At 39.4% G+C, this 72,089-nt stretch overlaps 2 protein-coding genes across 8 annotated transcripts in view; one reads left to right on the forward strand and one right to left on the reverse strand.

Annotated features, from left to right (window-relative positions):
* Positions 1-4,897, forward strand: part of TRIT1 (tRNA isopentenyltransferase 1) — a 13,078-nt gene extending 8,181 nt beyond the window's left edge. For both annotated transcript variants that reach the window (XM_075195272.1, XM_075195274.1), the window contains exons 8-11: positions 1-52; positions 2,834-2,943; positions 3,262-3,379; positions 3,846-4,897. The exon at positions 1-52 is cut by the window's left edge and continues 26 nt beyond it. In XM_075195272.1, the coding sequence (XP_075051373.1) occupies positions 1-52; positions 2,834-2,943; positions 3,262-3,379; positions 3,846-4,093 (528 nt within the window). In that variant the 3' untranslated portion in view covers positions 4,094-4,897. The remainder of the gene's footprint in view (positions 53-2,833; positions 2,944-3,261; positions 3,380-3,845) is intronic.
* An 11,058-nt stretch (positions 4,898-15,955) lies between these two features.
* LOC142138533 (CYFIP-related Rac1 interactor A-like) lies at positions 15,956-52,653 on the reverse strand. Of its 6 annotated transcripts, none has more exons than XM_075195275.1 (12): positions 52,617-52,653; positions 42,174-42,239; positions 39,920-40,009; positions 24,454-24,575; positions 22,833-22,938; positions 22,260-22,396; positions 21,004-21,081; positions 20,814-20,930; positions 20,509-20,588; positions 18,701-18,827; positions 17,237-17,307; positions 15,956-17,152 (listed from the first exon to the last, which is right to left on the reverse strand). In XM_075195275.1, the coding sequence occupies exons 3-12, from the start codon at positions 39,996-39,998 to the stop codon at positions 17,089-17,091; spliced, it is 981 nt and encodes a 326-aa protein (XP_075051376.1). In that variant the 5' UTR covers positions 39,999-40,009; positions 42,174-42,239; positions 52,617-52,653; the 3' UTR covers positions 15,956-17,088. The 6 variants fall into 6 exon arrangements, with proteins under 6 accessions (XP_075051376.1, XP_075051381.1, XP_075051378.1 ...); XM_075195280.1 differs by having other exon boundaries at positions 39,929-40,009; positions 52,617-52,652; XM_075195277.1 differs by lacking the exons at positions 42,174-42,239; positions 52,617-52,653 and adding an exon at positions 40,190-40,253.
* Positions 52,654-72,089: the final 19,436 nt, after the last annotated feature.

Consider the following 72,089-nt stretch of genomic DNA (forward strand, 5'->3'; position numbering starts at 1 on the left):
CAGAAATATGCCAGAAAACAGAATAAATGGGTGCAGAACAGATTCTTGAAACGTATGTTTGTTCACAATCTTATGTTTTCTACCACCTATTCAATCTATTATAATTAAAATAAACAAGTAAAATGTGTAAAATAAAAAAATGTGTATATGTAAATATATATATTTTAGAAATACTCCTGTGCTCAGTTAATCCAAGCCAAATATAAATGATATAGAGATTTAAACTATATGGACCAAAGTATTCAGACAGTTGACCATTACACCAACAGGGACTGTAATGACGTTGTATTCAAATACATATACTTTAATATGGAGTTGGTCCCCCTTTTTGCAGTGATAACAGCTTCCACTCTCCTTGGAAGGCTTTCCACAAGATGTTGGAATGTTTCTGTGGGAATTTGTGCCCATTCATTCTGTAGAGCATTTATGAGGTTAGGCACTGATGTTGGATGACAAGGCCTGGCTCACAATCTCCGTTCCAGTTCATCCCAAAGATGTTCGATGGGGTTGAGTTCAGGAATCAAACTCATCCAACCATGTCTTTGTAGTCCTTGCTTTGTGGACTGGGGCACAGTCATGTTGGAATAGAAACGGGCCTTCCCCAAACTGTTGCCACAAGTTGATTGTCCAAAATCACTTTGTATGCTGAAGCATTAAGATTGCCCTTCACTAGAGATAAGGGGCCTAGCCCAAACCCTGACAAACATCTCCATACTATTATCCCCTCTCCACAAAACTTCACAGTTGGCATAATGCAGTCAGGCAGGTAACGTACTCCCAGCATCCAAAAAACCCAGACTTGCCCATCTGACTGCCAAACAGAGAAGCATGATTCTGTACACCACTCCATCCGACGCTTGGCATTGGTGATGTGAGACTTGAATGCAGTTGCTCGGCCATGGAAACCCATTCCATTAAGCTCCCACCACACAGATTTTGTGCTTGCATTAATGCCAGGGGAAGTTCGGAAGGTGGCATTCTATCACAGTACCACACTTGTCACTGAGCTCTTCAGAAAGATCCATTTTGTATCACAAATGTTTGCAAATGGAGACTGTATGGCTAAGTGCTTGATTTTATACACCTCTGTCAATGGGTCTGTTTGAATCACCTCAATTCATTAAATGAACAGGTGTGGCCAAATACTTTTGTCCATATAGTGTATATATAGATGTATACAAAAAGACATTGGTCCTCTGCTCTTACTATGTACAAACTGGGGTGCAAGAGGGAGTTGCCCATATGGTTTAAACAAAACAAAGACCATGGATACTCTGCACTCACCAAATACACAATTCTTTTCTAACTACTTTGCATTCAAAGCGGAATATTTGCTCCACATATTGCAATGTGTGTTAAGCTGACCAACTCGTAACAAAGCCCTATCTGGCCAGTCCTAACATTACCATAACTATGCTTTTTGTCTGAGATGAGGCTTACCTATACACAGCTTCTAAAGGCATATCCTCCTCAAGCAATAGCAGCTATTGAACAGCTAGAGACTCATCTGACACAAGTTGGAATTCATGTAAAAATCTAGTAATTGATTGCAAGGGAGCTGGGACTTACATTGTATAAACAAAAAAGTTTTTTTGTTATTACAATGCAAGTCCCAGCTCTCTTACACCACATTACTAGTTTGTTTTACATTAATTCCAACTTGTTTTAGGTGAGTCCCTGGGTGTTGACTTGGTCAGCTAACATATATTGCAATATGTGGAACTAATATTTCTTGTATTTAATACAAAAAAGTAGTTAGAACAGATTTGAGTATTTGTTAAGTGCAGAGCATCAATACATTATTTTTTGTATTTATTTTTTTTTTTTTTACTATTTATCTTATTATTTATTAATAATTTTTTAGATATATATTTTATTCTCTGTATCTCATTTTATATTGCTCCCTTTCAGTTTGCTTAAAAATACATACTTGTACACCCATGTTTGTAACCAAAATTATTTATCATTTGGGAATAGTTTTCAGCAATTTATTTATTTTTAATTTTTTAATTAAATTTAATCCAGTTGTAGACCTCTTTTCTTCACTCCAATTCTATTGTTATCTACTGCACTACCACAATCCTAATATGTTAGACTCCAGGCACTTGTTGTCATCGCTGTTCTCTTCCCTTCTTTCTTCATTTTGGTTATTTGCACTGTTGTTCTGGGTTTTCTTGGCCCTGTACTTATGTTGCAGACTTGTACCATCTCTTCTCCCCACCGCTTCTACTCTTGGATTAAAGCCAGTGTCAGCAGCTGCTACTCGAATATTGTGCCACAAAGTGGAGCCTGAGACAGGTGCTCAGGCTGTGCTGAGTCTCACATTTAAGAAAAGAGCAGGTGGAAGACAGGTTCTGTGCTGCTGTCTTTCTCCTAACCGGAGGCACGAGTAATACACTATTGTATAATAAAGCAGTCTCTCTCGCTGAAGTTATTCTCTAAACTAGTAGATTTAGACAAGGGTCATAAGAGACAGAAAAGTAAACATTTAAGTTATATCTTCAATTTGATACACTTCAACAATCAGTATAAAACCATTATGAATAAATTTTGACAATTATTTGGCAAGAGAAGCCAAAAAATTAACTGAAGGATTGAATGTAAATGTCAAGTGTTACATTAAAATAATTGTGAAATAAACTGCAAGACTGGTTGTTGTGGAATGTAGTAAATAACTAAACGGCCTATGTTTCTTAGCTGTCACTTTAATACAAAATTATTGTTTCACAATCTTATTTTCAACATTGTACAGTGTGTTTTGTGATCTTTGTTTGGAGCCAAACTTGTATTCAAATAATCAATAAATAACCTAAAAGTCTGCTATATGTTGTAGGCCCTGGACCGAACGTACCCAGTGTGTATGGGCTGGATGTGTCGAATATTTCTGCTTGGGACGAATGTGTTCTTTCTTCTGCAGTACAGATTGTCAGCAGCATTTTGCAGGTGTGTCTTATCAGCTGATTTAGATACAATAACTTTACAATTATCTTTAGCTTAGTCCATTTTTTAAAACACAGAATGGCTACAGTGTTCCTTTCAGTAGAGCACATTATCTTATACATACATTTACCACAATTTGTTGCGGATGAGTTAGATCATAGAGCAAATAATATATCCTTTAAGTACGCTAAATTAAAAACTCAAACTTATGTTTGTTTCTGTTTCATTGTGTGGAAGCACTTTGTAACGCTCACAGGCTTTATCCATGATGTATAGCTGTCTCGTCTTGACCCCACTGGTTTTTGTTTTTCATAACTCTAGGGTCTTCCTCCTGTACTGAAGCCTGTACAGATTACTTCTGACAGTAGTGAGAATAAGCGAAGTAGTCGACTGTGCGTCTTCTGTGATCGAATTATCATTGGTGATCGGGAGTGGACAGGTAAGTGGCAGTTTTCACTATTCTTAATAATATTGTTGTTTGTTAGTTTATATTAATCATCCACATCAGTCCCTTCCCCACGGCCTAAATATTCTTTTCCATACAGCCCCCCCCCCTCCCCAAAACACACACACAGACACATACACACGTCCATCGTTGTCAGCAGTCAGTTAACCTACCGATATGTATTCTACCGGAGGTAACCCACACACGTCCATCGTTGTCGGCAGTCAGTTAACCTACCGATATGTATTCTACCGGAGGTAACCCACACACGTCCATCGTTGTCGGCAGTCAGTTAACCTACCGATATGTATTATACCTGGGCACCCGGAGGTAACCCACACAAACTTTGGGAGAACATTCAAACTCCACTCTGTTAGGGCTAATACTACTCTGCGTACCATAATTGTCTTTGATTTAAAGGAACCTTTTTTTTTTTTTTTTTTTTTAATTTTATTTGTAGCTCACACAAAATCCAAATCACATCATGCAAAAAAAAGGAGGAAACTGGAAGAAGATGGAGGAAGTGTAGAAAAGAGGAAGATGGGGTGTAGCCCTGATACAGAAACCCCACTGCCAGTTCTAGAAGGGACTTCTCACTCTGATACAGGCTGTGTATATCACATACAGGAAAAGAGAAACCGTGATATGAACTATACATCTGATATCCCAACTAATTCTCTGACGCAAACATTAACTGATATAAAATAACTAGGACAATCTGTTTCCTGCCCTTTTATTTATTTCAGCATAGCTATAAACAGACTGCCTCTAAAAGCTTTCTATGATAAGCTGACTCCTGCCAGGCTGGAATTTATTGACTGATATACTATTTTGAAAAACGGGGAGAAGTGACTATATATCTTTCTACTTGTTTTGCTGTTATCTCAGTAATGTACTCAATTTATGAACTGATTGTTTGCCTTGTTCAAATGTTTATATTTAACATGTCATATGACACGTTCCCTAGAAAGCGTATACGAGTTTTGTTTTATGTATAATTTAGCTAAAGCTTTAAAGGAACAATCTATTTATAAAGAGATATCTGTTGTACAATACATTTGGTTGCACATTTGTGTTATTACTGTACCTGTGTGTACATCAATACAAATGCACCGAACATTACAGTGAATGTAGAGCGTATATCTTAAGCTACATTGAGCTGTATTTTCTAAATGCATTATTTAATGCCTGTAAACAGCTCTGACACTAAAATTCATTGTTCCTAATGATATCATACCCATTTGCTTTTTCTTAACTTGCGGTTAACTTTTTCCAAACATTGTTTTTTTCCAGTTTTGTCTGTTAGGCTTGTTTTAAAGCATACAATAATCTCTAAAATGCTATTGTCTTTATTACCTTTAAAAACCTTATCACAACCCCCAACTTGATATGTAGCCCTCGTGTGTACTAGCTTGAAGAAACCATCCTAAACACTTATATTTTCTTTTTTCAAATTATATCTGTGAAGACCAGAAAGTCCTTAATATGCAATAAAGTTAGACATTTTTTCTGTTTAATTTAAGAAAATATGTACATTTGTGCAACCTGTTTGCACCTTTTCTATATCCTTCTGTCTCCTGATCCCCTTTTAGGCCTCTAGATGGTGGATTTGATCAATAATCCCTATACTCTAATTACACAACAGACACTGCATCGCAAGATACATTTATTAATTATCCACTGATTACTGCCCGCCAGTCCCATGGCTCTGTGTAGTGAAGATAAGTAGCTCATTAGACATCCGTGGAGAGTGGGATATATCTGCATGGTCTATTCTCTTGACATATCTTTTAGCGGAAGCTCTGGGAAATCTACACCCAAACATCGGCAATTACAACAAACCTTGCAAAAAAGGAGCAATTTCTATTATTTCACCATAATTTACCTAGACCTCTATACTGTTCAACAAATACATATAATCTAGTACTTTAAATTATGGCAATATATAACACAACCTTTATTTTCTTCCTTTATGAAATGTCAGTCTAAATTCTTACTGGGTGTCTGAGTGACTTTTGGTGTATTGGGTACAACTGTGTATAGAGCAGATTCAGAACTTGATACCACACGTCATAAACATAGGGCTTAAACATGGAGGATTAGGGTGTTTTCATCTGCTAGAGACTGTTCACAATTGGAGCCTGAATCAGATCCCAAACAAAAGAGCACCCACAGTAGGTAAGCTCCTGAGCATAGGGCAGCTTTGTATCATATAGCCCTTAGTTAGTATTTTGGCTTCTATTCAGTACTATTGAAGAGCTTGTGGAGAGGAAGGACAGTAAGATACAGAGAGTATGTAGAATCTGTGACAAGCCTCTAATGAAGAATAGAACACATGTTTTGTGCTGCAAGTAGTTCACAAACTAGGGAGAAAAAGCTACCACCAGAATATTAGAAAGATTTTATAGATTGGGTGAAAGATGAATTTGCTACTAAGGAAGATCTGTATGCCCTGCAAGGGTTAACAGACAAAGATCTTAAACAAGCATAGATTTGGAAGGCAGGTGTGCAATCAGATTGATATTCCCTAACAGATATGGAGGACTCCTAGAAATGAGTCTGGGGAAAATCAGTTTCTCCTACAATGTTTAACCTTGAGAAGATAGAAAGTTTATTGAAGCATATTTATAGATCAAGAGCAACCTTCCATATGAATCCAATGATCCCTCCTTAAGGAGGGTAATAAGAAATATAGAGTTTCCCCAGTTACCTATCTTAAGTAGGCTGGACCATATGTACTGATTTGATGATGAGGGTTATAGCCCCTAAATTAGACACCTCAGTAGCAAGTATATCATCCACAACTATAATTCATACTGAGTATGGGCGTCCTCTTAGCAATCCCATGCTTCATTCATCAAGAAAAGCAGAATGAACATAATGTGCATTTAAAAAAAAAAAAAATACATGTAAACCTGGTATACGCATGTCCATAATCAACAAGGAGCTGATCTGTAGATAGGTCTGTTGATAAATACGGGTCTAAGTCTGCTCTGCTCTAACAGACATTACACTGCATTATAGGCCCAATACATATGGGGAAGAGAAATGCACAGAGTAAAAAAAAAAAAAAAAGAACTTATTCAATTAATGTCACCATTTAATAATATAGTCGTTAATGATAAAACATTAAAACATTTTCAATTTCTCACCTCCATAAAATACATTTATTAGGATATTAATGTTTAGTGTACATACATTTTTTTTAGTTACTCTCACCGTACATTGACTACATTTCCTCCACATCCCACCCATGAAATTGTAGACTGTAGTAAGAGTCTTTTGTGCTCGGAGATGAATTGGATGTTGCTACAGTCTCTGACCGTATGGTTTGTTTCTGAGCATGTGTAGTGCGATTTGTATGCAAAATATGGTACGTATCGACATTTCCTTTCCTTGATGATTTAGGGCCCCCTGTCAGTATGAAGATGGAGAGTTGTTTTAAGAAGTTATATGTTTCCTCTGGAACCGCTCTGGCCTCTGTGACAAAAGCACTTATAGGTTCAGACACTTTATACAGATGTTTGGGGAACAGCTAGTAGACAACATGTTGAAAGGCATTGAGCTTAGGCAGAAAGTCATAGGGGGTATATTTACTAAACTGCGGGTTTGAAATAGTGGAAATGTTGCCTATAGCAACCAATCAGATTCTATATATCATTTTGTAAAATGTATTACATAAATGATAATTAGAATATGGTTGCTATAGGCAACATCTCCACTTTTTCAAACCCCTAGTTTAAATATACTCCATAGACTTTTTGTCTGCATCTCTGGATACCATTCCTTTTACAGCAAGAACAATGCACTCAGCAGCAGTTTCTAGGTGAGCCCTCAGGCTGCAGCAGACATTCAATCAAAAAATAGTCTGACCAGTCTTCCATTTGCAGAATCCTTCCTTTGGGTGATAAGTCCTCTAGGGCTAGGTATAACCGATTGCTGCAAGATAAAAGGTCTAGGTACCCTTTTACAGCTCATCAGGGATGTGAGAAGTTGTAAGCCTGGGAGACAGAATATGCCAAATACTTCTAAGGAATCAGAGCTTCGAGAACAAGAGATGAAATGAGTCAACAGAGTATACAATCACAGTCTGCTTGGGGCGATCTCTTAAATCATGTATTTTCTTCACCACTTTCTTCTTTAATTTATTTTCTGTGCTTATCATTAACTCCAGTAGCTGTGTCAGCTTCCTCCTTTCCTACACAGCCCAGTTTAACCTGTATATCTGTATTTTTATAACCTACATTATGTACAGGGCTGTGGCTTTTTTTCCCAGTAATAGAATTACTTAATGCTTAACTGTCACTGCTCTCCCAACTTCCTCCTGTGTGCTCTCCCCACCCTCCTTGCTCACAATGAACTCCCGCCACACTGTGCTCCACATTTCTTGGCGGCAAAGTCTTTGTTTTGTACGCGGGGAAAGCATGACACTCCCTGCAGCCTGGCATTTGGCCCAAGGTGAGTACAAAGAGTATATCCTTTGCACACAGTGACACTTAACCTGTAAAATAGTGATTGGACTGTGACATGCAGACATAGTCGCTTTTGAAATTTAATTTAGCTGTTCTAAACAGACTATAGTATGTTAAACACCAAGACAATTTTTATAATCATGTATGCCTGCAGCCAAATTTACTTGTGCGAATGTGTGTATGTATGTGTGTGTATATATATATATATATTTATTTGTGTTTTATGTATCAAACCAGAAGTTAGGGTAAATAAGAAAAAAAACCAACACATTTTATATGCGATTTCTTCTGTAGTGTGGAGAATGCTGCAGAGATCGGGTAAGATATTAAAGGGTAACTCCAGTTCATTAAGTTAAACAATAATACAGATTATTGCTTATCTGGGTCTGGCTTCCTCCCGGTCTGGTGGGTTTCCCTAAGAGTTCAGACAATGTATTGTCAATGTCCCTCTTCCATAAACTTCCCATTTAAATGAATGAAAATTTGACAGCAATGCTGCCTGTTTTTAACAGGGAAGCTGCAGGGCTATTAGACATCAGACTTTCCAGTTCAGGGAGAACCCCCAGGTAAATAATATTCTGTATTACTGTTTAAACCTTTTGCTGCCAGGCACTGACACCAGACCTGTAGCTGGTACAAGTGGTAAATATCACATACCTTAGAGATGTAATGGTGGACCAGTCATTTTTCAAGAACTTAATATTACGATTTAAGCCTCATTCCTGTGAACACGGTTATTTCCTGTGAACATTGGTGTAAACCTACATCCTCAAAATTGTGGCTTTGGTTTAAAAATCTTTTTTCAAAAAAACAAATAAAACCATGGTTGTACCCCCCTTCCCCCTGCTATGCTGTATAGCCTAGTCTGATATCTACTGAAGTAAGACAACAATCAGCATTGGGTCAGGCCCACAAAATCTGTGCACCTCCTCTTCCTCAGAAAAAACAGCCCAGTGTTTAATAGGAGCTGCCCCTTAAACCCTTTGGGTGATAAGAAAATATTCTATAGTATTGGAGATGGAAAAAAATATTTGTGCATTGCAACTATAAGTCCCAACAAGCCCTGGCAGCCATTGACTGGGCAAGGACAAAATCTCTAAAATAATACAGTGGCCAGAGCTTCATGTACCTAAGGTCTTAGCAGTCTTTATTCTTGGCCTAGAAAATCAGGAAGTAGACTTCCTAAGCTACAACACTATGGACCTAGAGGAAAGGTCACTGCACCCAGAGATCTTTCAATAACTGGATATTCATGGTGTCTCTGGACACAAATTACTGATTTATTGTGCCTGGGCAAGTGCACGCTTAGGTTATTCAGTGGTGGTTTCTTCTGGTAATTTTCTACTGATTGAATTCGCTATTCTTGACGCTTATAGTACAATGATCCTTTATTATTATTATCATCTTTTATAAGGTGCCACAAAAGGTCTGCAGCATGATTCATAACTCATTACATAATACATGAAAAACAAAATACAAAGACCAGACATACTGAGTAAATAAAAAATACACAGATAATGTGGTAATGCAGATCAAATTATTTACGGGACAGTGAGTGAGAGTGATGGTATTAATCAGTGAGAAGTAGGCCTAGCTCAAGAAAACGGCTAGGGAAGCAAGCCTAGAGCTACAGAGGGTGATGGAATAGTAATAGGAGAACACGAGGAAAGAAGGCCCTGCTCGTTAGAGCTTACATGCTAAAGGATGTCTATTAAATAACGAGACTGTGATTCCACCTAGTAAACAAAGCAGTCAGAACCGGTTATAACTCCATACATAGTAACCTTCAATCTGCATGACAAGCTACAACACTCTGACGTTCGGTTGATTGTGAGTCGCCATTTAGTTTGGTTGTGTTTTCTGTAGAGTGCTAAAAAAATGCTAAGTTTAAAAGTTGAACAACGTGTCAATTTGAAATTTTTAGTAAAATTGCACAAAACACCAACAGAATGTTTTCAAATGCTTACTATGGCCTATGTAAATGACTGCCTGTCTCGTGTGCGGGTGTTTGAGTGGCACAAAAGATTTAGCAAGGGACGTGAGAATGTCGAAGATGATGAACGCCCTGGATGACCTTGCTCTTCAAGAACCGAAGAAAATGTAGAAAAATCAGTCAGATTGTTCGAAAAGACTGCGACTCAGTGTTGGAATGATAGCTGAATCCGTGAACATTGACAAAGACACAGTATGGGAAATTTTGCGTGAGGATCTTAACATGACAAAAGTTTGTGCAAAGATGGTCCCAAGGGTTCTCACACCAGAGCTAAAAGAACGTCGCAAGGAATGTTGGGTTGACATTCTGCAGCAACTTGACACAGATCCAAACCTGTTTCATAAAGTAATCACTTGTGATGAGACCTGGATCTTCCAGTACGATCCTGAAACCAAGAGACAGTCAATGCACTGAAAAACACCGTCTTCAACTAGAATGAAAAAATCTTGTCAAAGAAAGTCAAAATTCAAAGCAATGCTCACTGTTTTTTTCGTTATCAAGGGGGTAATTTTGGAAGAATGGGTTCCAGAAGCACAACAACAGCATTATTATAAGGAAGTTTTGCAAAAGCTATGAGAAAAAGTCAGAAAGAAACAGTCGCAACTGTGGAAAAATGGTTTCTTTCTTCACCAGGACAATGCGCCTGCTCACACAGCACTTTCTGTGAAGCAGTTTTTGACCGACAAACACATTACTGCATTTGAACATCCTCCATATTCGCCCGATTTAGCACCTTGCAATTTTTATCTTTTCATTAAAGTTAAATCAGTGCTTAAAGGGACACATTTTGAGTCGGTTGATGTTGTCAAGAAGAAAACGGCAGATATGTTGAAACAAGTGACAGAAATTGACTTGCTCCATGCTTTCGCCCAGTGGAAAACAAGACTACAGCGATGTATTAGTGCAAATGGGGAGTATATTGAAGGGGACACACATTGAATTTGTAATACCAATAAATAAAGGTGAGTTATTTAATCAGTCTTGTTATTCAATAGACATACCTCGTATTTGTCTGCCAAACGTGGACACTTCTTATCTGACCAGACATCACTCGGGCCAACACATCAACCCACCCAGATGTTTCTGAAGTTGACTACTTGGCACTTGAATCTTACCTTTGGAAACTAAAAGATTCTTAGACTCCTTTGTAAATATCTTGCTTCAAGCAAGAGAGTCAGGTACTTTAAAAGCCTATCAGCACTACTGAAAAGCTTTTCTGTAGTGTTGTCACTCTCATCAGCCCTCATGTGAGATTTCACGTAACACTGGGACTACTATAGCAACATCCGTTAACTTTACAACCAGACTGTCAGAATCACTAGGTGGAATTGATGATACCTGCCAGCAGTTGGCGCTACAGAGTACTGAGGCGCGGAGTCTAACACGCCCCTGGTTTTCACCAGGAACACCCGCAAGGAGGTATGGACTTTTGCTGAAGGGACGTGCAGGTCGCGGCCCTCAGTATCAGTCAGCTGGCGAGGTAATAATTGAGGCAGCGGTGACAGCCCACCAGGATGCAGGATAGATGAGTAGTCAGCAAGGCGGGTCAAAACCAGAGGAACGGATATAGCCGAATCAGAAGCAGGAGAATGGTCAGGAAGCCGGGTCAGTACCAAATATCACTCTAAGCCAGAATCAGGAACCAAAGGAGAAGTCAGGAACAAGCTGGGGTCAGAATCCTAATAACAGCAACACAGGAACAAACGCTGGAGCAAGGCTGAAGACCAAATACTCTGGCACTAGACATGTGTCAGAGGCTGCTTTATATATCCTAAGGTGTCTCCTGATAGGGTTAGGGAGATTTTGGCGGTAAGACATGCTGGCTGCAGACAGGTGAGCAGAGATAGCGTCTCGCTGCTAGGCAACAGGACGTGGTTGCTGAAAAGGTGCAGGCGTCCGTCTCCTGCACCAAGTGTCAGTGCGGGGACGGCGCCTGACACAGACATTTGCTATTTATTTCCAAGCTGTTCATTTTCGGATCTTAACCTTGTCCTTCCCATGCTCTAAAACCTGCAGTCTGACCTCCTGTGAGCTCATATTTTTCATTGCAGAATAACCTTCCTATTGACAATCTTCTCTGAGTGATGGATTTCCCATTTAAGGGCCTAATTAATTTTACGCGCTGTGCACTATTCCCTCAGGTATCCAGAATAGTGGACTCCTTGCACATTAACAAGGAATTTGCAGTTATGTAATTTTGCCCTTACCCATGTAACAAACTGGAACAATTGCTCCATACCCGAGACCTAGTAGAGTATCTTCAATATTATGTGTCGCATACAGCAACTTTTTGCTTGTCAGAGTTCTAATAGGCTTCTAGAGGAGGTCCGGTACTGAAGCAAATAATTGTCAGGTTTCTGGTATTCACTACCAATATGACATGCAATGGCTGTGGACTGTTGCTCCTTTTTCTGTGCGAGCTCACTGAATGTATGCAGTTTCTGCATCTTCGGCTCTATTCAATATGGCACCAGTGGAGTAGATCTGACAGTTAATGTACTGTATTGAGAGAGGATTACACTGCAGTCTATGCCTGGGATTTTTGTCTGCAGGATCTTGTTCCTCTTTAGGTTTTTGGTTCCTTTTCAGGACTGGGTGGTCATTAATTAATCTCTTTTTGTCCTCTTTCTTCCTTGATGACTTGGGGTCATTTCAAAAAAAGGTGTTTTTTTTTGTCACTTAATGTACAAACTACTTTTCTTTAAGGCAATGACTGTATAGCAAAGCACACATTTACTGCCATTCATTTTGCTGTATATCTCACACCAACCTATTAACATAGAATAGCAAAGATACACAGTGGCGCATAACGCAATAATGATTAATTGTCCAGGTAGTCCATAGTCTATAAACACTTGCCGATGTGCAGGCGGCTGCCAATTCCCAGTTGTACCAGTTGGTGTTTCTGGGAAAAATCTAAAAGCAGAAGAATAGGGACAGGGTACCAAAATAGTGTAGTACTGTTAGGATGACCAATGCTGCTGCCAACGGACGCACTATGCACTGGGTCAGTGGCTCTCGGAATCTAATAATTTTCAAACAGGAAAGACAGAAACAAAAATAATTCTTTGAAAGAAAGAAGCTGACATCAAAATTGAAGCTGTTAGAATCTGCATCTCCTAAAAAAAACATTGCTCAGTTTAGTTGTACTTAACCTATATGTTATAAATCAAATATCTAACAAGAAAGAAAAGAAGTAACAGTGAACATATGAAGACTTCAGGACTACATGCAGATAAGCTATAAAGTTTATATTTCTGGTACGCACATACACCTTTGGATGGGTTTGGTGTATGTATTTGGTTTAATCATGTACGTTTATGCACTCTTTCTTGTCCTATATGCTTCTGATCACCCTGTCTCTGAGTCTGCTATGGGATTTGGAATAATCTGGAAAAAGTATTTGATGTACTATTCCATCTTTTTGGTATGCATAATTTAGTTAATAAAAGCATTGCTGTCATTCTAATAGTACTACACAATTTTGGCGCCCTATCCCTTTTTCTTTTTGATTTTACAACCTATTTATTATATACGGTACCTATTACCAACTTATTATTTTTTGTATTTTTAATTTATTGTAAGTGAATTTGTTATCAATTGTTTATTGTTCATGATTCCACGATACTCGTATTAATTTGATCATACAATCCACCTATCTTTATCATCAAAACAAAATATTGTATTGATGAATATTAATTTTTACTAAATACCATTTTAGGTAGCATTACACTTCATCTTTTCTTAACGTATCTATTACTCTTATCTCATAAAGAGCCGCATAGGACATATACAGAGAGCGCTCTACTTTTTGAATTACCGCACAGTATAACTCTGTCCATTATCACCAGCTACTTATATTGCTCCACTAATTCCACAGAGAACTCAATCAATTCCTGCCCCATTGGAGATTACAGTCTAAATTTCTTAACACACACACACACACACACACACACTATAAACTCCACACAGATAAGGCCATGGTCGGGAATCAAACTCATGACCCTAGTGCTGTGGGGCAGAAGTGCTACCCAAAACTGTCATCCCCACTAATTACCAGGTATCCCACACTACGCCCAGGGATTCTTCCCCAAGCCAGCGGCTGTACTTCTTATTATTTGAGTGATGAGGTCAGACAGACCTTTTTCCCCTAGAGCCCACCAAAGACGATAATTGATGTCAGGGGTAAAAAGGAGCTCGTACTACTCAAAACTATTCCAATCTAACGTTCTATATATGGGCTATTGGTGTGTATAGATGTGTGTCTGTAACTTTCTATTTTGTTTATTAGCTATGCTGTCAATTGTGTTATAAATAAATATTAACAAATGTAATCTTTTGGTGTTGTCTATAAACATCTACCAATTTCAGTCCATTTCCACCCACTTTTTCTGTGTTTGTATTTCCAGCAGAATATGTTTTGTTTTTATAGGTTCGCTTGGGATGCATTGCAATTTCCATGTGTTTTTTGTGTGCAGGACAGATTATCACTAAAATTGAATATATGTTTTTGTGATTTTGTTCTCTCCACATTCATTTTACTATTCAAATTAGGTTTTGCATTAGATTCAGTATTTGGCAGTGGTGGAAGTGGGCAGTATACGGTGGTATGCCATGCCGCCACTTCTCCTACTGCTTTGATTCCATTTGCTTACATTCTCCATACCGCCACTTCTAAATTTACACTTCGACCACTGGTATTTCGCACAATACAGATTAGGTGCAGCCCAAAGATTTGGCAGAACATGAATTGAATGTACAAGTGTACTGGTAAGTTTCATTTATAAACCACCTCTTGTATATGTTCAGTGCAGCTTCATAAAATATTGAATGCATGCTTTTAGTTGTTGTTTTTTTTATTTTAATGGGCGATAGTTTTCCTTTAGTGCTACCTTAAACATGTAATTGTGTGGCTAAAACCTATACTATTTTTGGTTTTGCTTTTTTTAATTTCTCAATTATTGCATGACTTGCAGAGCTGTGTATATTCTATATTATGTTGTCATTTATTACTACATTTTAAATGCTATTATTGTGAAAGATTATTTGAGTAATGAGGTGTCTTTGGTACCAATCATGAAGCTGAAGACTGTCTTATAAGTATGAAAAATTCTAAAACATATTTTTACCTTTAAAATTAATGAGTCTGTGTTTACTTCACATACATTTTCACTCTCTAGTATCAATTTTCTGTTAAAAGATTAGTAAGACATTCTTATGTATAGATATAAGTCCACTGTATTGTGATGCTTCCCTCATTAAATCTTGCTGTGCTTTCTTTTCTAACTGTTAACGAAATACTTATTATGTCTTTAGTGGTATCCTCGAAGCTGAAATTTCACAGCGTGAGGAAGCAGATTACTGGGCCATATATTTGCCTGGAACAAGTAGCTGTCTATATCCAATGAAGATATTCTTGCAATTTATTGCAAAATAATGGAGTATAAAGCTTGCTGTGTAAAATAATAATAGTACACATTTGGAGCCAAGATGATAATGTGTTGTAATAGTTGATAATTGTATATTTTCTGGAATAGATAAATAATTATAAGTACTTATCAGGCTTGGAAAAAAAAAGTATGTGGTGTGGGGAACCCCATGGCACAAAGCCGCCAATGGTACTGTTCATCCGCCAATGCATATTAATGACATTTGCATATGTTTCATTACAGGAAGAAGTCCTACCATACATTCATGGAATGGATGGATATGTTTGACACTATAATTTCACTAAATGTGTTTAGGAAGTAATTTATTTAATTGCATATAGCAGGCATGTCAAACTAGAAGGATATGGAGTTTACTGTATTAAGACTAAGCCCAATTTAAATAAATCTACCAAAAAAGTTATACGATAATTGCTAAACAATAGGAAAGCGTCTAAAAGCGTGTAACTATTTAAAAAGTTTGCAACGGCATTTAATTAAAAGTCATAAATGGCAGAGGGTTGCATACAACACCGAAAACAAGTTTGACATGCCTGACAGAGGAGCAATACCTTCTAACATATTCATAAGTCTGTGTTATGCTGCCCCCTGCTGGACGTGACATTTATTCAGTGTAAGCCTTGAAGCTTCGCTCCATATTAATTTGAACAGACATTAGTTAGAACGGGAAATTTTATTGAGACAGATTTATAACAGGAATCACTGTAGAGACAACTGAATGACAAAGTGTCTCATGAAAAGTCCAGTCAGAGTCCATATACAGTTTTCACGTGCATGTATCATTTATACTCCTAATGTAACATCTCTGCCATGGGTACACTACATTGGTTGAATATATATATATATATATATATATATATATAGTGTCCACAGATAAGCTACACCTGGCTGGGTGATGGTATAATCCACTATACTACCTGCTGATGCATATTTGTGCATATTTGTATTTGGTTGAATCTCAGCCATGTTTTCAGACGAACACTGTCACCAGCCTGCATATCCAAAACTACACCGTAAATTCTGGACACAATGTGCTTGTAAGTATATATACACAACTGTTCATACAGCGCTATTTATAATAATGTGTGTCCAGCACTCGCACATCTTACATTTAGATCTATTCAACAGATTAGTTCATGGCTAGCATCTCTCTTGTCAATGTGATATTGATTGATAGATCAGTTACAGGAAGTGTTCCTAAACAGGGTGGTAGCAGAATGTTCAGAATGGTAAGCGTCAGACTCTGCAGAGATGTAATATACACGGGAATCTGAAGGGCAATGATGAACAAACACATAACACTGGTCTGTAGTGGTGGAATACAGAGGAGTAGAGGAGTACAGTAGCTGCAGAGTAGTTATAAGGATGAGTACACCAATGATATACCCAGATTCTTCACAGAGCAGTGACCCTTCCTGATCGCAATCATACAGATAACCCTCTGCAGATACAACAAGGAGCAGTGTATGGAACTTATGTACACAGCAATCACTTTAAATCTGTTGCACAGTGATATTTAAAACTGTTGCTACAGAAAGGTGATACACACCAAGAGCTGAAGGGACATGGATGACTAGTGCTCTGTAGCAAAGTCATAAACACAACATACAACAGGGCAGTGGTACAGGACCTTATGAGGATCACTGATGATCACAGCCTCTCCACAGTATTTCACCCTATTCCAGTAGAACAGAGTCTAGATGCAGGGCTGAGGCACCCACTCAATTAGAAACAGCAGGCCCAGTCTTCTGTCTCACACAGTTATGGTGCTGGGAACACACATACAGCGACTCATTGGAGAAGAGCTCTGATCTGCTTGGACGTGGTTTCATCATGGAGGTGACGGGTTGTATATCTGAGACGAAGCAGAGATGGTGTTACTGAGTACACTACCTTTATTGCCCGCATCCATGGTATCATATAACACACTTTTGCGTACCTGAGAGCATTCAGCAGCCCTTCTGTGCTAGTTGATGGTTGATCTTTCAACACCTTGATGCAGCCTTTCATCTGCAAACAAGAGTGGCACTGTTACATTACATGCATAGAACTGTATATATCTCACAACTCTAGGATGAATTGTGTAAAGTGGATCTGTCACCTACGCACACAACAAATATATCAAAATACAATTTAGATAGTTTTTTTACTTATACAGTCTATCATTAAACTAAATATTTTCTTTCATATCCACCTTTTTACAGGCCAGCATAGAGATACAGCAGCAAGGCAAGATGGTTGAGATGATACAATTATTTCGCTTCATATGCCTTAAATACATGCATAATGTCACTGACAGAAGTCATATTCTGGGTTAGCTCATGATGCTCACTCAACTAATCTGCGTAGGAAGCCGTGTTAGAACGACAAATTGGAAAAAAACAAAACCAAAAAACCCCAAAGTGATTATATATATCTCTATCTATATATATATATATATCTATATATACCTATGTCTCTCTCTCTCTCTCTCTATAAATATATATATATCTATAAAAACACCAATTTAGTTATTTGTGAGAGGGAGGAGAGCGCAAGTAATGTAATATAACATATGGGCCTTTTTCATGTTCGGATGTACTTCCATTTGCGTCTAGTTTCTTGCATGAAGTAGCTCTGCACATGACCTAACAGCAATGAACGCAATTGCATGCAATTCGTGTCTGAACAGAGATGACACTACAGCCTACAGCTAGAGGGGAGGGACAGGGGGTGGAAGGGAAGGGATGGTCTAATGTGGTCCATGTAAGGGAGTGCTGAAGCAGCTCCGGGTGATTCAAGTCCTAGGTTTCTCGCATGTATGCTGGCTTTCAGCGTATCATTTGCACCAGCAACAGGCTAGGTGTAAGTGCCAACTGATAATGATGACTAAATGAATGAAATGAATAAACTGCATAGTCTAGTACAGAACATGTGTATGAAAGTAAGATAGACTGTAAAAATACATTGTATGTACAGTATGCATTAAAAGCATCTTTATGTATTTAATGTTAAAATATAAGTTTTATTTTAAATCTATATTTTTATTAAATAATATACTATTAAGAGTTGTTTATTTAATAGAATATTTTTTTGTATGCCTTCTTTCTGAAATTCTTTTATTTAAAGAAGAGAAAACAACAACAATAAGAACATGTAAAGAAGTAAAGCAAGTAACTTGTAGGCAGAGCGTACTTAATACAATTCAAAACGCGTCTTGAGATCCACTTCGATTTAACTATGTTCGGAACTACTCAAATTCTGTGTGCTTTTTTTAAACCGTAACATGAATCAGGCCCCATAAGAGCATATTATATTAAACCTCATTTATATTATTACATTTCTTTCCAGACCTGCCTAACTGGTGTGTATTATATGCACATTCCATTCTACTTGGACAGCGCCTTACAAGTTCCATACTCACATCAATTTTGGAGGTTTTTGCAAATGCTCCAACAGGGTGCACGTGATCGTACAGAATTATGACACCAACCATCACTCGCATACAGAACAGCAGTGTTTCAGTGCTGGTGAAACGGCTGCGGTAACCACTGCAGTAATTAAAAAAAAATATACATAGGTATTAGTCTGTTGTGCTTTGGTGGAAAATTAGGAAAGTAAATATTTACACTAGACTTTTAGTGAGCATGCAATACTATAAAATGTAAATATTTAAAATAAAAAAGTGTTATTGTCCTAAGTATGCTTAGGAATATTCATTGACAGGACAGCATAGGCTGATCAGTTTATCACATATCTTCAGTTATCTATATACTAAAGCAAAGTAACAAAGCCTATCATGGATAAGAGCAGGTGGCCGACACGGCCCTCCACTCACTACCACAGACAGTCTGCTAGCTTCTCCAATTGCAATTACTGTACCAGCTCACACAACATGCACATACCCATTGCCCCCTGACAGACTGCATGTACAAGCCTCCATTATAATCCGGCCTATCAGCAGATACAGGTGGCATGGCAAGATTATGTAGTTGTGCCTACATAGCAGCAGTACCGGGCCCTGAGATCCAATCTATGTTGCAGAGTGCAAACTAGTAGCCACATGCTCTCACAATTGCTCTTTCTCTTGCTTACAGACCTCTGTATTACTGTGTATGAATGTAACTGTGCATAATTCTGCATTCATATTAGTGCTGTAAAGTGTAATGTTTAGAATATGTAAGTTGAAAGTTTGCTTTTTGTATTATGGTACATTTTATTTGTGTATGTATGCTTGTGTACATTAACCTGGTATATATGTTTGTATGAATATATATGGGCTATTGGTGTGTATAGATGTGTGTCTGTATGTTCTATATGTCTCACCCAGTACACACACACACACACACGGCTATAGTACACACACACACACACACACACACACACACACACACACACACACACACGCGGCTATAGTACATGCAGACTGACCAAGTTGAATGTTACAGTAAATACAGTGGGGTTACAAGTAGACAGACATTGTGAGCACAATATAAGTATATACAGACAGGTATGGAAGTGAGAGAGGACAGACATAGGGGTAACAGAGTTGACAAGCAAAAATATGAGGGATCACAGGGAAACTTTCCTTTACAAGGCAGCGCCGCTTTAAATTTAAGCTGCGAAGACGCCGAACTCCCGCGAGTTGTAAAAACCGGGGTATGATACATTTACCCCATGGTCACTAGTTCAATCGTATCAATCCAGATACATTTGACACAGCACAGCATGTGGTGCACAGCACAGGGACATAGGCATAGGGTAGATATATTTTATTGTTAATGCAGTGTGGAATAGTGTGTGTCTCATTTGCTACATTTCGTAAATACTAATATTAATGACTATTGTCAAAGGAATTTTACTGAGCATTACTATTACTGGTCAAATTATACTGGTTTTACTGCTGTTATATTGCTAATGATTACTACTGTCGCTGGCATATTATTGACCATTACTACTGCTCATGGCACATTAAGGGGCATTACTACAACAGCTACCATCTTATTGGCCATAATTACTGCTGTTGATATATTATTGGGCTGTGTCACTACTGCTGGCATATTCCTGGGTATTATTGCTACTGCTGCATGACTGGTGGCATAACTACCCTGTATTGTGGCAATGGCTGAATCACTTTTTCTAGTCTTTCGTACTGTAGGTTTCAGTGAGCAATTGGAGGTTCACAGACAACAGGATTGTATTATAATTTACATGTGGTACCACAGTACTTACGGAGTCTCCAGCATGACTCTGCACACACCTGCCATGGTGCTCAGACAGTCTGTTGTGTCCTCAATTGGCAAAGACTTGTTCTGCGAAGAAATTAAGATAACTCTCAGTGTACAGCAGCGTTACTTTATGTGTGCAGAGTATCATACCCCCTCCAGTGCTTTAGCTGAAGCATACCAGTTTGCTAGGTTGTTAGATTACTCACACTTGGTACACAATATGTACAGGGTACCTTTCTTGACTCAGCACCCCCCATTTATCAACATGTCTAATAAATATCCATTTTCTTTTCTATTCATTCACCTCACCTCAGACACAAACTTAGTGGTTGCATTGCTCAGAGTTTTCAGCATCGGTGTAGCATCCGCGTAGAACAAAGACATGCGATTCGCCATTTCATTGTTTACATCACAATCTGGATCCACCTGATTGATAAAGATAGACTTAAGAGCCAATAGCCCACTTGGGTTGGAGGGATTATCTTGAATCAGACATTACCTGGAAATTGTTCAGCCGGTTGCGACTCACAGTTCGTCTGTAGTAACTAAAGTCATTTTGTATTGCAGGATTTGTCATCTGAGGAAAATAGAGGTAGACCATGTTTCTGTTATACAGCACAGCATGAACCTGAGTGAACTGTTTGTGGACTACATTTAAAATGTTCCTGTACTACAACAGTAAAATGATACTCCTGCCCATAAAAATCTACTTTTCTGCACTATGCATGTGCGGTAATATGTGGCTGCATTTAGTTTGAGTAACTTTCACTTGTGGCACCTTAGTATAGGAGAGTAGGATTGGGGGCATGCAAGTACAAATTGAATTCAGTAGGGGTGTGCACACGAATGTTAGATCTGGCTACACCACTTAGGAGGCTTATATATTGTGGGTCTTAAAGGGCTGCTGCTGACTGCATCAGCATGTATCATTACTGTGTAAAAATAAAATTAATACCCCCACCCCCACCCCTCCCTCAGTCAAATAAGTAAACCAGCACCCAGGGGCAAACGCAGGATTTGTAGAGAGGGGTTTCCACGCTATGCCGCCAGTGGGCGTGACCAGCATGCATGGGGGTGTGGCTATAATTTTAGATAGTTCTTTGCTGCTTTCCAACTCTTCCTATCCACATCATATACACAGGCAATTCCTATCCCCATCATATACACGGGGCAAGCCACCTCAAGCATAGAGTGCCCCATGCTGGGAGGGGGTTTCCACACACTAGGAACCCCCCTCGGTTTGCCTATGGCACCAGTACTAAAGCTAAAGGTAGTCACACCTAAAGCAGGGGGACAGCAAGTGCATGGTCCCTTCTGCAAAATAGATAATCAGCACCAGACCACAGCATTGGGTCCCCTTGTTACAATATGAAATAAACCCCAGCTCTGACACCACGGGGCAGAAAGCTCTAGGAAAATAGGGCCTGTCAAAAACGAGCAACATTCCCCCCAGCCACATCTCAAAGCTTAGTGCTTCATTTAGCAAATCCAAGGGTGAATGCTATTTTTTTGTTGAATACCCTAAAAGTGAAACCTGATCTTTTAGGAACAGGTTTTACTTTTAGGGTATTCAACAACAAAAATTTCACTGTTGGGGAAACTATCCATTAATTCATATTTGTAAGTATGTGATTAAATCTATGCAGTAAAATTAAACTATATAATAGTAACTAAAATTTAGAGAATGAGAGAATTGTAGTTTTTAAATTGCTTAAAGCATAACACTATGGTTCAATCTTGCTACTTATCTCATACCTTGAGCTCGTCAAAGCTGAGGGTGAAGTGCAGGATTTCGGCAAACTGTTTGGCCAGGGCCTGCTCTCTCTCCAGGTGCTGTGTCGGAGCATATGGGGGTGACGTGAGAGCTTCCAAGAGGCTGTGCAATGCATTCTCTGTAGGGATCAATTATGAACATAACAGATAAATGTGCAAATTTGACTTGCTATCTTTAGGATATGCTTACATTCTGGAATGTTTTTGTGTGTTCGTTGTAATAGAGTAGCTGTGCAAGTACAGGATGAATGCAGAGCAGGAGAAGATGTGCATGGTACTGACACTTCAATAAATAGATATATTGAAGTGGCAGTAGATGTTTTTTTTGGGAGTCAAATATAGTGGCAGAAAAATTTGTAAATTAATTTTGATGGACAATTTATATAATGAAGGCTTGTTAGTTTCTGCTATTTAGCCTAAAACATGGCATGGTTTGACCATTATAAAGCAGAGCAAGACATGTGCCAGACGCGTAAGAAATGTGCCAGGCTGGTAGATGCGAATCTGGTGGTGGTGTCATTGTAAAAACTATCAATGAGATAAAAAAAAAATTACCAAGTCGTAGGGAGAATTCATAGAAACGTTTAAGTTTGGCTACCAAAGGGCAGACGGAGCGCCATGCCTCCTCCTGCAGGTGCAAATCCAATGGGTTCTGGATCGCCTACGAGAGAAAGAGAGCGAATTACAATGTGGAGGCAGAAAGAACAAGGTCTTTTGAATGAATGAATGAAATCAAAATTAAAAAAATAAAAAAATAAAACATATTGGGCTAATTTTTCAAGAGCAGCACAAAAGACATGTGTCCAGGTTTATACATTACTACCCATTTCTGTACTCTGTGTGCAGAATTCGATGTGGATTGGGCAGATTTGTAGCACAAATTTACAGGAGCATGTATTGTTTAGTGTAGCCCAAAATGATGGCTTTTCAGTCCTGATATTCAAATGTGCAAAAGGAGTATTGACTGAGAAAATCTGAAGGTGATCTCTTCATATGCATAGGGTCAGATGATTTCCTGAGCTCACACAGTCTCAGTATATCAGTGGGGAGAAGTATGCACACTTAGGTAAGAAAAAGGTACTATGTGTGCATATGTAGGTACTGAAAAGCAAAATAAAAAGTTTACATTAACAAACATAAAACATTAATGAGAAAATGGCAATTTGTCCCCTTACATTCCAAAATATTTAATAATATAATAAGAGTCAAAGAAGCAATTAAACAACAGTAGTTTGGGAAAGTTTAAAGAGAGGGATGGGTCAAATGAGCACATGTACACAACATGACATTGTTCTGCAGCTAAGGTGCCTTGATAGCTTACACTTACAGGGCTTAGATATAATGGGTTTCAGTGTGTGCATAAGTATGAAACGTGCAAAAGTAGACTCATGAAATAATGATGCACATTATTTCATTGTGTCTGGTCATTGTTAATACCAGCAATTGAGTCCTATGATGCTACTGTTGTGCTCAGAAAACATCACATGTAAATGCTTCATTTAGAATGCAATATGTTGCTTTTTTATTTGCAAAGGTGTGTTTTTTTTAATTATAAAAGAATGGTGTCCAGATTGATATATAGAAACCATATCTAAAAATTGAAAAAACGTTTCTGATGGTGTAAATACATTCTAAAATGAGCATCATACAAGAGAGACAGTTATAGATCTTGGCCGATCCAACTTTCTTTTACTTCCCTCTGGGAGAGAGGATGTCAGATATGGAAGGGGCTGTGGTGACGTGAACGTCGTAGAGGACGTGGTGACGTGGGATGTCCACACCCCCTGCTTTACAATGCTGTGGTTCCGGGGGGCCTGATTCTGGAAATCACCCCATTAAGACCCACCTCTGCCCGGCAGTCTTCTAGACATTCTGGGAGAGTAGGCAACTATGACAATGTAATGTAAGCCTCTACTTCATCTTCCAAGGTATAAGAACAACATCCCTTTTGTTGTATATTTCTAATTCTGTTGTAAAGAAACTGTGTGTATAAATATACAACCAAAAACATAATTATACACTTGTTTGTGAACTGCCTTGTATACAAACAAAAAGCAATTAACTCTTTATGTGATGATGGCTGTCACCCTTGGCTGTATTTCTGTATATATAGGTAGCCAATATTGTGTGTTCATGCAGAAGATAGTGACAGGTATGTGTGGAAGTGAGTGCTTACCTGTCTTATTTCCTGCCCAGCCCCCCGGTATGACTGCAGCTCTGCCAGTATCCCCTGGGCCTCTTCCAGGACAGAGTTGACTTGATTCCACACTACGGTCTCTGCCTCCGTGGGCTGAGCATCTGTAGGCCCCAAACACAGTTAGACAGTGATTACAGCTATTAACACAGAGCTAAGAAACTAATTGTATTAGGGTCTGTATCAGTGATAAATGTACAGGTGTTTGTAAAGGGGAAAATTGAGGCGTTTATGATGCTTGTGAAGGTTTGATAGGGAGACAAAACGGTCTGTAGTTATATAGATGTTGAAGGAAGCAGCACATTTATATTAAGTGTCCCAAGGTTAGCTCAGTGGGTGTGAGAGAAAAGGTAACAGCACAATGTTTTATCTTTGAAAATATGTCACCACTAAACAAGGAATTACTCCAGCGTTTCTCAAACCTCTCCTCATTTACCACCTACAGGTCATGTTTTGAAGCTCACCCTAATTGGACCACAGGTCCTTAAACTGGGAAATTATAATAACCTGACCTGTGAATATTTTTAAATGTTTTATGACAATATGGTGACAACATTTTTTCTTTGTTATCTAATAATATTTTATTTTAACTCTGCAAACACTTTGACAGCTCCCACACATACTAATATAGGACTGTGCAGAGAAATAATGTTCTATGTGCCGAATAATTTATACTCAGATTTTATTCATGATGAAAATAATCTCTGTTAGGCTTTAGTGAACTCTTATAACAGAGTGACAGGTGAGATACATTACCATGATCAGGCTCAAATTATGTTGTACATATCTTAAAATAACTTATTGGGGTCACATAAAATTGGCAAAACATAAAAGAGTCTCTTTTGTATGTTTGTGACATCATTGTCCCTGGCTTTGCGTCGCCTTGGTTGCGAACGGATAGCAACTTTGTGTTAGACATGATAGCTTTGTGGATGTAGAGAGAGAGAGAGGCTGAACTGTGTTCAGATTGTGGCCAGACATATGGTTAAGAGTGCATGTAGCTGTTAATACATAAAGAATTGAGGTCTGCCTCTATTTACTATGTATTGAAGTAAGCTGAATAAAATGATTTCAAAGCTCCCAGATTAACCTTTAACTTATTTTGGTTTTTCAGAATGCCTGCTGCTTTCCCATACTGCATACGTAGTCTGCATGACTGATGGGAAGGTGAGAGGCTTTCTGTTTTCAGTGATCGGATTGGGACAAGGCCCAGACTTGCGGGGGCCCCACAGAACCGGGCCTAGGGAGGCAGAAATACATGGGGGCTGCCCCTTTCCTGTTTATTTTATGCGTTTGTTCTGCTCCTGGGGTTGGGGAGCGAAGGACTGGGTCTATATTTATTTTCCATGACTTAGAATACATTTTTCTTTTGAACAGATAGAATAGTGTGCGGGTCTGGGACATGTAGCTCTGTGATGGGTTGTAGACCAACAAAAATGGGGCGAAAAAATGTAAATCCATATCTGATAGGGGAAGCCCAAAAGATGTTACAAATAAGTGGCACTTATTAATACACTTATTTAAATGAGCAAAATAGTCAGCAAATGTTGAAGTGTGAACTTAATTTGTGAGTAGCTAGAGATATTTTTAAGAGTATGACTAGGCTGCATAGTTACGCCTGCCCAGAAGATGTGTAACCTCACATGTGAGTTTGTATGGGGTTTGATGAGTACAAAAACCACCTAGCATGCACACTGGCTAAATACACTGTGATATTCTAGGTGATATCGGCCAACTGGCCTGATACTGCCATGTGTGGCCCCCAAAATGACCACAACGACAGATATTGATTGTATCAATAAAAAGGTTCATTATCGGGCATGTTGGTGAACACAGTTGAAACATGTGTGTTTGTGTGTGTTTATCTTTTGATCATAATAAAAGCCCTCAACGTGACACAGAATGTTGGAATCACAATATGGGTAGCCAGCCCAAGCACAGTCCCTTTGTCACCTTACTAACCACATTGTTTTAATAAATATATGCAAGTTACATGAGCTATAAAACAACAGTAAGGCTAGGTACACACTGAAGGTTTTTCAGCTAAATATTGGGCCAATCACCTGATAAATGACCGCTCGGCCACATATCACGATAGTGTGTATAATCACACAATGAACGACAATCATTCCAAAGTGCTGATTGTCATTTCATTTGGTTGGTCGTACTGTTTAATAATCTCGTTCCAATCACTTTCTGATCATATAGTGCGTATGCACTCATGATCACGATCTCCATAGAGTTTACAGAGTCATGGTCTTTTCAGCCGATGTCGGCAATGAACATGTCCCGATGACTAAATGTAGAAAGTGCAGTAGATGGAATAGATTTTCTTTCGTTCTATGACTGCATATTTAAGTCACAGAAGCCAACGATATTTGTAAGGACGTGTGGCTAGCTATAACAAGGCGGTTTTAATCAGTGCGACATGAATGAATAAATGAATGAATGAATGAATGACTATTGTGCTGTCATTCTCTAAATGACTAGAGGAGCAGATGACGAGCACAGATCTGAAAATAAATCATTTATACGCATGTATTGCCCGGCCGATCGGACCTTCAGTTATAGGAACAATTGTAGATAACAGATTGGTCAAAAAATTCTCCAGTGTGTACTTAGCCTAATTTGGGAATGTTAATTTTAAAAGGATAGTGGGCAAAGGAGACAAAATGAGGTGCTGCTTCTATTGCGCAAAAACTGCTGTAAAACCCATTCACATCTATGTTTGTGACCATATGTATGAACACAGAACAAAACCAGTTGCAAGAGCACAAACGGAGATGCAAATTTTTGCATTGCATTTGCAAGTTGTTAATGACCCCCTTGTTCTAATTCTCGGTGCAAGTGTCATTTTACAAACTTCCTTATCTGTCACCAATAAGAAAGAATAACTAAACCCGAAAACAAAGTTTTAATGGCATGTTAAAAAAAAATATGAAACTGTCTAATGGTGCCATTTGTGACACCGTCTCTATTCTTTGTACCCCATGTTAGCCTGTAGCATGGGGCAGTACATCTAGTTGATGCAACCATATGAAATTAACTATCACAATAGAAAATGCAGTGCTCTATGATGACACAAAATAAAACAAACTTAAAAGTAAACAAAACAAAAAAACATGGAAAAATTAAAATGATCTCACGTTCAAAGTCAAGGAAAAAAGTGGGACACTGTTCTAGGTCGTTATAAGACAAGACTTTTAGAAGGTTCCCCATCTGACACCTGGAAAAAAAAGACAGAAAGGAGGGAATGATGGGGGGAAACAGTGTGATAAGTAGGGGAGGGTGCTGTCCTTAACCAGCCACAGTGATATTTACTAATGGTACGATACTCTTGAGTGAAAACATAACTATTTTCCCAGAAAATGTGTAATCACAAACAAAGTCTGAGTCGTCTTTAACATTTCTTTCTGCGGCTGTACTTGATCTCTCATTACTTGGGATGCATTCATTAACTACTGAATAACAATGCATAATACCATGTGATATATGTAGAACTCAATGCAATGCAATATAAGTAAGGTGTGATTGTTTGCTTATATTGTGTTGCGTAATACATTTCAGACAGTATGAGTCTGTTGGTATTATATTTATATGAGTGCTAAATTCATAATCAGCGGTCGAAGTGGAAATTCAGAAGTGGTGGTATGGAAGATGTTAGTCAATGATATTTGATAATTTTACAGTGAAGGCAGTAGGGGAAGTGGCGGTGTGGCATACCACTGTATGTCGGCCCACCTTCATAATGATAAATGAGGAAAGTATGTTGTGCTGCCCCTGGGAGACCTACATTTCAATAAATATCTTTCTAAAAGTCTGCAGATCCTAGTTATTCAATCGGTGCCAGGACATTTTTGATGAAGGCAAAGGCTTATATTTTTTATTTGTAGCAGCAATAGTTTTATGGAGTGTAACAGATCTCTATAGTTAGGGGAAATTATGTATGTTTTGTGTTCCGATATATTCACCCTCTGTTTGTGTGACATATCCAATCACTGCTTTATGTTCCTTTATGTACCTCTGTGGTTAAGTGTATACAGAATAAAATTTACTATACTGGCATCCTTAGAACATATTTAGGAAATACATTTTAGCAGTGATAATTATTTTTACACATATACTAAGTAATGAATAATATCTCCCATTATCAGATAAAACATTACATATATAATCATAATTGTACAGTAAAGTGCGTTTCTGGGAGGATTCCTTAAAAATAAACAATGACTTTAAAATGTGCACTCTCTATATGTGTCAGCATTAGTTTCTGGTAGCACTGATGTGTACTTTAGACCAAGCATGTATGAATACATTTAAAAATACTAATACATTATTATGCAAACGGTACTGTGGCAATGGACTGTGGGGTTTCAGGCACTAAAACAAGGTGGGTAGTGCATTCTTTAATGCAATGCAAGCATGTGTCTATGTCAGTGTTGGCTAAACTGTGACACTCCAGGTGTTGTGAAACTACAAGTCCCAGCATACCCTTCCAGCAATAAGCTGCTATATATTGGCAAAGCATGCTGGGACTTGTAGTTTCACAAACACCTGGAGTGGCACAGGTTAGCCAACATGGGTCTATGTGATAAGCTCATGCATGTAGAAGAAAACCCACAGTACACCATTGAAATGACACATATTAAAGCTTAAAAGCCACACATGTGCAAACTGGATGGAGCATATTGAAAACATCATACACTGGAATATGGGGCGTATCCATTTTGAAAGGGTGCACAAACCAGACTTAATGAAGGAGCATCATATGAACACATCTTGTTTGCATTTGTACAATGTGGTTTAGGGGAAGACGGTTTTAAACATACAGTGAACCTAAAATACCATGTTTTTTTTGTGTATTATGTTCTATCAATTATGTTAACAGGCTAGAGGAATGCAGTAACCTTTTTGTAGAAGATTTGTCAGAATAGGTATTTCCAGACATTTTCTCACTGCCTTTAGCACTGTGACTCTTCAATATTGAAAGACTGCAAATAAGCCACAAACTTTGCAAGCTGGTAATTTGAGTCAATCAGTGAACAACAGGATCCGTGAGTAATTTTAACCATGCACTTGGAGCGTCATATTGCATATTTCCGTTCATTTAGTCAGGGAACAAACAGGAAAACTGCTATTTCAATCTGCTTGCAAATGCTCCTCCAGTTCTAGATCACGGGGACACTCCCACATTGGGATCATTTGCTGATCTAGGGGTATATTTACTAAACTGCAGGTTGGAAAAAGAGTAGATGTTGCCTATAGCAACCAATTACATTATAGCTATCATTTATTCTACAAAATGACAGCTAGAATCTGATTGGTTGCTATAGGTAACATCTCCACTTTTTTTAAATCCGCAATTTAGGAAATATACCCCCTAGTTTCTTCCCTTTCAAGTCAAATCAGATTCAATTGCCAGGAAAGGGCAAGACACTGTGAAGAAATTCGTCAATTGTTGGACAATTTGGTCAATGGAGACCAAATTGTCCAAGCAAGGATGCACATGTGGGGCCAGTTTGACTCCTTCAGCTGGTTATGTGGATCTGTTAGATTTGTAATATTATGCATATGAAGGAAATCGTTGGCAACAGTCACAACACTATTACAAAATAAGACAGCTGATTTAAAAGGCTACGTTTGTCGTCATATCAATTTTTACTGTTATATTTCCTACATAAAAGTTATACAACAATAATAATTGTAATGAAGTGTTTTCTTAGTTCTATTACAACACTATTAGCTAATCAGTATTAAGTCTATTATTCTGAGTACTAAACCTCAGCCAGGTGGACCTTTTTCACCTGCTTTTTCTGCAATAAAACATGCATGCAAAGACACACTCCATTAATGTCAATTGAATATGGCACACAAAAGGTTATTTTTTGTCTGTGTTATACAATTTAAAATACAGCATGTGTGTCTTGGTGTTGCTTGTTCTTACCTCATTATTTGCAAAGAAACTGTTCTTTCAGCTTTTACACAAAACAAAAAGACGTCTTTTTGTGTGTTTCAATAAAGTATGTGTACCTGAGGCTGTAATCACTTCTAGCCAGTTACCTATTTTGCATGTAGTGTCCATTGTGCTGACAATACACTACCAATTAAGCTCCCATATTACTGGTACTAAAGCTGCCAACGATTGGTATATGTACAAGACTGTGTTAACCTTTTAATGGGGTCTATTTATTAAGACCCCAAGGTTAATAAGATTTTCGATCACTGTTCATGGAGCTATGAAAAATCTTTTGTAAGCCAATCTAGTAAGAAAATGTTCCCCAGCGATATAGGCTGGCAGCGGTAAGAGGAGTCGTTCACCAAGCCAGTCCTGGGGCTCTCTAAGCATGCTTAAGCCAGCTTGCCAGCTTGTGCATGCACTCTGAACTTTACAGAAATAAAAAAAATTAAACCCCCCCAACAAAAAACATTTTTTGTTTTAATAATGAAGCATTTTTTCCTGCAGGCACCCCCGGGAAATGCCATCCTTTCATCGCTGTCTTTAGTAAATAGGCTCGCAGGAGACACTGGCGATGCCTACAGTAGTCTTCACTGGCCAGGGGCTTTGGTAAATAGAGAGGAGCCATAAATAGGATTTAGGGCTTATCACCCTCTTATAACTTGGCACCTATATGTGCTTGCATAGAAACAATGGAGATCTGAACAGAAGATCTTAGACCAGAAAACGTGTCTGTTATTACATTAAAAAACAACTTCCCATTAAAGTAAACTAAGAATCTTAATATGGTGTTGTGAAAAGAGGAAATAATGTAGATGCAGCTAGGTTTAGTGTTCCTTATTGTGTTTCAGACAGTAGAGGATTTTGGTAAAGAGTGTTAAGATAAAAAATAATAAGAAGTAATAAATAATCTAATGTGTGATTTGCATTATATAACGTACTATCTGTCTATCTAATATTTAATCTTTGTAAAACTTTTGCAGTTCCATTTAGGAGAAAAAAAAAGAGACATATCTATACTGCATGCTGGTTGCCTCATGGTGTTATGTGAGGTCTCTGTTAATGATGTTGCAAACAACACTGCATTATTGGCTGGCATTTTGGATTAGAGAAGCTGTACCACAAGGGATGAAGCAGCCACTCCATTAAGAAATCTAGGTTGTTGATTAAATGGAGAAGGAAGTTAAGTTTGAGTGAACAAAATACTCTGTTTAATATAGTAGTGTTCAAGCTGGAGGAGGATTCATTTCTGAAGCTTCTTTTGATCTAACCAGAGTAGCAAATACAAGATCACAACAAAAAAGACAATTTTATAGCTATGATTAAGATCTATGGATAAATGTGCCAAGTGTCTCTTTTTTTTGACAGACCAAAATGTAGGGGATTTTAAAGCTTCATAGTTTAACTTATGCCAAAGCTGTGACCATAAATATTGTACGCAACAGACTGGTCAAAGGAATCAGGTAGAGGCACTGCCTAGAAGGGTATAAAATTAGACACAGTAGGGTTTATTTACTAACATTGCATTTAGAAGTAACATTTGCTCTAAAGCACAGCAACCAATCACATACATGCATTCTAACTTCAACTAGACAGGAAAAAGTTAATTGCATCTAAATATAATGCATAGTTGCCTACTCCCCTGGAATGTCTGGGAGACTCCCAGGAGAACAGGGCAACCTCCTGGGTCCTGGACAAACATAATTAAATGGCAGGGGCGGGGCTTATGATGAGAATCATGCAATTATTGTGGCCCCGCCCATACCATAACGCCTGGCAGTAAATTTATCAAGCTGCGGGTTTGAAAATATAAAGATGTTGCTATAGCAACCAATCAGATTCTAGCTGTCATTTTGCAGAATGTACTAAATAAATGATAACTAGAATCTGATTGGTTGCTATAGGCAACATCTCCACTTTTTCAAACCCACAGCTTGATAAATTTACCCCCTGATGTTTTACAACTTATTGCCACTACTTTGATTTATTTTGTGACAACTAGAATCTTTTGAGGGTTACAAGAGACAACAGCTCCCACCAGGGAAGGGCTTACTCATTTTCCACACCATAGGACACTTTTCACTGTGCTCCCCTAATCCACCTCACCAAACCTAGCATACTCAAAATATACAGAATTACATATACCATCACAGGGTAGTGTGACAAAGGGAGTGGTTTGCCACAGACCTCTAAGAAATGAGTTAGGTTTTCAGCTGACAATGTGCAAGTCAAAGCTGCAGACAGAATTATATATTCGCATAGCAGTGCACCTAGTTTAAAAATAAACAGGTGGAGGACATATGTGTGACAAAATAATAGTATAGAGTGTGAATTAGCTTACATATGTAACATCCCCTAGTGGCGTTTTGAAAAACCTTGCACACTAGTGACTTAGGCTGGGTACTGTGTTGACAGCACACCCCAGCCTGCTAGAGTGAGAAGAAGGAGGGTCTGTCAGCAAGGGGGATTGGAGAGGAGTAGGAGAAAGAAGCAACACATGCAGGGGTCACCTGGTCAATTTCACCCATGCCCCTCAGCTAGCCAGGCTTGAGAAGGGGGTGCACTGTGTAACCTGTGCACCCCACACTATATGGACAAAAGTATTTGAATGCTTGACCATTATACCAACAGGGACTGTAATAACATTGTATTTTAATAAATATACTTTAATATAGGGTAGGTCCCCCTTTTCAAGCGATAACAGCTTCCACTCTTTTTGGAAGACTTTCCACAAGATATTGGAGTGTTTCAGTGGTAATTTGCGCCCATTCATTCTGTAGAGCATTTATAGAGCATTTATGAGGTCAGGCGCTGATGTTGGACAAGAAGGACTGGCTCGCAATCTCCGTTCCAGTTCATTCCAAAGGTGTTCGATGAGGTTGAGGTCAGAGCTCTGTGTGGGTCAGTCAAGTTCTTCCACACTGAACTCATCAAACCATGTCTTTGTAGTCCTTGCTTTGTGCACTGGGGCACAGTCATATCGGAATAGAAAAGGGCCTTCCCCAAACTGTTGCCACAAAGTTTGGAAGTATAGCATTGTCCAAAATGACTTGGTATGCTGAAGCATTAATATTGTCCTTCACTGGAAATAAGGGGCTTAGCCCAAGCCCTGAAAAACAGTCCCATACCATTATCACTCCTCCACCAAACTTCACAGTTGGCATAATGCAGTCAGGCAGGTAACATTCTACCGGCATCCGCCAAGCCCAGACTCACCCATCTGACTGCCAAACAGAGAATCGACATTCCTCACTCCACAGAACACGTTTCCAGTGCTTCACAGTCCAGTGTCTGTGTGCTTTATACTACTCCATCCAACGCTTGGTATTGGTCTTGGTGATGTAAGGCTTGCATGCAGCTGCTCGGCCATGGAAACCCATTCCATTAAGCTCCCGCCACACAGGTTTTGTGTTTACATTAATGCCAGTGGAAGTTCAGAACTCTTCAGCTATAGAATCAGCAGAGCATTGGAGACTTTTACGCACCATGCGTCTTAGGAGTCGTTGACCCTGCTCTGTGATTTTATGTTGTCCTCTGCTTTGTGGCTGAGTTGCGGTTGTTCCTAAACGCTTCCACTTTCTAGTAATATCACATACAGTTGACAGTGAAATATCCAGCAGGGATGAAATTTTACGAACAGACTTATTGCAAAGGTGGCATCCTAACACAGTATCATACTTGAAGTCACCAAGCTCTTAAGAGCGACCCATTTTGTATCACAAATATTTGCAAATGGAGACTGCATAGCTAGGTGCTTGATTTTATACATCTCTGGCAACCGGTCTGATTGAAACACCTCATTTCAATAATTAACAGGTGTAGCCAAATACCTTTGTCCATATAGTGTATTTTGTAGTGGTTTAAAAAGGTATTTTTCCACAGCTCACAGCAGGCTGACAGGGTGTGCCTGCAGCGACAGTAATTAAACAGAACACCTGCAGAGAACTCCTTTTTAAAGGCAAGGTAGGAATGTCATATGTCCATCAAGTTAGGGCTGTGGGAGGAGTGTAAAGTATTTAAACCTGTCTTTTTCATTTGTACAGTGTGACTGATGCTGAAAAAGCCTGCCGATGTCTAGGCAGTTGGTCTCTGTTTATTTAGTGTTAAGTTCACAAGAACGTGTGTGGAACTTTGTGTTATCTGTTACTTTGCTATCCTGACAATATAAGAAAAGAACCGAGCAAGAAGTTTCTTGTGTGTACATTGCCAAAAGGGTGCCTGTGCAACAGTAGCAAAAGGCACATTACTAAAGTATAAAGAATATCACATAGTATCAGAAGTAGGTATTTATTGGAATTTTAGAATTGGGAGAAAATGTACAGTTTTTTAGTACTAAACAAAGATAGGGGATATAGTTTTGTATTTCATATAATATTTCAGTATTTAGGGCATATATACAGATGTACCATGAGTTCTCTTACTTTCAGTTGACTACATGCTGGTTTTCACAATATTTCTGACACTTCCTTTTAATGGGATATTAAAAAGCATATCTTGCACTCATGCCACCAAATGAACAAAACTCCAATACCTAAAGAACCATAAATATGTAATTGGAGAGGTGTCTATTACTGCCTTCATGTTAAGTCTGAGTACTGCAGAATAAGGCTTGCAGTACAACTTTTACTAGACATTGTTTATCTTTATAGCTTTTTTCTGTGCCTTTTATCCATATCAGGAGGCAGAGATAGATATAGCTCTGTTATTGTCTCATATTTGGATAAGTTGTATCCAGACAATAGCATTTTATTTTGTCCCAGGACAAATCTAATTAAATAAATTAATTCCTACCTTTACTGTTGTCCTACTGTATTGTACTTTTGTATCAACTATCTGTTATGTGACTTAATACAGGTCAACTTTGTAAATAACCTTACTCAATGGTTTTTACCTGGATAAATAATTTGAATGATTTATGTTCGAATACCCCTATAGTTGTCAGCATTTTAAAATAATTTACAGGGACACAGCATGTAAGCATGTCATGTGTAGTGTTGTCCAGGTGGAACTTTGTGTACTACTCAATCCTAATCATGATATGTTTATTGAACTTGGTTAAAATTTATTTTCTGCTTCTTAAATTTACTTCTTTAATAAGTATTAATATATCACCCCATAAAATCAGAATAGATAATAAAAAATGCAGTCAATATACAAAATAAAATAAATGACACTATGCAGTCAGAACTGTAAAACAAAGTCAAAAACAAATCCTTAAACTTGGGACTGTCCCTGAAATCAGGGACAGTTTGGAGCTTTAAGCATTTCTGAAAAAAATGGTAACATGGAGCCTGATTCATTAAGGATCTTAAATGAAGAGGATTTTTATTTCAGTCTCCTGGACAAAACCATGTTACATTGCAAGGGGTGCAAATGAGTGTTCTGTTTTGCACATAAGTTAAATACTGACTGTTTTTTCATGTAGCACACAAATATCACCTTTCAATTTCAGTGTACAAATAAGCTATCAAGTATTTGTGTGCTACATGAAAAAACAGGCAGTATTTAACTTATGTGCAAAACAGAACACTCATTTGCACCCCTTGCAATGTAACATGGTTTTGTCCAGGAGACTGAAATAAGAATCCTCTTAATTTAAGATCCTTAATGAATCGGGCCCATGAAATGCAACTGTTTTTGTGCAATAAAATTGAATAGAGCAAATCAGCCACATAGACTTTCCTACAATCTATCAGCAGAATGTATTCCTCTGGTTGTTTGGTAATCGCAATAATGATGAGGAAGTGAGTACAGAGTAATGAAAAGAGGAAATATTTCCCAAGTACGGACAGTCCCACCAGCATTGTGCAGACAGCAAATCCACAATATGCAAATCAGAACTATGCCCTAATAAAATGTACTGCCTATTGCTTTTGTTGTCATTACTACTGCCCACTGTAAACTAGATACTAGCAAAAGTGATCTGGTCATTGCCTGTGTGATGTTATATTAAAGGGGTTAAAATGTTACAAAATAAATATAGATGTGTAGTATAAGTTATATAAAGTTTGGATAGTTACCATGGTAGTGTAAAACAGAGTACACAATCAGTAGTTATATAGCAGTAGTTATATACGCATGCACATACACTGGTGAGTGTGGTATTATGCAAAGAATACGTAGACACCTGTGTACTTAATAATGCTGTCTCTATAAAAATCATTTAGCATGTGTTCTCCCTGTGCTATTCTTTTGGGTATAAACACAGATGAAAACCCCATTGAGGCTCATTTATTAACAGAAACACCAGACATTTTATTTAGCACAAGTACACTGTTGCAAATCACATCACTTAGGCTCCGCCCCCTGCAGCTCTGCCAAAATAAAAGCAATTCATAAAAGACAGCATTATTGAGACCTGCCCCCTGCCCACATCACTAGGAAGTGATGGGGATCCAGGAGAAATGCCTTCTTTCCCAGAGGTCCAGGAGAACTACAACAAATTAGGAAAACCCTTGGTATTACCAGGTAGAGTAGGCAAGTATGATATACATTGGTGCAAACCCAGACTCTGATTTTTGGAATTGCCTCATGCTTTTATTTTGGCAGGATTCCTGGTTCAACTGGAAATGTCATGATCACTTTAGGACCACTAGCTTCAATAATTGTAACTTTGCCCGGTTCCTATCACCTCTGAGGATGTGTAAAATCGGTAAAAAAAAATGGCTTTGTGCTTCCCCACTAACCAGGGAATTCCATTGTTAATCCTTTGAATCACACAAAAAAAATTCTAATTTTGGGATATGAGCGCTCTACAAGACCCACAACTGTGCATAGTCTGCATTCTGCACGAAACACCCAAACTTTTGCCATCTTGTCATGCAGATCCATGCACTAAAAAATGTGCATGTGTGCAAAAATAGACTAATGATGTCCCAAAACATCATTGTGCTATTTGTGCATCTGTTATGTTTTCAGAATGTAGTTTCTGTTTAACTCTTTAGTAAAACATATAGAAAAGGTTCCTTAGTGTATCTTGTATCCTCTATCTTGCAATGAATCCATCATACTTCAAGAGTGCTAAAGGCAAGACAACCCATTAAAGAGAACATAATAACCCCCTGATATACACTGGCGATGAGTGTGGGGTGTAGTATGGTGATTAAAATAGATGTAATTTTTTTTTATATTATATATTCTCCTTTTTTCCACTGAATGTAATTATGTTTGCGAGTACACCACCGCAGTATACTTATGCAGTAGCCCTGAGCGGAGCCATGGACTGACGCCCAATATTTTATGTACCTCATTACATGCTGAAACAGTAATATTTCTTAAATATCATCTATTGAACCCTTTTGCATTTCGAAAAATGTAATGAGACATCTTTGTGTAGGAGTTTTGTGCAGTGTGACCTGTGTTAAAGCTTACAGGAGAGAACTTTACTATTTTGCACCTTTAAAATCAGTTGTGTATTGTATTTTGTGTACAAATTAATTTACCACTTGTGCTGCGTGCTCAGAACTGTAACTACACATTTCAGTGCCCTGGGCAGCAGAAAACACTGCAGTTCCACCCCATTTTGGTGGGATTAGATGATACTGAAGGAAGCATGGTCATCTTACTACCTAGCCCTTTAAAAGCGATAGACCACCCTCCAACCCTGTGCTACTCTCCTACCTGTGCTTGTAACTTGACTACCTGCTGCTTTTAGTGTCTCAAGCTCATTGCTGCTTTGTCGGATTGTGGAATGTTAGGGCCCTGTTTGAAAAAGAAAAAGGTACTTTCCACCTCCTGGAAAGCTGGGCTATGGGTGAACACTCTAGATCTCCCATCCCTTAGCCAACCCAACATTAAATCAGTAGCATCTACATTTAACAATTATGTCTCCTTTCCCTCCCAAGCAGCCCATCATTAAATTAATACAATTTTTTGTTTAACAAATAAGCTTCTTTCCCCCAACCAGCCATAACATTAAATTAACAGTATTCACATTTAGTAAATATCCCTTTTCCCCCCAACCAGCCTAGATATCAACTTAATAGCATTCAAATTTCCTCCAAACAAGCCCTGACGTTAATTTATTAGCCCTTTCATTTAATACAGACACCAACTGAATGAATCGCCTTCTCAACCTCACTTCACTCACCCCACCAGCTCCTACATAATATTAATACCCCCACATGCAACCATTGTATTACTCCCACCAGCACCCACATGACATTAATATGTCCCTTTAGCTCCACAATAAACCGTTATCTGCTCTCCAGTTGGAATGATGGATCTACTCAGAGACAAGCATTTCCCCTCCAACTAAGGGGTAGAAACGGAACAATGGCTTTGGGAAGTGTGGAAAAGTGAGAAAAATGACACAAGCCGCACCGAGTGAGGAATGACGTTGGACCACACTCCGACTGTCATTGTTACTGATAGTCCCAGAGGTCTGATCTACTCCTCACTGACATCTAAGCTGACGCTCCCCCTCAGCCTAGAACCCTGGGCAGTGGCACATGACTCACTGCTCTAGTTACGGCCCTGTGCAAGTTATACAGCATTTCATTCCAGACCAGGTGCGAACTCGTGGATGATTGTAATACCCCAAGTTAAGTTTCAGAAAACATTGCATATACTTATTATTTTAGTTGCAAAAACATAATATAGGCCTTTCCCACATATACACTGCACTACATACACAAATATATAATCTATGTACATCATTAGATTTGTATATAAACTAAATTTAAATCTAATCAAAATTACATTTACATCATAACCATTATTGAAGTCAAAGCAAATCCAAGCAGTCACTGAAACATTAACATTCTAATCAATGTGAAAATACTGTGTACAAAGAGTGAGTACTTTGTAATAATTGCAGCCTAGTGCTGTCACTCTGTTTCAATTTAACTCTATGGGTCTCCGTGATCTGTTTTTCAAGCTTTTGTACACTACTAACCAATACAGTTGTTATTATGGAGATATTATTTTGCACAAGTACATAACTTCATAACAGACATTACTGTAATAATATTCAGAAACATATATATATATATATATATATACAGCGGTAAAGTCATTATAAGAAAATGCATAATTTAAAAGTCAACCATGGATCACAGGCTGAAAATATTACAAACTCCTGCTCTAATGCAACTGTTTTTTTTTCTTATTGTGCCACTCCCTCTTCCTATTGTGCGCCCATGTCACTCAGACTCCTTGCTCTTATTGTTTGTGTCTGTCACTCTCTCTATGACTGTAACTCACACAGGGGTGTATCTAGCCATTCTGCTGCCATTCTACCTGATGTTACAATTGAATGGTGTCCTTTCCATCCCTCATACAATAACCATCATAAATCTTGCTGTCTAACACAGTTGTCTCAAATGGCCTCATTATAAGCACCGCCTGCACTTACACTCTCTACTCTTATTATTTGTCCACTCACACTCCCTGCTGTCACAGAGTGACTGACATTCACCGTATACTCTGTCCAAGTTTGCGCTACATTAAAGTGTTAATTCATGTCTATCACACAAGTAATTAGATGCATACCCGACTTACTTTCGAAATCCAGGAAAAAATGTGGACAATTTTCTAAGTCTTTGCCCAAAACCTTAATGAGATTTCCCATGACCCGTGGACCTAAGAAAGACCAGAAAGACAGGTTAAGAGAACAATCATACACAAATTATACATACATTTCTGTACACCCCGATGTTGTATCAGTCTTAATGTGTGTGCAATATCCCTGGATGTCTGCCTGTCCCATAAACTCACAGAATGAAATGCATAGTAGCTCTTAAATGTAGGTCTCTCGCTTACATTCTTCAAGGAAATGCAGCTTTCTGTGTTACCACTTCTGTTTTTGTCTATTTCTGAGCTGAAGGAGGAAGCTGGGAGTCAGTTTGTATTCTATACACTTCCTGTGTGAAAGCTACACTGTGATCAGCACCCTAAACCTATCTGTGCAGATACATATACCTTACTGAGGAGGTGTGACAGACAGTGCTTCCAGCACAGCTACTACTTCTCTAGTAAAATGACTTTCAATCACACAATAATCAGGATCAGTAAATACAGTGGAGATTAGAAATAGAGAGAAGTGAATGTTGGAGCTAAAGAGAGATAAAGATGGTTTAGTTGGTCAAATCTGTGGTATGTGAGATGCACACAGTGTAATGTGATGAAAGCGAGACTGTCTTTATGGTGTATACAATCCTGATTTTATAGCCAAACTATGCGTATGCCTAGGACAGCAAAGGAATGGTTTTGTGTTATTCTTATTAATAATTGTCACATTTTAGGGAGCATTTGTCACAATGCCTAGAACTGTAAATACAGTCCTGTATAATGTATATGGTTTTCATCAACTCTCAAATGGGAAGAAAGCACTGGGGAGGTTTGAGACGTATGTATATTTACGCTACTCTAGTTTCCATTGAATGACCACGATGATCTAATAATAAATCAACCAAAAATTATAAATAAACGCAAAAAATGTATCATATGGTGTCTAATTTTTTTTCCAGAGCAGAGTGCTCCTGGCTAGCAGTTGTCAATACGTATTATGTTTTATTTTTATTTATTCACAATGGATTACGTGGTGGAAGTGGTAAACAGGGTTTTGGCTGTCTTTTTTTTTGCAATGTTTGTGCATTGCTTTCTTTTTTTTACTAATTTATTATATATTATAAAGTGGAGGGGTCTTAGTGACCACATTCTAATTATATTGGGCCCTTTGGGGGGCAAAGTTGCCACTCCTGAATCCCTATTTTCTTTAACATTACCCCAGAACCAACAGGCCAGGGGTGTCAGAAAGAGCCCCATTTCTTTTCTGGAGGTCATAGTCTCTTGGAGTGGTAGCCTCTAGGAAGTGAAAGGATGCCGCCATTGATGTTCCATCCCTGCAGTGACCAGATTGGGTCTGGTTCGCATTAAGACAGGCCGACCCCATGCTACAGGATTTCCCTGTTACAGTTTGAACGATCCAGACAGTCTAGCCTTTTGCAGGTTTCCACTTTCGCAGGGGGACCCCACACTCGTCCCCCTGCTTTGGTGAGAACCAGACTAGCTGTGTAGCGCTGGTGCTGGTTATGGATTTTAGGGGGAGTGGGGGATACATATTAAATTATTTATTTATTTTAACATTAAAATATAGAGAAATCATTGTCATTGTAAACTTCCACGTGTCAAAGATACACCTCATGAAAGGTGCATGTAAAGATATTATATAACACTAAGTAGGAAGCATCTTAACTTGGTGTACATGCCCTTACTTTACTCTTCGTGCACACGGCCTCCCCCAATCCGCCTCATTCATGCCACATCCTAAGTCACTTATATAAACAAATAAAATTGCGCCGCTAGCAGCGATGGATACTAAGCATAGTTTTATTTCTTTTAAAAAATAAACAAAAAAACTGCAAATAACTTTTTGTTTTTGCAATAGTGTTCTCTGTGGATGACTAAGATGTAGAATAAACACTGCTGTGGAATATATGTGGTGTAGGCTCTAAGAGAAGACATTATAGCAGGCAGTGACCACACTATGTAATGTCTGCACATAGAATTGCTGCTTTTCACTCTGCATTCTCCACAGCTGAACATTGATAGTCTGCTGTGGTCCAAGTATTTTAGGGTTTAAATGCTACCTGCATTCTGGTAATACGTCATGTGTGATGTAAAAAAAAAGTGCCCATGTAAATAGATGATCTTATGGAGTTTTAAAATGTGATGGTGTTTATAGAGTGACATGTTTTCTATAAGCCAACGTCTTATATTGTCATAGATGCCATCATAATCTCACCAATTTCAGCTCTATGACCAGCAGCTGGAGAGCAGTCACCTGGAGTCACTTCATTAGCACATAGATCTGCAAATAAAAGTAAAAATAATTAGTAAAACAACAAAGGAAAAAGTTGCAAAGTTTGTCAACATTCTGTGACTCTTCACTACAAACCTATATCACAATTCAATGGGCCACAGACATAACACTGCAAGTTGCTCTATAGTAACACTTCTCAGCAGAGCCTGTCACCTCCCTGTACGGATGTTTAGTGCTATACTGTGTTTCAAACTCCAACATAGGCTGCCTAGCAAGCTGCATTATCATTATTCTAAATCAAGGGTGGCCAACCCGCAGCTCTCTGATTTTAAAATTGAGGCTTCTGGCTGTCAGCAGTGCTCTGGTGCCGACAGCCACAGATCTGACAGCTGTCGTGTCATGTGACCTCCTCTTCATAATGCATGGAGGTCACATTATGATACACTATCCAATCAGGGAAGGAGAATGTATAGTCTGCTCTCCCCCCTTCCACAGTGTCTGTGTGAAAGGTGTGACAAGTAAGGGGGATTTAAGTGGCTGTTGGCATTTGAGGATATTTGTTGGACTGTGTGGAGGTTTGACTGGCATGTATGGGGCATGTGTTGAGGCTGATGGCATGTATGGGGCATGTGTTAAGGCTGATGGCATGTATGGAGCATGTGTGTAGATCTCATGGCATGTGGAGAGGCTTATGTGTATGTAAGGGGCATGTGGTGAGGTCTGGTGGGAATGTGAAGAGGTCTATGGGGCATGTTGATTATTTATGACTTTTTTATCCCCACTTCAACAGTTTCTTCCACAGCGATTGTGGATACAGAAGCAGAGGGAGCTACTGTGGAGAGACTGTAAGTCCCCTTTGACCCCTCCTCCGCTGGACACAGCAGCGTGGTAAGAGCTGTGATGAGTTGATTATTATTCTGAACATTTTGCCAATATTGGATATCTTCATTTTCACTTAGCAAGATATTGTAAATTGTGTTATATATTCAGAGTATGTGTGTGCATTATATATGCGCATGTTTATACATATGTATATGCACACATATATAAAAGGTAAAGCCATCTCCTTGCCGTATCTATGGACATTTTTTATCTCTGAGGCTCCGACTGGTTGGCCACCCCTGTTCTAAATGCTCCATGCTTGAACTGCAGAGTACAAAATTACTCTATACATTGATTTCTTGCTTCTGCCAATAGATGCATTTCCTGTCTGTAGGCACACTTCTCTGTATATCACCGGACTGTAACACTATAGTGGAAGTGACATAATTAAGACCAATAGCTTGTTTTTGTACACAACTTTCACTTCTTTTTTCTTTGAAGCATAATACAGTTTATACAATATCTTCTCCCCTTCTTATTTAAAAGCAGGAATGCTATGTGTATAACCTTAACTATTGTATTTGTTTCACTTAAATAGCAGGGCATCATCATCATCTATTTATATAGTGCCAGCAAATTCGGGAACGCTTGGAAACTAAAATTTGAAACAAACAGTGCAGAAAACAATACTGGGCACTGCAGACAGACAGAGAGTTAAGAGGGCCCTGCTTGCGAACTTACAATCTATGGGACAAAGAACCATTGCAGTACAGTAAAAATAGTTATTATACAGATGCATAAATGCAGGGTTGAAACACTCCATCACCATGCCCCGGTTCAAAATTGGGGGCAGAGGCCTGGCAATGCCACTCCATACTCCTCTCTGCTATTCTGAGTATGCACTGGGCTTCGCTGCTTATCAGTTGGGCTCCCCAAAGCTCCAAGCCCCATAGCCACTGCATTCCCTGCAACGTCAGTATTTCCCCCACTACATAAATGTGATATAAATGCCCATCTAGGTCTGTTCCTGACACCAATCACTGCATTTAAAAACATTTTTTGTGACCAAAAAAAAACACTTTATTAGTTTACATAGCCAGGGTAATTACCAAACTTACATAATATATCACAGCTATTCATTTTAGAGATACAATTTACATGCTATATAAATTAATTCATTAGGAATATAGGAAAAAAGTTAGAAAAAAAAAGAAACTAAACGTTAAGTCTACCATAATTGTTGTTTCATTTTGAAAAGATGTTGCATCCACAAAGCTGGGGATTATTGATCTACTACCACTTACTGTCATTTCTTATGGTCATATTATCATCATCAGCTATTTATATAGCGCCACTAATTCCACTGCACTGTACAGAGACCTCACATCATTCCCTGTCCCATGGGGGAGGGCAGGGACACACAGAGACTAGGGTCAATTTGAAAGCAGCCAATTAACCTACTAGTAAGTTTTTGGAGTGTGGGAGGAAACCAGAGAACCTGGAGGAAACCCACGCAAACACAGGGAGAACATACAAACTCCACACAGATAAGGCCATGGTCAGGAATCGAACTCATGACCCCAGTGCTGTGAGGCAGAATTGCTAACCATTAAGCCACCGTGCTGTTATATGTAAATATGAATACAATTGATTGAATGGTGAATTCATTTGAATTTCTATCTTCCTTCTATACTGCTTTTCCTGTGAAGTCTACCTGGAACCAAATGATTGCAATAGGGCTCCATTCTTAACATTGAATATCTTCCATTCTCCCCAAATGCTAATATATCATGATCCCAACAGAGAAAGATTATTCACTTATGGTAGCTTTGGTTTATTAAATGTAGATAGTTTTTAAATGACTTTATAGTACACAAGTTAATTCAGGTAGTATTTACATATACCTGTGGGTTTTTTAAATGTTGAACCTTTCTACAAGTTTTGGAGATGACTCTCCTGGTACCTAAAAGAATATGATTTACATTCTCCAAAAGGTTCATGCTAGCTAACCTTGGTTGTGGGCTAGGTTCTATTTTTTTTTTTTTAGCAACATCTTACATTGAAAAGTGTTACAAAAATTCTTGAAAGATACATAAGTTACATAGTATACATATATCATCATCAACATCAACATTTATTTATTTAGCACCAGCAAATTCCGTAGCGCTTTACAATTGGGAACAAATATTAATAAGACAATACTGGATAATACATACAGACAGAGAGGTTATATATATATATATATATATATATATTATATACACAAGTTAACCTGTGCATGATACTCATGCATTCTAGTCAAATCAAGCTACTTAAGGTGTTAAAAAGGTTCTTGTCATGCATTTGGGCCTAGCCCAGGCCTCCTCAGGGGAAGAGTGTTACTTCCCGACGCAAGCGCCCTTTTTTAACGTGGTTTTGTCCACATGTCACCACCTCATCATTTTTCTCCATCACCTCATCCTTCATCTTCATCGTCACATCCTTCATCAAGCTACTTAAGGTGTTAAAAACTCCCCACTGTCACCCTCGGCAACCACCAACCACTCCCAACTGTCACTTCTCCTTCAAGAAATATATAGGTCAGTGTATAACTCTGCCCAGCAGGTGGCGCTGCAGCTTGGTTTTTTTTTTCACACACGCCACTAGGCATTTATATAGTAGATATATAATGTACAACACTCTCTCACAGTGCTTTTACAATAGGAAGTTAACTGCATTAATCTGGTACTATAAAGATGTTACTTTTTAACATTTCAAACAGTAGGGGAGGGGGTATAAGACAGTGGGGACGAAGAAAAGGAAAAGGTGTAATATAGGATTATAGGAGAGAGGGGGATGTGGGGAGAAAGGAGATGTCTGGGAGAGGTAGTGGTGACAGTACATGCTTAGGATCGGAGGGTATGGGGGTGTCAAAGATTGCTGAAGCTAGTGTGAGGACTGCTGTCCAGTACGGGCGTATTTTGGGACAGTCCCACCAAATGTGCATGAAGGTTCCAGTTGGTTACAATTTCTCCAACAAGCGGCACCTATTTGTGGGTATGTAACGTGTCATCTGGAGGGAGCATAATACCAACTATGGAGTAATTTAATGGCATTTTCCTTGATGCGGACATTTATGGAGCAGCACGCTGTCCATTCATAAATGTCCGACCACTCTTCATGGTCTAGTGTTGTCCCCAAGTCCTCTCTTCATGGTCTATTGTTGTCCCCAAGTCTGTTTCCCACTGCATCTGGAAGCCGGCTTTCACATCTGTGGTGATGAGTAGAGTATTATACTGCATGGAGATAAGACCTTTCGAAGATGGGCCGAAGAGACACAGATTCTCAAATGCAGTGGGTGGTCTGGATGACAACTGGGCTTTGATCATTTCATAGTAGTGTCTAACTTGTAAGTATTGATGGAATGGTCCCATCGTAAACCCACATCGGTCTGCTGAGTCTGAGAATTGAGGGAATGTTGGAGTCTTAGTAATATGATTTAACAGTAGTACTTTGCCCACACTTGACAACTTTGTATACATGGAGCGTGAAGGTCCGGGGGTGAAGGCAGGGTTAGACCATAGGGGTATTAAAATCGAGGAAGTGGGAGAGAGAGATGCCAATCTATTACATCGGAACCAAATTTAGAGGGAGAGGGCCATTACTGGGTGAGTTTGGACAGGAGCTGGGCGTGATGTAGTTGGGGGCCAGAGAACAGAACAAAGTGGTGTGTCACCTAGTCAATCTTATTCTATATCAACCCCTGGGGAATGCCATTGTACACATTGCGCTAATCGTGCTGCATAGTAATAGTTGCGAAGGTTGGAGATGATGAGGCCACCTGCTGTGGTGGGGTGTTGCATGATGCGGGCAGAGATCCTGGATCTCTTATTTGACCAGACGAATCACATTATAGAGATTTGTAACATTTAGGGTTGAGGAGGGGACTCTAACAGGGAGGGTGTGAAATAGGTATAGTAGTCTTGGGAGCAAGTTCATTTTCACTGACGTAATCCGTCCGATCCAGGATATTATAAGTTTATCCCAGGATACCAAGTCTTTTTTAATACAAGCTATGAGCGGGGGATAATTAACTTGGTAGAGACTATCCACCTCTCTGGTGAGTGTTATACCCAGATACCTAATGTGGTTAGAGTTCCAGTGAAAAGGAAAATTCAGCTCTAAGAGTTGTTTCAATTTAGGGGGATATGAAAATCAAGGATATCTGTCTTAGCTGTGTTGATTTTGAAATTTGATATTGTAGAGAAGGTTTCTAGTTCTTGAAATAGATTAGGGAGCTGTCACGGTCACTAAGGTTCTCGACCCAGAATTCTGCCAGTAGTTTTCACTACTCTTATCCGGCCAGTAGATGAGATAATAAGAGATGTAGTTATATTCAGTGGATGGCTGGTATTTACCACAGAGGTGGCGATGATTATCCGGAAGGTAGATTAGATAATAAGAGGTGTAGTTATATTCAGTGGATGGCTGGGATTTACCACGGACGTGGTGGTGAAGTATCCGGCCAGCAGGTGAAATATAGTGGGTGCTGCGATGATCAGCGAGAGGTCTGCTGAGAGGAACAGGAACCACAGGAGAGTAGATCATAGCTACCACAGCGAAGTGAGGATCAAGAAAAGACAATTAGGAGGAGGTCATAGGTGCCTTAAATAGGGGAGGGCTGACAGGTAGCCAATACGAAGTGAAGAAAGGTTATAAAGTTCCTTCTGGTCTGCACATGCGCAGAAGTATTCTCAAGATGGTGGACGGCCGCGGCGCTGCACGGGTGCCGGCAGAGAGGTGAGTGTCCTGGATCTAGGTCCAGAGATCCGGCGAGTGACAGGAGCGAGGTCAAAGAGTTGGTGATGGTGAGAAGTATATTATTTGCATAGAGTCTTGTGGGTGTTAGAAGGTAAATGTTTGCCAGTGATATTTGGGTTCAAGCGTATTTTCATGGCTAGGGGTTCTATAACCAATGCAAATTAGAAGGGGGGAAAGGGGGCACCCTTGTCAGGTCCATTTCAGATAGGGAAAAAAGGGGAAGAACACTTGTTCACCTGGACAGAGGCAGTTGGGTTAAAGTACAAGGCTGAAACCCCTTTGAGGAAGCGGTCTTGAAAACCGTAGGCAGTTAAGGTCTTCATCATGAAGGGCCAGCCAACACGGTCAAATGCCTTCTCGGCATCTAGTGATAAAAGGAGGGAGGATCTTTCGCTATCTTTAATGTGTTGGATAAGGTCTATGGTCCTCCTGGTATTATCAGCGGTCCCTAGGTTCTATTTTACTCATTGTTTTCAATGTTGCTTTCCAAAACATCTGTAGACTGGGCAGCTTGAAACTTTCTTCTCTGCCAAATGTCAAACATGATGCTCTGGCAGTTCAGTTAAGATATTATTGTGGACTAGGAGACCCCAAAAGAAGTGTTACATAGAGGGCAACCCTTTTAACTTCTTAGTTGATTGAAAATGATTTACATGGAATTGCTGCAACTTGTCTCCACTTTAAGTCTATACAAATCTGACTCTGCACCTTCTCCCACTCTTACGGGCACATATGATTACAAAATTTCTTGCTTGCTATTACTGATGATACACATGCTGCAATGCATTTTACAGTTTTTGTGACTAAAGAATATTTTTCAAACAATATTATACACACTTATTTGAAGACAATATGAAAAGAAAAAAAGCTTAAATTATTCATATACCTGTTCAAATGAAAGCAGTTGTATTGTGATAGAACAGGTATATTAGCCATTCAATCCCTACACCCTGTCTAGTTCCCCTGCAAACAAAGCTTATTGATTAATTGTCTTATCCATGGATGATTGACGTTATAAATTTAAGGGCACTTCTAATCATTAGCGCTGTTGTATGTGGAACTGTAGAAACACCAAATCAACTAAATGTTAGGGTTATATCTGTCTTGTATCTTGCTGGATGGGAGCTGATTGGAAGAATCCACAATTTAAACCCTCATCTGTCATGCACTCAATGCCAGTGAAATCTGCACCAACATTACTTCAGAGCTATTGTTCATATCTTGCATTGCCTCAGACTGTATTAACCTGCACCAGCATTTCTCCAGAGACAGTGTTCATATCCTTCCATTTCCTCAGACTGTGTAACCTGCACCAGTATTTCTTCAGAGATATTGTTTATATCTGTGCTACAACAAAAGACTACTACTGCATGATTAAACCATTACATTGTGGCTAATTACTCATCCATGCATTACCTCAGAGCTTGTGCTTTTCCTGTCTGCTCTTGATACCGCAAAAAACTATACCATTTTTTTTATACAACAGAACCTCGTTATCCTGTGATTTCCTAACACTAGAACACAGATAGCTTGATTGAACAGTCACATGGCCTGTGTAAATCAAATTTGTGTTATAATAAAATCACAGGATCAACCCTTACTTAAAACTAAGTAGAGACAGCAACACACAGGGCAATCCTGTATATCCTCCAAATATAGCCCATAGATGCCAACATTTCAAACCTCCCCTCCAAAAGTGGATGGGAGCTGTGAGAGAGGCCTACCCTTCTGGGAGTCTCCCGGACATTTCTGGAAAGTAGGCATGTGTGATATAACCACATAAATTGGTAACCAAGTTGGACAAGATCTGGCCATTCTACGTAAGTGGTTGAATCTCTTTCAGCGTATCTTTGCCTGTTATTGTAGTTAGAAGATGACTGCACATACAGCCAGATAAGTGTTATTTTCCATACCATAATACCCAATAATGACCCAATACATTTTAATCAGATGACTATAGGGTGTCGTAGTCATTTTTGGGCCACACTGAATCACTGCCATTTCCTATTGCCTAGTGTGAAACAAATCAATGTGATCACATGGGGACCTCTTATTGTGGTCACTAGATAGGTGTACATACAGGCAAACAGTATTCAATTATAAAATGATAATGATCTTTTTGATTTAATTTTTCAGGCATTCAATCATTTACACAGGGCAGTTTGCCAATGTGTGAGTATAGACATCAAATGGTTTTCCTGAAATAATTCCAATTGATTATGATTAAAGATGGAGTTGATATAAGGTAAAGGTTTGCAGGCTTGTCAGGTATTTTTAACTGTGTTGGGCACAGTAATGTATGGTTGCTCAAAGCAAGCTTACATTTCTGGTGGAAAGTTCTATATATAAATAAGTAAATCCATCCGGTAGTTCATCTTTTTTGATTATTGATTGTAGGGCTTCCCTCAGCTGGAAATGTTAAATACCAGGAAAATTAATTTGACTCAAACAGCTTTTAGTTAAAGTAAAATATTTTAAATGTTTTTTTTCTATAAGATTATTCCTTATATTATAAAGTGTCAAGGTAGTCAGCAAAAATATTGTTTCGATATTTCTATACTTTTTTGAGTTTTTATTCCAGAGATGATGAATTCTACACTAGTTCTGCTTGAATGTAAATGTAATTTTTTACAAACTCCCAACCATATTGGCTTTGTTCTATCTTTTCATTTTCAATCTCTTGAATCTTAAACTCTCTATAGGATGACTTAAAGAAGACCTCCAATCTCCATACTACTTTTCAACAATCACCCCCCTCCATAGCTCACAAATTAAACCTGGGGGGGGGGGCATATTTTTTAGTTGCTTACCCCTTGGTGGCCCCCCGCTTTATATATTCTCCAGGCCGCAATCCTGTCAGGAGACCTAGGTAAGGTCATGTATTTAGTTCCCCCACAGTCCAAGCAGGTGCCAGACATAGGTCCATGCCGCATTATCATACTTTGATCTCCATTTATGAAAGATGACACGTTGTTACATGGTTGCATAAGTACCACTCAAGTAGTTGATACTTTAAAATAATAAACAATTATGCATTAAAATAATAAACAATTAACAATTGATAGGGGCAGCGTTGGGCTCTCCTAAAGCTCTGAGTCGTGGTGGCTTCCACATCCAGTACACTTTTGTATTGCTATGTACGTGTTTTGCTGGCCATACATGTTATAATGCAGCCAAATCACTGCAGCCTGAGCAGATCATAAAACAATTAGGTCACAAAATATTGGCCAAATTGCATATGGATTGCAGTAATTCAACCTGATCAGTTTACAAAGAAAGTGGCCACACATGCTAGCCTAGCCATTAAGGGTTGACCAATGACCACCCAGAGTCAGCTTTTCCAGCCTACCAGATTAAAGAATCCCTTTGTCTGTTTGAATGGAGCTATATAATGTGCAGTGTGAAAAACAGTTTGGTTTCGTTGGTGTGTGTTTCTGGCATTACACCATAGAGGCCTTTAGTTAACAGCTCTATGGATTGTGTTAGTGCTCTATAAAATAAATACATTTTAATAATATAGGCTAAATGCATACTGAAAATGAAAGACATGAATTGCATGCAAATGACACATATAATTGAATATTATATGAAAAGATAACGTTCCAGCCAAGATTTAACCCCACCCCAGAAAAAAAAAGGAACAAAAAAGGGACAAGATTTTCTGATAGATCTGCTATTATATATACACTGGAAAGATAACATATATTTAAAACTAAGTTATTTGTATGATAGTAGTTTATTTTAACTTCCTCGAAGCAATACTCATATAAATTGTTCTTCATTTGCTTTGTTCTATTGCTCCAGCATCAGATAATGTGCTAGCTGTTCATGCTTAAACTTCTTTTGCAGACCATTAGAGGGTCACTCCACTTTGTGAATGCCCTGTACCACTGCACTGAGCCGCAGACAGCTCCCAACCTTCTCTCTCTACTGCCTCTCCCTCTGAATCAGCTGTGCTTAACACAGTGCAAATCCATTATCCAGCATCACTAGGGGGAGCGAAGACTGTAAGGAGGGGGAGAGAGGCACAGTGCGGCAATAGAAGTGAAGGAGAGAAAAATGGAGGGAAAAGGGAGAGGAAGCAGAGATGGAAAGCAAGAGAGAGTGATGGTTAAAGATGGAGAGAACTCAGCAGGCACTAGACTCGGTTCCCATGTAATACCTAAACATGGTGCTTCACAAACAAATATCGAGCTACCGCATTCATATTCACTATGTATTCTACACCTTGCAGTATAGACATTTTGCAAGACAATACATGCACCCCGAAAGTACAGACAATCATTTATATATACAAATATACCTTGCACCTTGGTATAACCACCTTATACTGGACATGATATCACACTATGTTATATACACACATTTCATAATACAGAGACAGTCCTGGATACTCCCCCATTGTACAGAAATGCAAATATATTAATTTTATATACACATACATTTGAATCAGATACCTAATCAGATGCATTATAACAATATTCCTATGTGGTATATACAACATGTTATAGTGGGTAAATCATGCAGTGTGTACACCTGTGCTGCAGTCCCACTATATCTTTATATTTCACATCTTCAGTACTATGGAAACCCCAAATCATTTGCACATGTAAATTTTCATACAAATTGTTAAACCTATTTCATACATATATGGTCATATATCTATATATAAATATCTATATCTATCTATCTATCTATCTATATATATATATATATATATACACACACACACACACACACACACACATAGAGAGATATGGCCAGTGTCCCCTTCTCCCCCACACACTCACACACAGCACTCACCACACAGCCGGCTGCAGGAGCGTGTGAGGATAGGAGAGTCAGCAGCACAGTGTAGCTGTGTGTGTGTGTGTGTGTGTATGTCTCTGTACCAAGAGTCCTGCAGCTGCTAACTGTGCAAAATACATCACAAAAGCAGACACCCTCCCCCAGACCAACTGTGACGTCTGCATGGGCAGATTAACTGCCTGTATGCTGAGATGTTGCAGAATACCCCCATGCATCAATGCTCTGAACCTTTTTCCTAGTTTGATACAGCACACCGTTAACCCACTCTATCTTGACTACTACTGTAAGCTAAAAACCTGCATGCTGTTCATCGCTAATGCCAGATAGCAATTGGACTCGTGTCCCTCAATGTTACCTGGGCAGCTTTGTGTCTGTCACTGTAGTGGCGCAAAAAAGGGTCAAATGCTAGGTCACTTGCTATAAGACGCAATTCAAGATTCTAAATGTTACACCCAAATTAACATCGATAAGGGTTTCACACTCCCAGAGTTCATTCACAATTTGAATTATGAATGAAGAGCCCAATGGCCTGTATTAAGTATACAGGAAGGGGATTCACTGAAATAAATGGCTGCAACGGATAAAGATGAGCTCTCCTCTGTACTAAAAGAGGTTACTATGGAGACAGAAATAGGCAGCCAATTAGATTTCCACATACCTAGTATAATATGTGGCTGGCCAATAAGGAGTGGCACTGTGGTTAGCATTGCTGTCTCACAGCTTTGAGGTCATGGGTTTAATTCTAACCATGGCCCTTATCTGGTAAGTTAATTAGCTTCTGACAACAATGGACCCTAGTGTGTGCGGTAGAAAATTTAGTAAGCTCCAATGGGGCAGGGTGTAATGTGAATGATTTCACAGAATAGCATCTGAGTGCTCCAAGATGGCTGCCTCACTCTCTGCAACAATGTAAAATGCTGTTAGTCCTGTTAGGAGGAAGGCGCTATATAAATAATTATTATTATTTCTGAAAGTACAAAACATACTTTCATCAGTTCCAACAGTATTTGTGCCTCTTTCTGGGCAAATGTGTTGCTTATGCAACACCTGCATGGATGTCAAATTTTGAATCATCTTTTGGAGGAGGCATCCGCAGTCCTACAAAATTAGATGCAAATTGATTTTTTGTGGGCACAGCACCAAAACCCTAATGTGGTGTAAACCTTCATATGATTGAGGCCCACCAACAGGTGCATTTATGCACAATTAAAAGCATTGCACTTTTGTAAAGTAGTAAGTACTAATAATGTATACAGTAGCTTATAACGCTAATATGTTAAGATAATGGAATAGGTATAGAGTATAGGGTTATAAGTGCAGTACTAATACGGAGAGAAGGGAATCCATGTACACAAAATATCAATCAATAGTACCCCTGCCACTCCGTCATCACTGTTTCCAGTGGTTTTACCGTCTCATCTGGAGGTTCCTTTACTGTTGTTCATCACTTTCCTAAGCTTTGCTACAGCCTGCAGTTTTAGCAACAAACCGTGCACAGCAATAGCTCCCATGGTTAAAGACAAGGCATGCTAGGGAAGCCAAAAAGGGTTAAAACACAAAAACAAACTTTTCCGAATATGGCTACCCAGATCTCAGTCTGTAACAGCACTGAATAGAACAGTTTAAGACCTCTCAAATAAGTGACACAAAGCCACTCCACTCTTCTGTGGCCCAACATGCATAGCTACAGGACTAACTAAAGTGGTAGATATCGGTGCCATGATTAGTTGTCTCCCTATTACAGGATACTGTATGATGCCCACAAGCCATGTTATTAGACAGAGTGCACAGAGCCAGGGCCATCTTTTCCATTGGGCACGATGGGCAGCTGCCCGGGGGCCCCAAGGGCAAGGGGGCCCCATAGGCACGGCTCTTAATGAGAATAAATAATCCTGCAAAAGAAAAAAACCTGCAAAAAAACCCTTCATGGGTCACTGAGCAAGTACATCTATCTATCTCTATCTCTATCTCTATATATCTATATCTATATCTGTATCTGTATACATCTATATATCTATATCTATATCTATATATAGGGGCCACGGTGCACTGCTTTGCCCAGGGGCCCATAATGTTGTTAAGATGGCCCTGCACAGAGCTCTCAGCCTGTGAGCATATGGTCAGCAAATGACAGACCAAGAGATATGATCTCCAGAGTGCATTCATTTCAGATGAAAGCACAAATTTTCTCTGATGTGTCATGGATAACCCTACAATAACATTGCATGCTTAAACCTACACTGATTTCCTCAAGTAACAACAGATATCTTCCAGATAGTGATACCTCCTATGCATCCTAGTGCATAGATGGGGATCTATACATACTTTAGTACAGACGTGTCAAACTCGTGGGCCACAGGCCGCATGCAGGCCAAACGCATATATCTGCGGCCCCACCAGGGCCCATATTTTTTTTTAAAAAATAAATAAAAATACTTATCTGACGCTGCGGAGTCTGGCGCCCTCCTCGTCTCCTCCCTTCACACTGAATGTTGGGCTTGACGTCATCACGCCCGATATTTGCAATGAGGAGCGCACAAAGAGGAGCCATGAGAAAAGGAGAAGAAAACAGAAGAAAAGAAACGAAAACAAGAAAAAAGGCAATAGAAAGATAAGTGAACGCGAGAAAAAACATAATGGAGAGCACAGTCTGGAAACAGAGGAGATAGATGAAGGGGAGCAAAAGCAGCATGGAGGGCGCAGTGTGAAACAGGGGAGACAGGTGAAGGGGACAGGTGAAGGGGAGAAAAAGCAGTATGGAGGGCGCAATGTGAAATAGGGGACACAGATGAAGGGGAGCAAAAGCAGCATATAGGGTGCAGTGGGAAACAGGAGACAGGTGAATGAGAGAAAAAGCAGCATGAAGGGAACAGTGTGAAACAGAGGAGACAGATGAAGCGAAGCAAACGCAGCATGGAGGGCACAGTGGGAAATGGAAGTCAGGTGAATAAGAGAAAAAGCAGCATTAAGGGAACAGTGTGAAACGGGATACAGGTGAAGGGGAGCAAAAGTAGTATGTAGGGCAAAGTGTGAAACAGAAGAGACAGGTTAAGTAGAGCAAAAGCAGCATGAAGGCTGCAATGTGAAACAGAGGAAACATGAAGGGGAGCAAAAGCATGGAGGGCACAGTTTGAAACAGGGGAAACAGGTGAAGGGGAGCAAAAGCAGCATGGAAGGCACAGTGTGAAACGGGAGAGAGGTCAGGGGGAGCAAAAGCAGTATATAGGGTGCAGTGTGAAACAGGAGACAGGTGAAGGGGAGCAAAAGCAGCATGAAGGATGCAATTTGAAACAGAGGGAACATATGAAGGGGAGTCAAAGCAACATGAACGGCGCAGTGTGAGACAGGTGAATGAGAGAAAAAGCAGCATGGAGGGCACAGTGTCAAACATCAAGAAGAAAACGTCAAACTTTATTTATTTTTTTTCTTAATAGTAAACCTTACAAAATTGCATATTAGACTTTTTCTTTTTCTTGTAGCCCACACAATCTTAGACTTTGATTATTTGGCCCATTTGGTGTACAGTACCTATTCCAGAAAGGTCTGTTGACATCCGGAGTTGTTCCCAATGATGGGTGCTTGTGTCACTCTCCAAGCTGTGATGGCTACTCTTTACCGATGTGGGCCAACCTGACACTAGTGGGATTATTGAATGTCGGATGGTCTCATACTAGGTAGATCTGTAGTATTGTTACATTTCATTAATTACTTACTGGATTTTTTGTTATTTGCATTGCTAAGGTATGGACTACCTTTAGATCTTAGGCTGCTTATTTTTAGTATACTTGTTATTAGTTCCCAGCGAGCTACCTGTGTGCAATCTTTTTGTTTTAAAGTCAAACCAATGGCTGAGAACAGTATGGGTGAGTTCATGTAAATGGGACACAATTAGATGTAGAAGCATTTCTAGATACTCCTTTTAGGTATGTTTTATGAACATTTATTTGTATTACCTGACAATTTCATTTGGACTACTGCAAGGAAAAAAATTCCCATTTGATGTTGTAATCCATTTTAAAATAACATGTTTGTATTTAATTTGTATTTTTATTTAATTACATTGTATATTGAAAATGTGACTTTTGCATTTATTAATAATCCTGACACTATTCTCTCCTGTGTATATGACATTTCATTATATTATTATATTATGTATATTTAGAGTAATGTGATTTTAGCATTAAATACTAACACTGTCAAGCCACATCTCTACACTCTCTCAGTGCTATCATGGGAAATAAGTACACACAGTGGCAGACCGGCCAGGGTGTCAGCTTGCCCGTTGGCAAACGGGCCCATGATGAAGTGGGCCCCCTTAAACATTAGACAATATGTTAAAAATGTTAATGATCTTTTAGTAGCTTGAAATATAATAGAAGTTCCAATATTATTACTGTATGCGACAAAAATTTATGTTGTATTACTATTTTAATAAAATAATTTTTAAAATATACTTTATATGTAAAAATATAATAAATCACTTGTCTCTGAAAAATAATTCTGATTCGGGTTATGTGAGGCCCACACATACATTATATAGGGTCAGGACTTTACTATTGCGAAAGCTTAGCTGGGAATCCCAGCCTGGGATCATGATGTGCAGCCGGAGTCAATTTTGTATTGAGCTATTGCAAAGACAGCAAATATTTTTCATTGAGTTGGCCTCAGTTTGAGTGTGCTTCATCAGCTGTTCACCTCATGCTTGCTGTGTTTTATAAAAGTTATGTATTTAATTAATATTTTTAATATACTGTGAGCTACCATGGCCAGTATAATAGTTAAAATTACCGATGTGGCTGATCAGCATGATCATATATGGTGCTATGTCCATGTCTTGAATTTGGTTATAACTGAATCAACAAAACATTGTATGTCTGCAGTTTCTTTTTTACAAGTTGCTCCAGAATTTAACAAGTTTTGTGAAAACATCATACAAAAGGAAGAACAGACAAGAACATTTGATAATATTCACAGCAGGGCATTGGAATTTGTAAATAATTTCACAGTTGAATATGGATGAGAATCAAACATTGAGGAGTGGTCCCCACAATATAATAAGAAAACCATCAACTGGTCTTATTTACACCAAAAATTGTACCTGGACTGCGCAGAGAAGTGGTCCCCACAATATAATAAGAAAACCGGCATCAACTGGTCTTAATTACACCAAAAATTGTATCTGGACTGCGTAGAGGAGTGGTCCCCACAATATAATAAGAAAACCGCCATCAACTGGTCTTAATTACACCAAAAATTGTACCTGGACTGCGTAGAGGAGTGGTCACCACAATATAATAAGAAAACCATCAACCGGTCTTTATTACCCCAAAAAATTGTACCTGGACTGCGTAGAGGAGGGGTCACCACAATATAATTTAAAAACCCTCAAATGGTCTGAATCCCACCAAAAATTGTACCTGGACTGCGTAGAGGAGTGGTCACCACAATATAATTTAAAAACCCTCAAATGGTCTGAATCCCACCAAAAATTGTACCTGGACTGCGTAGAGGAGTGGTCCCCACAATATAATAAGAAAACCATCAACTGGTCTTAATTACACCAAAAATTGTACCTGGACTGCGTAGAGGAGTGGTCACCACAATATAATTTAAAAACCCTCAAATGGTCTGAATCCCACCAAAAATTGTACCTGGACTGCGTAGAGGAGTGGTCCCTACAATATAATTAAAAAACCCTCCACGGGTCTGAATTCCAAAAAAAAAAGTTTCTTGACTGCGTAGTGGGGTGGCCCTGGTACACAAATTTTTACCGGGGGCCACAATATAATTAAAAAACCCTCCACGGGTCTGAATTCTACCAAAAAATTTTATGGACTGCATAGTGTAGTGTTCCCCGCAATATTATTTAAAAATTTTGCAGCAACAGTCAACGTTGTTTAATATCTGATACACCTCTATCTGGACTGCATAGTGGAGTGGCCCCGGTACTAAATTTGGTACCGGGGCCACAATACCTCCTCCAACTTCCAAGTGTAGTGTTTATAACATATAAACACTACAGTAGTTCTAGCACGTCAATACCTCTTGTTTTAAATTATGACAGGGCATTTTACTTTTGGTTTAATTTTTTGAATTTGTTGACATTTTGTTTTACTTTTTGAACATGGCAAACGACTGTCACATAATGCCAAAAAAGGAGTTGCAAGATGTTTTGTCCTTGGGCCCTCCCACCCACCCTTATGTTGTTGAAATAGGACATGCACACTTTAACAAACCAATCATTTCAGCGACAGGGCCTACCAAACAACTGTGGCTGAAATGATTGGTTTGTTTGGGCCCCCACACCAAAAAAACAATTCATCTCTCCCTGTACAAACTAAACAGGCTCTACTGAGGAAAGCTGTCGTCCTCATCCTCAACCTCTGATTCCTCTCCCCGTACAGTGTGTACTTCCTCCTCCTCACACATTATCAATTCGTCCCCGCTGGACTCCACAACCACAGGTCCCTCTGTACTATCTGGAGGGCAGTGCTGTACTTCATTGAGGAATTGATTATTCATTTTTATAAACATAATTTTTTCAACGTTGTGAGGAAGCAACCTCCTTCGCCGCTCACTGACCAGGTTCCCTGCTGCACTAAAAACTCTTTCCGAGTACACACTGGAGGGGGGACAACTCAGGTAAAATAGAGCCAGTTTGTACAGGGGCTTCCAAACTGCCTTTTTTTTCCTGCCAGTAACAATATGGACTGTCTGACATGTCTATTTGGATGGTGTCAGCAAAATAATCCTCCACCATTTTTTCTATTATGACAGCATCCAATGCAGCAACAGTAGACATATCTGCAATGATTGGCAGGTCCTTCAGTCCGGACCAGATGTTATCAGCATCCCCGCCAGCGGGTCTTTTAGGAAAACTGAGCTTTTTCCTCGCAGCTTTATCCTCCAAATTTTTGTTTTCCATTATATGTAGCACAAGAGAGCGTACCCCTAAGCCACACACACTCGGCAAAGCCTTTAAAAATTATATGCGGCACAGAAGAGTACCACTGGACTTATACTGCAGAATCAGTGAACTTTGTAATATTGCAGTACCACTGGTGGACTTTTACTGCAGAATCAGTGAACTTTGTAATATTGCAGTACCAATGGACTTATACTGCAGGATTGTTTTTAGATATTTTTTTTTAATTTCTTTTTTTTAAATTTTTTATAACTTGGGAATAATGGGGAAATAACAATGCCCTTAGAAGGACAGAGCACAGGACACAGCACCTCTGGACTGAACAGGACACAGCACAGGACCCAGCAGCACCACTGAACTCAAAAGGACAGAGCACAGGACACAGCACCACTGGACTGAACAGGACACAGCACAGAACCCAGCAGCACCACTGAACTTAGAAGGACAGAGCACAGGACACAGCACCACTGGACTGAGCACAGCACAGCACAGCACAGGATATAGCAGGGCAGAGGACCACCTAACACAACCTCCCTCTACCCTGATCAATGCCTGAGTGAAGATGGCGGCGGCCAGCGGGGAATTTATAGAATCCAAGTATCGCGAGATCCGACAACGGGATTATGACTCAGAGCCTCGCTTTCAGTTTTGAAATTGGCGGGAATTCCCGGATCTGTCTCGGATCCGGCTCGGATCGGCAAGGTTCGGGTGGGCTCGGATTTCAGATATCCGAGCCCGCTCATCCCTAGTAATATTGGCATGGTTTTCTTTTGCTTTAAACTTTACTGTATTAAAACTATTGCTTAATGATGGTGAGAATATAGATTCCAGTTGCAACAAGTGTAAAATTTGTAGCACTTGTCCATCGTGTGTACTAAAATTATGGCATCCAACAGACTTTATAACCAGATATATGATAACCTGTATACACTTTATAAAGTTTTCTGCACACTATCAGTTACTCAAGTTAAATGTGAGAGGGCACTTTCAAAGCTAAAGATCATAAAGACAAGACTAAGAAATTCACATTCTGAGGAAAACTTAGAATCATACATGTTGCTATCCATTCAAAAGGAATTGTTAGATGAATTGGATGCAGAAACAATTATTGACAGATTCGCACAATCATCTAGTGAATTCAAATGATTGCTCTTAATTTAGTGGATTGCATGAAATATGCTTTTGAACTACCTGTTAATGTATAAAATGTTCAGTACAAGAAAACTATTTAAAAATATCCACCATTTTTTTAAAATGAAAACAGTTTTAAAAAAAATCAATTATAACAATCTGTATATACATTTAGTATCTACTGTATACTGCCAGTAATATGTACAGTATATGTACACTGTAATTACAAAAAAAAATGCACATTTATTTTGCAAAAAATGTAATTGTACATTTTTTCCAATTATGTATTATTATTATTTTTTATTTATTATAAAAATTAAATGATAGCCTTATAGTTGTGGATGGGGCCCCTTTGTCTCCTGGCAACCAATATTTTTAGACCCAGTCTGTCACTTATATGCCTGATTTCCCCAATGTGCAAATGCTATGGTGTTTTTGCTGAACGCATTTTGAGATGGAGTCGACTGACCATAAGCATTAAGTACCCTTTATCTTGCATGTGTCTTTACTATGCACCGTTCTGCCCTACAAGGGCCGTGGGAAGTTTCCTTTACATGTGGATATAAATTGCATGCAATTTCGTTCACTCAAGATATGGCACATAACACAGCTTACATCTGAAGATGAATCAGGCCCAGAGTGTTGCCAGTGTTGAGATGAGAAGTTTTATTATGCTGCTTATTTCACCAATGGCGGTTTAGTCTGAGGTACACAGATTGCAATAAATAAGCTAACAGGGTTTTCGAAAATAAAGGACACACTACCTATTTAACTAAAAGTAAAATGCTAGTCTCTGCTCACTATTTAAGAAACTCATTAAATCTCTGCTTTGCTATAAACTTTCTCAAACGGCATAACCAAAAGGCTTTTACAATGATAAAGTGGTTTCTCTGTATAGACCAACCTAGAAGACTGGAAGAAAATTACCCCTTGTGGGTAGACACAGGTGACACATTTTGGTTGATATGGCGCAAATGGATACTTTTCAAAGAAACTGAAACATTCTATAAATATACATATGTGTATATATATATATATCATCATCACCATTTATTTATGTAGCGCCACTGATTCCGCAGCGCTGTACTCATTCACATCAGTCCCTGCCCCATTGGAGCTTACAGTCTGCATTCCCTAACATACACACAGACAGAAAGAGAGAGAGAGAGAGAGAGAGAGACTAGGGTCAATTTTAATAGCAGCCTATTAACCTACTAGTATGTTTTTTGAGTGTGGGAGGAAACCCACGCAAACACAGGGAGCACATACAAACTCCACACAGATAAGGCCATGGTCGGGAATTGAACTCATGACCCCAGCGCTGTGAGGCAGAAGTGCTAACCACTAAGCAACCGTGTTGCGCATATATATATATATATATATATATATATATACACACACTTAAGTCCGAGCTGGTCATCAATGTTTCAGAGGAATGAGTGGTATGACTCAATATACCGACTGTTATTTACGCTGTACAAATAACATATATTCAGTTCTATTGATTGTAATGTTATCACAATATGGCGCTATATCTCAGTTTAGGGATAACAGAAGTAATATATTTAATAAAACCGTTATTCTTGGAATAAACATTTTTAATGCATACATGTTTTAAAATAATTTATTTATTATTTTAATTTAATTTGATCTTTTTTTTTTTTTTCATTTTCTACTAAGTGGAATTGAAAGTCCAAATCTGGGCTTTCAGTTCCACTGCACACGCGGATGGCTGGCTCAGGCATGTGAACAACCACGGATACTGGCCTGGCTTACCACTCATGGCCAGTATCACCGGGGCAGCTGAACAATAGGACCTAGTTTGCACTTTTATGTTGCACTTTGACATAAAAGCGCATTTCTAGGTGCTCGATAAGTAATGTAATAAACCATTTTGGTAGACTAGGTTGTTAACCCTGCAACTATCACTGAAAGAGAACGTACAAAGGCTCACATAAAGAGCAAAAGAGCAGTTATCCCATTTTTAATAAGAAAAAGACTATGTGATTAGCATAATGTGTCAGTGTGCTTGTTTTCCTATCACCTAATGCAAAATTTCCATTCACAAGCTGTAGTTGCAGAGTTGTACGTGTCTGAGATCACTAAGCCTGTTTAAAGCAACAGTGACTTCACTTTTACAATTGTTATCCTTAAAGGACAACTCCACCTTTACTGGAGCTTTTGTTAGTTAAATATGCCTCCCATGTATTGCAAATAGGGGAGTCCACCCCTATTATCAGAAACTGACAACCAGAGTCAGTCTGTCCACAGCTCTACATCAGAGCTCTACAGAAGCATTTCATAGAGCTCTATTAAAGAGCTATTTGTTTGCTTTCCCTGGCACTCGGTATAAGGTAGGTCATCATACTTGCTTACTTTGAGGGATTTGGGAGATCCCTGAAGGAAAAGGGGTGTGGTGAGATGGAAGAAGGGCGGGGGCATGTCGAATTGTGTCATTTTGGCCCCGCCACATGCCAAAAGCGCCATGATTTGCCTCATTGAGGCCTGTTGGGGGCAGGATGCAGGAGACTTGCCTGCTCTCCTGGAGCTCCGGGAGACAAACCCTGAATTTAAGAGTCTCCTGGACATTCCGGGAGAGTAAGCAAGTATGAAGTAGGTTACAAGCATATTTACTGATTAAAAGCTCTGCTAGAGGTATATATGTCCTATAAATGATAAAGTTCTAAGATATTCTGCAGAGATATATAGAGTGGAAACACAATAAACACATCTATATATATATATATATATATATATATATATATATATAAAGAAATTTGTTTGTTTCTTTGTTTGTTTCTTTGCGAATATCTTCAACAGCTTTAAAGGTAAAGCGGCCAAATCTTACATAGTTATTTAGTATCGAAAAAGTAATCTATTAGACCACAGAGCAACAACGCAACAAAGTGACAGGGCAACAAATATTGAAAACATCATTTTTTGGTTGAGACAACACAACATAATGACATTGTGACAAAGCAACAAATCTCAAGACAACTGCATTTTTCAAGTGAAAGTCTAACTTTAAAATAAGATAAATCATAGTCGCAATAAAATTTATTTAATTTACTGAAATAAAATTTTGTTAAGTTAAAATTATTTTATTTTATTTCTCTAATCAGAGCTTTTGTGTATCTTCCAAATAGCATTTTGGTCTAATTACCAAATAATTTGTTAATATATAAACACTGCTAAACATTACAAATCAGACCCATGCAACCAGAGCCGTAACTTAGAATTCTAGCACCTGGGGCGAGAAAGACAAATGCCGCCCCCCTAGCCCTCAATTTTAACCAAATGTACCTAAAATATTTCTAAATTGCGCCCCCGTTCAGCGTTGCACCCTGGGCGGTCGCCCCTGTCGCACAGCCCTAGTTACGGCCCTGCATGCAACGCCGGGTGACCCTGCTTGTATTTTATAAGCCCCAAGAACCAGAAGAGACGTTTAATAACTCTGCTGTTCAAAAAACATTCATCTTAGGTTCCTTTTTAAAGGTTAATTGAACCACAGTCGACAGTGCAATAATTTGGAAATTCTGCACTTCTATTACATAGCAGCTTGTAATGTGAGGAGAATAACCCAACCTTCCTGAGACTTCCAGAGTTTTCATTCTCAAAATTTTGTGCAAATATTTTAGAACTCCCTTTCACAATATTTTAACAATATAATGGGTACCTTCATCTTTTGTCATTTGCCTATGCATGTCTGCCAATGTGGTTTGCTTATGTATGCTACTATGCACATACACCATCTCTGTCTAATATTTTAACGTAAATGGCATTATTGATGGCTCGATTCACTATAGGGTAAATTATTACTGAAAGTAAATAACACGATTTTTGTGATCAAAAAAGAATATCTTTGTGCAGCTTTACTGATACTAATGCTCCATCTGCTGGTGGTTTGTATTATTGTTTCTATGCAGAAAATGATAAGTACGTTGAATTACAAAATGTAGGAAGCCGCCCCCATATTTGGAAACTATCTTTCATTTCTAGTAACAGATTTTAAAGATTAGGCACTTGAAAGTTGTTTTTCAGTCTGAATTAACAGACATTCCAACATTTTGGACTAGAAAATTGGAACATAATAGGCTATCATCATCACCATTTATTTATATAGCGCCACTGATTCCGCAGCGCTGTACAGAGAACTCACTCACATCAGTCCCTGCCCCATTGAAGCTTACAGTCTAAATTCCCTAACACACACACACACACACACACACTAGGGTCAATTTGTTAGCAGCCAATTAACCTACCAGTATGCCTCCAATGAGCCAAATCACAGCTATATACAAGGTAACCTCGTTGCGATTAGGGATGTGCACCGGCCACTTTTGGTGTCTTGTGTTTTGGGTTCGGATTTGCTTGAGGTTTTGGGTTCAGATTTGTTTCACAAAACACCTGACGAAAGGTTTTGGTTCGGATTTAAGGTTTTGGATTCGGATTTATTTTGAAAAAAACATAAAAAGTGTTAAAATCAATTTTTTTTGGTTTATTTTCACTCCTACGCTATTATTAACCTCAATAACATTCAATAACAATCATTTCCACTAATTTTCAGTCTATTCTGAACACCCCACAATATTGTTTTTAGTCCAAAACGTTTCACCGAGGTAGCTTTCTGGACTGCATAGTGGAGTGGTCCCGGTACCTAATTTGGTACCGGGGCCACAATACCTCCTCCGACTTTCAAGTGTAGTGTTTCTAAGTTATAAACCCTACAGTAGTTCGAGCACGTCAATACCTCTTGTTTTAGACGACCATGGTACTGAGCATTCATCATTGAGATCCCATCAAGTATGTTAAAGACAGACAGGGTCGAAGTGTTATTTGTTGACTTTATTAACCAAAAAACTGTCCCTGTTGCAAATATTCGTGCAATGAAGAGTGACTTTTTCATTTAAAGGCTCAAGCTTTCAAGTGTAGTGTTTCTAAGTTATAATCACTACAGTAGTTCGAGCACGTCAATACCTCTTGTTTTAGATGACCATGGTACTGAGCATTCATCATTGAGATCCCATCAAGTATGTGAAAGACATACAGGGTTGAAGTGTTATTTGTTGACTTTGTTAAACAAAAAACTGTCCCTGTTGCAAATATTCGTGCAATGAAGAGTGACTTTTTCATTTAAAGGCTCAAGCTTTCCAGTGAAGTGTTTCTAAGTTATAAACAGTACAGTAGTTCGAGGACGTCAATACCTCTTATTTTTTATTATGACTGGGCATTTAACTTTTGGTTTAATTTGTTTAATTGGTTTTAATTTTGTTTTACTTTGTGTTTATGGCAAACGACTGTTGGACGGTCAATTGTTTTGTGAAAGACGTAGCGGTCTTACGACTTCCCCTCTTGGAAGATGACCGACTAACAGCAGCAACAGCAGCAGTGGCAGTAGTAGGCGTACCGCTGCAGGATTCCTCGGATGAATCCCTTATTGAAGAGGACTCAGTCTGGCTGGTGACTTTGGCTGCAGGACTGAATCTGATGGAGATCGTGGAGGAAGTTGACGAGGAGGGTGTTGCTGGTGTGTATCCAACAGGACCAAGGGATTTAGGTGTCCCTGTACTGATGACGGTCCTAGCCCCAGTTCCTGAACTAACCACTGAACTATGAAGGTTATTCAGGTGACGTATAAGGGAGGATGTCCCTAGGTGGGCAAGATCCTTACCCCTGCTTATTTAAGCTTTACATAAGCTACATATGGCCATACATTGGTTGGCCGGATTTGGATAAAAATAACTCCAGACCGAAGAGGTGCATTTTTTGGTCTTCTGACCAGGTATGACAATGGGCTTTTTAATCCCATGGACATCAGCTGTTTCCCCCCTGGTGCTCATTTACAATAACCACATCAGCATCCTCATCATCAAGTTCCTCCACATCGCCAGCTACATCAATAGCCTCCTCCCGAGCCACCTCTTCCCGTACAGTGATGGGAAGGTCAGGCTTGACACCGACCAACACCCTTGGACTCGCCTTGGGGATTTCTGATAATTTCTCTTTAGAAGGCAGAGTTGTTTGCTGTTTTGTTGCTGACAGCATAACTCTCTTCAATTTTTTGTAGGGGGGGGAGGAGGAGGAGGGCTAAGATCCTTGGGTGAAGCTGAACCACTAGTCATGAATACGGGCCAGGGCCTAAGCCGTTCCTTGCCACTCCGTGTCGTAAATGGCATATTGGCAACTTTACGTTTCTCCTCAGATGATTTTAAGTTTCTCTTTTTGCTACTTTTACTGAACTTGGGCTTTTTGGATTTTACATGCCCTGTACTAGGAGATTGGGCATCGGGCTTGCCAGACGACGTTGATGGCATTTCATCGTCTATGTCATGACTAGTGGCAGCAGCTTCAGCATTAGGTCTTGATCTTTCCCTACTTTATCCTCCAAATTTTTGTTCTGCATTATATGTAGCACAAGAGAGTGTACCCCTAAGCCAAACACACTCGGCAAAGCCTTTAAAAATGATATGCGGCACAGGAGAGTACCACTGGACTGGAGTTATACAGCAGTACCACTGGACTTATACTGCAGAATGAGTGAAATTTGTAATATGGCAGTAACAACAATGGACTTATACTGCTGACTCAGTGAACTTTGTAATATTGCAGTACCACTGGACTTATACTGCAGAATCAGTGAAATTTGTAATATGGCAGTAACAATGGACTTATACTGCAGAATGTGTGAACTTTTAATATTGCAGTACCACTGGACTTATACTGCTGAATCAGTGAACTTTGTAATATAGCAGTACCAATGGACTTATACTGCAGGATTGTTTTGGGATATTTTTTTTTTTTTTATAACTATTTTTTAAATTTTTTATAATTTGGGAATAATGGGGAAATAATAATGCCCTTAGAAGGACAGAGCACAGGACACAGCACCACTGGACTGAACAGGACACAGCACAGGACCCAGCAGCACCACTGAACTCAGAAGGACAGAGCACAGGACACAGCACCACTGGACTGAACAGGACACAGCACAGGACCCAGCAGCACCACTGAACTCAGAAGGACAGAGCACAGGACACAGCACAACTGGACTGAACAGGACACAGAGCACAGCACAGAACAGAACTGAACAGCACGAGATATAGCAGGACAGAGGACCACCTAACACACCCTCCCTCTATCCTGATCAATGCCCGAGTGAAGATGGCGGCGACTAGCGGGGAATTTATAGGATCCGAGTATCGCGAGATCCGACAGCGGGATTATGACTCAGAGCCTCGCTTTCAGTTTTGCAATTGGCGGGAATACCCGGATCTGTCTCGGATCCGACTCGGATCCGCAACGTTCGGGTGGGCTCGGATTTCAGAAATCCGAGTGCGCTCATCTCTAGTTGCGATAGATGGGCATTCACAATTTGATCAAAAAGGGCACTAAGAACCCCAAGTTTATTTCAGATATTATATTCTGTGAAATTGTAAATATTGATATTACAGAGTCAAATGCACAAATGTTTGTTATTGAGATAAGTGTAGCTGTAATGTTTGCAGTGTTACATTGTGTGGCCCAGCCCGCCGATGATGTCATGTAAGATCACGGCTGGTGACTAATAAGAGATGTGAGTGCCTCATACTGTGGCACAGGCAGTTACCAGGTAGGCAACCCCATGCAATGACATGGGTGGCCACTTGATTGGTGGGGGCGTGGCCAGCAGCAGAAAAGATCCAGTGCCAGGTATAGGAGTGTCAGGTGGGCATAGGCAAACCGAGGGGGGGGGGGGTTTCCTAGTGCCTGGAAACCCCCCAAGCCTGGGACACTGTATAATTGAGGTGGCTGGACCGTGCTCCCGCTTCACACAGCTCTGCTTTGAAAAGGGAGAGCTGCGTGCACCTAACAGTAGTGCCCGCAGCATTGCCCATGTATATTATAGGGATAGGAAGAGTTGGAGAGCAGCCAAGCACTGTCAAATATTATAACTACGCCCCCGTGCATGCTGATCACGCCCACTGGCGGCATGGTGTGGAAACCCCCCTCTACATATCCTGCGTTTGCCCCTGGTGGGAGCAAGAGTCTATAAAGACTCAAGCTCCTTACCTAGAGTATTGGCAGCATCTTAGTGAGCTGGTGAGGGAGAATATGCGGCAGAGGCCTTAAGGCACAATTTTATGATTCCTTCAGGAAAAATAAATAGCCTCAATTGAATAACAGCCACATGAAAGGGGTAGATATGGAGAGGTGGAGGCGGAGGGAGTAAAAAGCTCTACGTTAATAATAGCTTCATGGGGAAGAGGCAACAGAAGAGGCACCAGATAATGAGTGTGGTTGCATGACAGCTGCACTTGGACAAGAGGGTGAGAGTGCCCAGCAGCAAAGATCTCAGAACGGTTGGATGACAGTGCCTGGAAGTGAGTGATGTATGGAGAGCGAAATCCTGGGAAGGGGTTAGTGAAATTAGTTGAAGCCACCTTTACTGTGAGGACCCTATGTAGAGCCCACTTGTAAAGTCTCCCATACTGTGATGAGGGGATGCTGCAGAAGCAGCCTGCTAGCAGTAGTTGAATTAGGGGAGGAGGTTCCTCCTGGTAAGCCCCTATGATAAGGACCCTATAACGTGAGAGGGGTCACTGCAATTAGGCAGTTGGATACTCTGAAGGAAAGGAGTCCCCACAGTGAGAAGTAGTGATGTAGTCATGTGGTTTGATACTGTTACTTCAAGTGAGGCAGATTCCCTGGCTATTGGGGTGTTTAAGAGATCTTCCTGAATATTTAATGTCCCTGAATTGCACAGTACTGTAGCAATGTTCTCAAACTTTTAAGGGTGCCTGGATATTGGGATGACATGAAAGTTGCTATGTGAGAAGCAGCAGTGGGGCTGGAGTAAGAAAGTCCCTGTGAGGGATGGAGTGCACCGTGGCAAAGAAAAATCCTTGGATAGTGGGATGCTAATCAATTCTTGTTGGAGCGTGAGTATGAACCTCCGAAGTATGCCCATTGTGTGCTGACACCTGTGACAGGGAGCCCAGGATTATTAGAAAGTGTGAAACTACTGCACCCAGCAATACCAGGTATACAAATGCGTAATTATATTAAATGGACTTAAGTAAGAAAAGTGCGGGTGAAGTGAAGGAGTATTAGAAAGCCTAATGTGGTGCCCCAAAGCCCAGTTGAACAGCAAAGAGGAGTGCATAAGCGCTGTTAAAATGCAGGGCTACAAGAGGTTAATTTTGCTCCTGGAAACTTGTGACCAGGAGTGATTGACAGGAGGAGGATGAAGGCCCTGATTGGCTGGGGGAGTAACAGGAAGAGGATGTGCAGGAGGAGGAGTGTGTGGCATGGTAGAAGAAAGGGGAAGCTGACATGCAGCTGAGCAGAGAGACTGATCTGCTGCTGGAACTGGTGACATTGCCAGCACACACGGCTGGAGAACGGCTGGGGACACACAGTGGGACGTTCCAAGACAGTCACCACGAACTGCAGAACCTTCTCAAGGTAAAATCCTAGCCTGCAGTGTACTGCACACACCCCAGCGTCAGAGGGAAGAGTGATGAGAGAATCTGTCCAAACTGACATTGCATTCCTGTACAAGGAAGAATATTGTGCCCTCCTTGGGAGCTTTTCCCTCAGATCATACCTTCACACAGGCTGCAGGGAACCATTAAGACTGTCGTTTCAGCTAAATCCCGTGTGGGCTGATATCTGAACTCTATCCCCCGTGCAGAGTACATGTGCTATTAGAAACGCATTGATTTATAAGAGAACAGCGCCATCTTATGACTGAATTGAGCAACAGTCCTGTGTTTTGCTATAATCTTTAACCCAGCCTACAGTTTAACATCTACCCTTTTGAGAGAAAGTATAGTGACTTAATTGGGATTGTTAACCCTTCTGGAAACCTCTACAGGACATTTGAACACTACAAAATTCCTGTGCACAGGTCAGCCCAGGACTGAGTGGAAAATATGGTAACGTTACCAGGGATAATATTGGTGCACCAAATGTTTTAGATGATGTTAATGTTATGTGATTTACCTAAGAGTTTATTTATTGATATTGAAGGTGTGACATTCAGCGTTAGCGGTACCGCTGTGATTCAAGTTAACCCAGAGGGAATAGCACGGTACCCCAAACACCTGAATAAGAAGGAGCCCTCTAGTGGGTGCGGTAGTGACCGTAAGAGTCTTGATGAGTTATTATTGATGGTTCTTGCATCATCACCAGTCAGATATTATTAACTTGAAAGTAGTAACTGTGATTACCAGTGTGCCTTATTAGACAATGTGCATTGAAGATGTTATCGCTATTATGCCTTATACTCACCAGGTGTATGTTATATGTTAAATGCTATTGTGTTCTATGCTGATCAAACGATTTTTTTTGTCATTACTATTGAGCTGAAGGCGTCAGTGGCGCGGTGTCTTACCAAAACTATCCTTACCGCATTCTCAATAAACCCAAGTTGTTTGACCAATTCTTGTCCCTTTCATTAAAGTATTTATCTCCTGACCACCGGATATCCGAACAGAAAAGAACCTGACTCGTGTCTAGAGGACAAGGTAAGGGAAGGATTTCCCATCAGTACTCAACCACCACACTAACATCTGCTGAAGTTTACATACTGGAGTCGTTTTTTTTATAAAGAAGTTGTGCTTATAACCGCTATGATCTGTGCTGGAGCAGTTTGGCAATTGAATTCATGTTCATTGCAACCATTATGATATGTGCAGGAGGCAAAGGCGTTGGAAAATAAAAACTGTGTTTTGCTATGAGATGGTCTGGCGCCCAACCCCAATTCACACTGCACACCACTGCATTATTATGCACTAGAGTCTGCCCACATGCCACATGTTGGATGTGTTAAACACCCATATATGGGAGAGGGGGAGGGGTCCTCTGGTATTGCTTGCTCATACCCACCAGCTATCTAGGACAACTAGGACTGCAGCTTATGCCACCAGGGGCACCCTCACACATATCTTTAGTGTCTAAACTCTCCTGCGTTCTTGTTCTGTTTTAAGTAAAGCCAGTCACATCGGTGATGTACATTTTCATATATTATACTAAATTCCCTTTATTTTTTCAGTTTAGCACTTTGAAGGCTGTGAGTACCTCCACATTGTCTCAATACCCCACCCATTTATCCAGTGGTGTTTTTAATAAGGATAGCTTACAGCTAGGTTCTACCAGCATCATCTAAAACTTGTACTCTCAGAAGCATGTAACTTATTGTAGAAGTGACTTGTTAATGTAGGTACCCATCTGAATGAGGTCACCTTGACACGTTAGATATGCATTCACAATTTGATGCAAATGTGCGCTAAGAACTTCATATTTATTTCAGATCTTATATTATATTAAAGCAGCAATCCCATGAAAAAATGAGGTGTGTTATTTTTGGTAACATAAATCGTTGTGAAGAATGATTTATAAGTCACTATAAGAATAATGTTGGTATTTAC

This window comes from Mixophyes fleayi, chromosome 2 (assembly GCF_038048845.1).
Source record: "Mixophyes fleayi isolate aMixFle1 chromosome 2, aMixFle1.hap1, whole genome shotgun sequence".
NCBI classification, from domain to species: Eukaryota; Metazoa; Chordata; class Amphibia; order Anura; family Limnodynastidae; genus Mixophyes; species Mixophyes fleayi.

Bases quoted from the DNA above. Each gene is read 5' to 3' on its own strand.
- LOC142138533 (XM_075195275.1), bottom strand. From the start codon at position 39,998: ATGGGAAATCTCATTAAGGTTTTGGGCAAAGACTTAGAAAATTGTCCA. The intron at 22,397-22,832 runs GTAATTTTTTTT...TGATCCCTACAG, and splicing joins TGAATTCTCCCTACGACTTG to AGAATGCATTGCACAGCCTC. The intron at 17,308-18,700 runs GTGAGTATGGAA...TCTTGTTTGCAG, and splicing joins CAAAAACCTCCAAAATTGAT to ATGAAAGGCTGCATCAAGGT.